We start from the raw sequence: 68,335 nt of genomic DNA, 5'->3' as shown, positions 1-68,335 counted from the left end.
TTTTGGGTTAAGAAGTAATACATCGGACACCAAACATTATTTTTCTTTTAATAATAGCAGGACTTCATTCAAAAAAAAAGGAAGCCTAGTCTTTGCATATGTTTTAATATTTTTCCCTATAATCCAGTGCTTAGTCCGATGCAAATCTCTGTTGACCTGACTTGGGCTTTCTGCATACTGACAATTATTCATTTTCCATGTTAGAAAATACTCTGTTATTTGACAATATTAATAATAACTTGATTATAATTTCTCAATAAAGCAGCTAACGAGCTAAAATTAGAATCAATTGATACTCATCATCTCTTGTAAAGTATGCTACAATTGGTAAACAATCGATTCAATTATAAAGAACTTTCATAGACCCACAGTGATACACGGGCTTGTACCAAGTATGCAGTGCACGGTAATCGGAAATATCCAAGAAATTTCCATCTTCCAGGAAGCCAAAAATAAATAGAGGCTCTTGCTTTTTCTAATTTTGTTTCCTTTGCTTATCCTTCATGGATTGCATCAAATTTTGTAAATTTATTGCATTGAGAACTCCAAGAAATTTCAGGAAGCTCGACGGAAAACCGTAGAGAATCAAAGAAAAAAGCAGCAAGAAAGTCTGGTGAGAACCGCACACGTGTATCATGTAAAACTCTTATTAATCTTCGATTAACTTGGAAGCCAAAAATGGTTCGGGTTTTTGAAAATAAAATAGAATTAATAAAAACCATAAAAAGATTTAATTTCTAAACCAAGCCGAACCAATCAAATCAAATTTCAAGTTCAATTCGGTTCAATTTTTACTTTGCATTATAGAAAATATATACTTCAGATTTGTATAGGACAATAAACTTTAATATTATGGAAATATTGGCGTGACTCTTATGATCACATTGATGTTATTACAAATGCCTTAGGTTGCTTCCAATTGAATAAAATATAAATGATGCCGTACGTTCACCAATCACAATCAATTCTTAAATATAATCACCTTTTTAGCTTTAACTAATAAGGAACTTTAGAATATAAAGATACTATATCAGCCAAACAAAAATCAAAAATATTTTAATATATGTGCATTTATTTTAGAAAATCATCATGAAGTGGGGGGAACCTTAGGTGCAACTGTGGCACCGTGCCACAGTTGCACCGTAGCCTGATCCCATGAAGTGATAGTTATATAAAATATAATTACACATGTCACATATATATTAATTGATTGTAATATCTATTCTAAAATTTTTCATAGCTACTTACTAGCTACTTGCGCGTGTGTGGGAGTGGTTGGCATCTACTCGCTCACGCACACTAGTGGACACTGAAGTAGCATGTACCCTGCACTCAAGATATGTTGACAACCAAACATCATTTAAATCTTAGAACACCACTCCTCGGATGATGCAAGTTATTTTGTATATAACTTAGCATGACCTGCGAAAATAGAACACTTCTTGTAATTTCGGCTGTCCACTAACAATCAAGCTAATTGGTAACTAATGGTAGGGGAGGTGTTTGTAATTATATCAATGTATTCGATCTAAGTCTCAAGTATCTACACCTTAGGGGAGGTCCCTAAGTAGTGGAGCATTATGTGAAAACATGCTTAGTGTAACTAATTTTTAGGTTGTAATCTTAAGTAAGATTTATTATATAAAGCTTGATATTATTCAATAAAAATGTCATGAGTTTATTATTTTGGCAACATAAAAGTTGCATTTGAGAGTTTATTAGTTTTTCGAATAATCAATACTTATTTAGAGGTCAGAAATTTCTCAAATTAACCCCATTTGTCATCTAATTTTTCTAGTTCTTTTAATTTCTCCTTATAAACTTTAGTGTTCGCATCATTCAAAAGTCATGACACAACCTTTTTGTTTTTGGAAGATGAATCGTGACCAGTAAAAAGATTTGAACTAAAAAGTGTTTAATTAAAAACAAATTATGCGTACATTTAAATAGCAAACATCATGGAGGGGTTTTATTGTAATTTCCATTAAGATTAAAATCGCAAACATCATGGAGGGGTTTTATTAGAACTTTTGAGGGATGTCAAAAGCTTAACATAGAACAAAAAGAGGTACGTAGCCCACTTAAAATTCTTTTAGGCTTTATAAAATTAAGCCCAACGTTCATGCTCCAAGTGATATCCACGCACTGTATCCGTTCATTGCTCACAAATTATCATGTACCAATTGTATTGTTTTTGATCTAGTTAGGATTTGGCTAGCCTTATTGAGTTATCCTTCTTGTTCGCATCATCAATAATTAGTTATTTGTTTTAATGGCACGGGTAAGTTACGAACCGTTTTTAATTATTAGAGGAAGTTAATTTTGATCATTGTTATTTTTTTTTTATTTTCTATTAATTCATCAAACAAATAAAATTAAATCTTTATGTTTCATCTTGATTTTCCTGGACAAGAATGAGCTACAAAACTGGAATATTTCGTATTAGAGATGGTGAAATGGACGACTATTCAAATTGACAAACCAATAATGCTCCAGCAATTCAATTATTTCGAAAAATAATCCAGCCTTATCCATAAATAGGCTAAGCCGAACGTTTACATGCGAGGGCATTACTTGCTATGGAATGCGGCCCTAGCCCTTAATCAATTAATTCAATGTGCTAAACACACCGCACTGCAATTGTTAAAATTTACACGCACTGTATTTGGTCTGAACAACATCAGCGTGTGGTAGGTCATAACTCATGAATGTTCTTCTTTGGATTACCTAGGGCCAGGCATTTACTGGTTCGGTTTGGTTCAATTCAGCCTCCAAACCCCATCAAAAGGAAATGATTTGATTCATTAGAATTCGAATCAAATATGAACCGAATTAAAGAACCGAATCAAACTATCTCGGTTTAGTTCGGTTTTGTTCAAAGACATAATGTAATACTTTTTCTTTGCAATCTTTCTTTCTCTATCACTCAAAATCTAATCTAAATTTATCATGAAAATAAAAATTTAAAAGTAGTCCAAGATTTTGAAGATAAAAATAAGCGTGTTAGAAGTCATGATGAAGGATCAGGATCCTCTCGTGATCTGATCTTTATCTGAGCAAGTGCTATTAATATGATTGGTAATTAATAAATGAAAAAGAAAAAAGCAGTTAAATCTTAATCATTCATTAATACTAAATATACATGTGGCACAAGATTTGTAAAAGATTAGAAGTATTTAGATTAGGAGAGGATTTCAATCCCATGATGAAACCTTCTGTTTTGGGGACACGAATCATGACCCTAAAAAGATTTTGACTAAAAAGTATCCAATTAAAAACAAATTATGTGTACATTTAATTAGTAAGTCTTTGTTTTTTATTGTAATTTCAATTAAAGAGTAAAATCGTAAACATCATGGAGGGCTTTTATAAGAACTTCTCAGGGGTGTCAAAAGCTTAACTTGGAGTAAAAATAGTGAATGGCCCATTTCAAATTCTTTTAGGCTTTATAAAATTGAGCCCAACTTTCATGATATAAGTGGTATCTTCAGACTGTATTTGTTTATAGCTCACAAATTATAATTGTATAATTTTCTAGTTAGCGTTCGGCTGGCCTTATAGTTTTTTAGGTTCACTCGTTAAATATGTAAATCAAGTTGTTTGGGAGGGATACTGTTTGGGACAAATGCGTCGAAGGGACCAGGAATGACGAGCAGATATCTGATGGCGGAGTTCTGCGAACCGGTGTGTTCCGTTAAAGCCTGGCGCGTGGAAGAACAGGAGCAGAAACATCCTGCTCGTCCACGATGTTGTCGTCCGCGAGGCCAATTCCTATAAAAGGCATAAGGCCATTCCGGCTAGAGATCGAGAGGCGAGGAGACCCGGTCGACGGCAGTTGGCAAGACGTGCTCTCCAGCACGAGAATCTAGGCACAACAGCCACGCTTTCCCCAGAACCGCGACGTAACACGCAAGATCTCACAGAGCCATGACAGCCACACTTTCCCCAGAACCGTGGCGTAACACGCAAGGTCTCACAGAGCCATGGCAGCCACGCCTTCCCCTGAACCATGGCGTAACACGCCAGATCCCATGTTTTGCCCATAACGCAGCAGTTGGAGTCCCATACCGTCTCGAAAAGAGCGGAAGACTGAGATTCAGAGGAAGCCTATAAAAAGGTAGCCAACGAAGGTAAAAGGGTTGGCATTCTTGAGAAAAGGGGAGAAAACCACAAGAAACGCCATAAGACCTGTGGCAAGCTTTTCCCGAACCTTCATATCTGACTTGAGCGTCGGAGGGTTTGCGCCGGGAAAGCAACCGGCGTACTCTGACTTATCTGTGTACGCAGGGACCTCTGGAGAAGAAGCCTGGCGAGGAGACCTCCTGGTCGTGACGAAGTTGATCGAGCAGAGATCCTGATCGTAGAACGAGGAGAACCGGAATCTCGCATCAACATTTTGGCGCCGTCTGTGGGGATCCAGAGCAAAAAGCTTCTGTCGATAGCAAGAAGAGGGGTGGAGTAAGCGAAAGGCAATGGAGATAGGAGGAAGTAGCGCACAAGGGGGTGACATAAGGCTTAACGATTCCGTGACGCTGAGGGAGGTAATCAGCGAAGCACGGGAAAAAGTCATGTTCGACCGGATGGAGCGAATGGAAAAGCAGATGGAAACCTTGACAACCATCCTGCATGAGCTGCGGAACGAGCGAAGGGTAACCCAAGAGGGAAGGGTGAGAGGCGGTGGAGCGGCACCAGGTACCGATAGTGCGGAGAGAAGTCAAACCGCTGGGAGATTTGGTGGTGAGAGAGGTAACGTACCTCTGCGGGGAGAATTTCATAGAGAAAGAGAGCAGTCCCCGGTAAGACAGACTTGTGACGGGGGCGGCGGGGTGGTGAATGCAGAGGAAACAGAACTGAGGCAACACTTACATGATGTAGAGCGAGAGCGGGATCAAGCTGCAGCGCGCGACCCTGGTCGCGCAGGACAGCTGGAGGAGGAAGTGCGAAGGCTAGCGCAAATAATTGACGACATGCAAGGGAGGAACAGAGCCCCTGGTTGGAGGATAATGCTGGACGGGGAATCACCGCTCGCAGCAGAGATCATGAGGGCAGTTATTCCGAGAGATTTCCGCCTCCCCGACCTCAGATACTCGGGAAGAACTGACCCGCTGGTGCACATAGAGCGCTTCAACGACATAACGGGGGTCCAGGAATTATCTCCATCCCAAAGGTGCAGGGTGTTCCCACTATCCCTTGAGGGACGTGCACGAGAATGGTACAGGAAACTTCCTCGGGGCAGCATAAAAACCTTCGAGCAGATGTGCCAGGAATTCGCAGAGCAGTTTAGTGGGGCAATGTCACCGGAAGATGACATGATGGAGCTGAAGAGCATGAAACAGGGGGAGCAAGAAACCCTTCGGGAATTCATCAAGAGGTTTCATCGGGCTGTCCTCGACTTGGGAGCCTTCAACCACCCCCAGGCGTTAAGGGGACTGAAAGAAGGGGTGAAGATAGGAAGGCTGTGGTACAATTTGAGAAGCCCAGCTATTCAAACGTATGCAGCCGCATACGAACAGGCTAAAAGAGACATCGAGATTGAGGAGGAGAAGGCTGCACGGATCAAGACAGACCAGTTGGAAGGGTTAGGGAGGAAAGAGAAGAAAGCATTACCAACTAATGGGCCGATCAGGAGGAGGGACCACCAGATCTCCGGTAGTGGAGCAGGAGGTAGGGTAATTGCTTACCAGCCTCATCAGAGGCCGCCACAGTATCAGCGCAGCAGGGCGCCACCTCCTCGTTCCCCAGCTAGGGAGCCTTGGAGAAGACATGATCCGGCATCCGGCGATCTTCATCAACATTCCCACAGTAGCAGGACGAGCAGACCAGAAGCACTCCCACCGCCCCCAACTCACAGTGGGGCAAACAGAGAAAGAGCAGTGCATCTGGTCGACCAGAACCAGGACTATGGGCGGTACACTCCCTTGAAGATGCCCCTGGATGAGGTGTACGAGGCCATAAAGGGTCGAGGGCTGCTGCACCTCCCTACACCAATAACAAAGCTACCCAACAGGAGGGATAGAGGACGTTATTGTAAGTTCCATGGCACCCATGGCCATACCACAGCAGAGTGTAGAGATCTCAAGACCCAGGTCGAAGATTTGGTGAGAAATCGGTACCTGGACGAGTTTATGGATGGGACTTTCCCGATGGTGGCCACAACGGATGAAGGGGAGCAGAGTGATGGAATCTTGAGACACGAGCGGCCCGCAGCGAGGGTGATAGCTGGGGGCCCAACGTTGGCCGGAGATTCGAACAGATCGAGAAAAAATTATGCCAGATACGCCATGACCAGTAAAGAGATACTCTTCAACACCCCAGCAGCCAAACGAGCAAGGGTCAGGCAAGTGCCAATCATGTGGACGGATGAGGATGAGGAAGGGATTCTATACCCCCACGAGGACGCTTTAGTCATCAAGGCTACGATCGCTAGCAAGAAGTTTGACCGGATACTGGTTGATACGGGGAGCTCAGTTGATGTGCTATTTAAATCAACTTTGGAAGAGATGGGAATAGCCGACCGGAAGTTGGAATACACCAACACCTCCTTGAAGGGGTTCGGAGGAGGGAAGCTGGTCCCTCTGGGCGTGGTCGAACTGCCTATCACAATCGGGAGCCCCTCGACAGAAAGAACAATGATACTGGACTTCGTCATAGTGGACGAGGAAGGTCCTTACCAGATGATCCTAGGTCGGCCATTTTTAAGGATGAGCAAAGCGGTGCTGTCCAACCATTATCTGGCTCTGAAGTACCGGGTGAATGGGGTAGTCGGAGTGGTACGAGGAGACCAGAGGATCGCAAGAAGCTGCTACTCCTCGGCAGCAAGGGAGGCGATGCAGATAACATCCCTCGATACCCGAGTGGAAAACAAGACTGGCAGACAAGAACCCGTAGAGGATCTGGAAACAGTAAGCATGGGACCAGAGAACCCGGGAAAGACGATCAGAATCGGGTCGAGACTTGAGGGAGAGCAAAAGCAGGAGTTGGTGAAATGCTTACAGGCTCATGCCGACGTGTTTGCCTGGACACATGAGGACATGCCAGGGATTGACCCAGAGGTAGCATGTCATAGGCTGGCAATAAAGAAAGGTGCTCGGGCAGTAAGGCAGAAGAGGAGGTGCTTCAACCAGGAGAGGTATGAGGCTGTAAATGATGAGGTGGAGAAGCTTCTGAGAGCAGGGTTCATTCGGGAAGTCAATTACCCAGAGTGGATATCAAATGTGGTGTTGGTAAAGAAGGCAAACGGCAAGTGGAGGATGTGTGTGGATTTCACAGACCTCAATAAGGCGTGCCCAAAAGACAGCTTCCCTTTACCAAAGATCGATCAGCTAGTAGATTCAACGGCTGGACATGGTCTGCTTAGCTTCATGGACGCATTCTCAGGATACAACCAGATCCCCATGTACGAGCCGGATGAGGAGAGCACGGCTTTCATCACTAACCAAGGTCTGTTCTGTTACAGGGTGATGCCATTCGGTCTCAAGAATGCTGGGGCCACCTATCAAAGGCTGGTGAATAAAGTCTTTAAGCCCTTGATCGGGAAAACCATGGAGGTGTACGTGGACGACATGATCACCAAGTCCAAAATCCCGAAGGAACATGTCAGACATCTCGAGGAGACGTTCGAGCTTTTGAGGAAGTATAAGATGAAGCTCAACCCGGAGAAGTGTGCTTTTGGGGTCGAGTCAGGGAAATTCCTGGGATTCATGGTGAGCCATAGGGGGATTGAAGCAAATCCCGAGAAGATCCAGGCGATTGTGCAAATGACGTCTCCTCAAAACCTGAAGGAGATGCAGAGCCTCACGGGGAGGTTGGCGGCGTTGAGCAGATTCATATCCAAGGCTACAGATAAGTGTCAGCCATTCTTTCAAGTGATAAGGAGGGGAAAGAAAACGGAATGGACCCCAGAATGCGAGGAAGCCTTCCGGAACTTGAAGCATTACTTGCAGCAAGCTCCGCTACTGTCCACACCGAGGGATGGGGACAAGTTGAATCTGTATTTGGCGGTATCTGATCGGGCCGCCAGTTCCGTTCTAGTGAGAGAGGAAGAAGGAATTCAGTATCCGATATACTACACCAGCAAGGCCCTGCTCGACGCTGAGACCAGATACCCAACGATGGAGAAATGGGCACTGGCCCTTGTGGTTGCTGCTCGGAAGTTGAGGCCGTACTTTCAAGCATTCCCGGTCTCGGTAATAACCAACCAGCCATTGCGTCAAATTCTGCACAAGCCAGATGCCTCTGGTCGGCTCGTCAAATGGACTGTAGAGCTGAGCGAATTCGACATAGACTATAAACCCCGCGCGGCGATAAAGGCCTAGGCAATGGCCGATTTCGTAGCTGAGTTCGCGGAGCCCGAAGTATGCTTGGATCAGCAAGATGCAGATATAGGCAACGACGAAACTCAAGTATGGCAGATATCTGTGGATGGGTCATCAGGAGAGCGGGGTTCAGGAGCAGGGATTGTCCTGGAAGGCCCAGAGGGGGAGGAGATCTCTTATGCTGTAAAGTTGGAATTTGCAGCCACAAATAACCAGGCAGAATATGAAGCCTTGATAGCAGGGCTGGAATTGGCTAGGGCCGTGAAAGCGGACAGAGTTAAGATCAGAACCGATTCCCAGCTGGTTGCGAATCATGTCAGTGAAAGATTCCAACCAAGAGAGGAGAAGATGGAATAGTACCTAAGGATAGTCAGGCAGATGATGGGGAAGTTCGAAGCAGTGGAGGTGATACAAATCCCCAGGGAGCAGAATAGTCGAGCAGACATTTTGGCTAGGATGGCAGCCGTAGCCGACCCAAAAATGCCAAAGTCGGTCCCCCTAGAAGTGAAGTCTCGCCCGAGTATCGAGCAAAATTTGGGGGTGTTGCGGATAGAACAAAAAAGCTCGTGGAGGGACCCGATAGTTTCATACCTTAGAGACGGGGTCTTACCGCCAGATAAGCTACGGGCTCGGAAGATTAGAGCTCAGGCCTCGAGATACACGATGATCGATGGGGTACTGTATCGGCGAGGATATACATTACCGTTCCTTCGGTGTTTGGACGATGACGACGCGGATTACGTGCTGAGGGAAGTACATGAAGGAATTTGCGGAAATCATTCTGGCGGGAGGTCCCTGGCCCACAAGGTTCTAAGGCAGGGATATTTCTGGCCGACGATGCACCAGGATGCGCAAAGGAAGACCAGGAGCTATGCAAGCTGCCAGAGTTTTGCAAATTTCTCTAACCAACCACCAGAGAAGCACACCTCCGAAAATACTTCCAGTAAGACTTGCTCACATTTTAAAGCAATTTCTGCTCATGCTGTTTATCTTTTATTTTTATGTTTTATGTCCGAACAATTTCATGTAAGTCAAATCCTGCCATTAATGTAACGTCGACGAATTTTATTCGCTTGAAACCGAAAAAAATCCTAAGGCATGCAAAGGCTCGTCAAGTCTCAGAGCCTGTCTTATGGCGAGACAGAAGCCAAGCATGCCAGGATCTGCTCGGCCACGAGAAGGCAGCAGAATCCAAGTCGTTTGAAGAAAATCCTAAGGCATGCAAAGGCTCGTCAAGTCTCAGAGCCTGTCTTATGGCGAGACAGAAGCCAAGCATGCCAGGATCTGCTCGGCCACGAGAAGGCAGCAGAATCCAAATCGTTTGAAGAAAATCCTAAGGCATGCAAAGGCTCGCCAAGTCTCAGAGCCTGTCTTATGGCGAGACAGAAGCCAAGCATGCCAGGATCTGCTCGGCCACGAGAAGGCAGCAGAATCCGAATCGTTTGAAGAAAATCCTAAGGCATGCAAAGGCTCGCCAAGTCTCAGAGCCTGTCTTATGGCGAGACAGAAGCCAAGCATGCCAGGATCTGCTCGGCCACGAGAAGGCAGCAGAATCCAAATCGTTTGAAGAAGATTCCCAAGGCATGCAAAGGCTCGACAAAGTCTCAGAGCCTGTCTTATGGCGAGACAGAAGCCAAGCATGCCAGGATCTGCTCGGCCACGAGAAGGCAGCAGAATCCAAATCGTTTGAAGAAAATCCTAAGGCATGCAAAGGCTCGCCAAGTCTCAGAGCCTGTCTTATGGCGAGACAGAAGCCAAGCATGCCAGGATCTGCTCGGCCACGAGAAGGCAGCAGAATCCAAATCGTTTGAAGAAGATTCCCAAGGCATGCAAAGGCTCGACAAAGTCTCAGAGCCTGTCTTATGGCGAGACAGAAGCCAAGCATGCCAGGATCTGCTCGGCCACGAGAAGGCAGCAGAATCCAAATCGTTTGAAGAAAATCCTAAGGCATGCAAAGGCTCGCCAAGTCTCAGAGCCTGTCTTATGGCGAGACAGAAGCCAAGCATGCCAGGATCTGCTCGGCCACGAGAAGGCAGCAGAATCCGAATCGTTTGAAGAAAATCCTAAGGCATGCAAAGGCTCGCCAAGTCTCAGAGCCTGTCTTATGGCGAGACAGAAGCCAAGCATGCCAGGATCTGCTCGGCCACGAGAAGGCAGCAGAATCCGAATCGTTTGAAGAAGATTCCCAAGGCATGCAAAGGCTCGACAAAGTCTCAGAGCCTGTCTTATGGCGAGACAGAAGCCAAGCATGCCAGGATCTGCTCGGCCACGAGAAGGCAGCAGAATCCAAATCGTTTGAAGAAAATCCTAAGGCATGCAAAGGCTCGCCAAGTCTCAGAGCCTGTCTTATGGCGAGACAGAAGCCAAGCATGCCAGGATCTGCTCGGCCACGAGAAGGCAGCAGAATCCAAATCGTTTGAAGAAGATTCCTAAGGCATGCAAAGGCTCGCCAAGTCTCAGAGCCTGTCTTATGGCGAGACAGAAGCCAAGCATGCCAGGATCTGCTCGGCCACGAGAAGGCAGCAGAATCCAAATCGTTTGAAGAAAATCCTAAGGCATGCAAAGGCTCGCCAAGTCTCAGAGCCTGTCTTATAGCGAGACAGAAGCCAAGCATGCCAGGATCTGCTCGGCCACGAGAAGGCAGCAGAATCCAAATCGTTTGAAGAAGATTCCCAAGGCATGCAAAGGCTCGCCAAGTCTCAGAGCCTGTCTTATGGCGAGACAGAAGCCAAGCATGCCAGGATCTGCTCGGCCACGAGAAGGCAGCAGAATCCGAATCGTTTGAAGAAGATTCCCAAGGCATGCAAAGGCTCGACAAAGTCTCAAAGCCTGTCTTAGGGCCAGACAAAAGCCCAGCATGCCAGGATCTGCTCGTTCGCGAGAAGGCGAGCAGACTCCAAGGCATTCGGAAAGTTTTCTACGGCACGCAAAGGCCTCACCAAGTCTCAAAGCCTGTCTTACGGCGAGACAGAAGCGATCAGCGTTTCAGACGAAAATTAATTCATAAGTACGACACGAGATAGTAATCAACAACATTTTTATTAATGGCTAACAGAGGGGATAAATTTCATAAACGCTGTTCATTACAATACAAGAAGAAATATATCAAAAAGATGGTGGATCAGTGAGCCGAGCAGCATCGGTTGGCTGGACCTCCTCGGGTGCAGGGGGGGTATCACCAGTTGCGTCCGGGGGGGTGCTCGCCTCGCCAACATCAGCAGGGACTGCACGAGGAGGAGAGTTACCCTCCTCAATCACGATCGGCTCTAACCCCTCGGCATCTTCCTTGGCCGCCTCCTCGTCCATATGCTGAGCAACACCAGCTGCAAGGTCATCCATCTTCAGATCAGGGTGTCGCTTCCCGAGGACAGCCATGATGCAACGGTAGGAATGCCGAAGTCCCTGGTCGTACTGGTTGTCGACTTCTCTCTCTAAGTTCTCGACTTCCCTCTCCAAGTTCTCGACCTGGGCTCGGTGGGAGTCGCGGAGAGATTCGAGCTGAGCCGCGTACATAGCCATCTGCCTTTGCAGATCCTCCTTGACCTTGGTAAGCTCCTCCTCGAGGGTAATGGCTTTTGCTTGAGCAAGTGATTCTTGCTCTATCAGCTTCAGGTTCTCGAGGTTCAGCTCCCCTGCTTTCTTCTCGGCAACGTCAGCTCTGGTCGTCGCCGATTGAATATCTTCCTTCATCTTCCGGTCGTAGCGGCCCACCTTAGCCTTGTAATAGGTGGTCATGCAGCTGAGGTGGAAGGCGCTATGCTGCATGGCCCCCACCAGCTCACCCAAGGTGCGGCCGTCAAAATCCTCCAGCTCCTTCTTGCTCACGAGTTTGGTTAACTCATTGAGGTAAGGGACCAGATGTTCTGCTCGGCTGTCGGGTAAGCGAGATCGAGGCCCGACAGGAAGAGAAGAGGTAGCAGGACCTGTGGCTGCTCCACTGGCTTCCCCAACTTTTTCAGGGGCTGGAGGTAAAATCTTCAAGGGTGGGGCCTGCTGCACGACGTTGGCCCGCTTTGCAGTAGGGGCATCCTTACTCTGGTCCCCCTTCGTGGTTGGAGGTCGAGAACGTTTTCGGGTCAGGGCCCCAATCACAGCGTCCTCCATCCTATGGCCAGGAAGTATCAAGCGAGACTCGAGCAAGTTGTATGTGCTTAACAGTTCTCGGCTCGAGCAAGAATTGGCCCGTACCGCCTCGACCCGTTTAAGCTGGTCAGGTTTGAGCGGGAAGTGGACACCCCAAGAAACTACAACACAAACAGACACTTGGTTAGAGACAAGCCAATAAAACAAGGACAATTATGGATACAAGACATCTGAAGCGAGCAGGCAACCTGGGACCGTGAAACGGGGCGGGACCCGGTAATCCTTCCCGTCCATTTGTGCGACCTGACCCCAAGGACCCCCAGCAAAAAAGAACTTTCTCTTCCAATTCCCACCACCACCAGTAGGGAGGTCGGTTATGGGTTTCCTGGTCTTGGTGCTAGATTGGAAGTAGTACCAACCGGCATCTTTGGGGCTGCTCTTTAGCTGGTACAGGTGCTTCACCTCATCAATTGTGGGCTCGCTTTGACAACATCTGTCCCACAATATGAACAGACCAGAGAGCACTCTCCAACCATTTGGGTTCAGCTGACCAGGAGATAGATTTAGCCCGCTAAGTACCCGGGCAAAGTAAGGTTGCAAGGGACATCTCAGCCCGTACTTAAAGCTATCCAGGTACAGGGTAACATATCCCCTAGGAGGCCGGCTAGGAGCATCCTTCTTTCCTGGGACCTTGAGAAGTATTTCACCAGGAATGCTATACGTCAGCCGAAGGTCCTCGAGCTCATCAAACGTGGTCGTGCACGTCATGTAATCAATAGCGTAGTCCCGCGATAGGGCTCTACCTCCTATTCTACTCCTCCCTTCTGGTCGCGGCGCTCCTGATGGGGACGCCTCACCAGAATCATCCCCTTGACCCTCACTCAAGGTGTTCTCCGATCCAGAAGATCCTTCTTCATCGCTACTGTCGCTCGAGGAGGTTGTTTGGGGAGACATCCTCCTAGCGCTAGTACCAACACTAGACCTAATGGGCTCTAAGGGGATCCCGGGATCAAAAGCGGGATCAGCGAGCAGACTAGGTGGGAAGTCCAACTCGTCGTCGTCAACCTCAATGACCTTCTCTTTGCCCTTCGACATTCCCTAAACTCTACCACAACGCCACCAACTACTACCCAAACGAAAGAAAAAAGAAGTTATCTATAAACTATCCGAGACCGAGGAGAGAGAAGTAATACCTGAAGTACTGCTCCAATCGGAGAAAGGCAAGGATGGGGGCTTCGTGCCGGAACTTCTTTGCCGGAGAAACAGAGACGTAGACGGAGACGGAGTGAATGGTGAATATGCCGTTCGAGAGGATTTGGCTTTCCAAATGAGGACGGACTCTTGGGTTGCCAGCATATAACTGCGCCGAATCCCGAGGATCTCGTAACCGTCGGTTTGAAATTCAAATGGAGGGGGGGATTTCTGCCACGTCACCTCGTCCGCAATTAAATGCGACATGACTCCTGGCAGCCTTTTCCAAACCCACGCGAGCGAGTACTATCGAGTTTCTACTGCTGGTCCACTACATTACCCAACACCAGAAACTGGGGGACCGGTGTTTGGGAGGGATACTGTTTGGGACAAATGCGTCGAAGGGACCAGGAATGACGAGCAGATATCTGATGACGGAGTTCTGCGAACCGGTGTGTTCCGTTAAAGCCTGGCGCGTGGAAGAACAGGAGCAGAAACATCCTGCTCGTCCACGATGTTGTCGTCCGCGAGGCCAATTCCTATAAAAGGCATAAGGCCATTCCGGCTAGAGATCGAGAGGCGAGGAGACCCGGTCGACGGCAGTTGGCAAGACGTGCTCTCCAGCACGAGAATCTAGGCACAACAGCCACGCTTTCCCCAGAACCGCGACGTAACACGCAAGATCTCACAGAGCCATGACAGCCACACTTTCCCCAGAACCGTGGCGTAACACGCAAGGTCTCACAGAGCCATGGCAGCCACGCCTTCCCCTGAACCGTGGCGTAACACGCCAGATCCCATGTTTTGCCCATAACGCAGCAGTTGGAGTCCCATACCGTCTCGAAAAGAGCGGAAGACTGAGATTCAGAGGAAGCCTATAAAAAGGTAGCCAACGAAGGTAAAAGGGTTGGCATTCTTGAGAAAAGGGGAGAAAACCACAAGAAACGCCATAAGACCTGTGGCAAGCTTTTCCCGAACCTTCATATCTGACTTGAGCGTCGGAGGGTTTGCGCCGGGAAAGCAACCGGCGTACTCTGACTTATCTGTGTACGCAGGGACCTCTGGAGAAGAAGCCTGGCGAGGAGACCTCCTGGTCGTGACGAAGTTGATCGAGCAGAGATCCTGATCGTAGAACGAGGAGAACCGGAATCTCGCATCAACACAAGTAGTTCCAATTTAGATAGAAGCATATTTCTCATATTGTACCAGCTTATATATTCAACTTTCTGGTCATATTACTCAAATAAAATCATATAATACATGATAAACTTACAAATGTAATTGATCTTGAATAATGAAGTTAATTAAAAATTTGCTTAAAAAATTTCAATCATAAATGATAAAAAAAGGTGACAGGTTATCTAATAATACCGTAACTGAGTGCGTCAGATAAAATTCTTTGCATAATGAAGTTTTGTTAATGAAATTCTTTATTTATTTTAGTGAGAAAGAATGTGATATATTTGAATAATTTAATTTAATAAAAAGAAAAAGAACAAGTATGACTACAGAGGAAATAAATCATGAAAATATGATAAGTATTGTTAATTAACTGTTACTAAATAGCTTTGCAACTTTTCTAATAATAGTGATAATGTTATAATGTGTCAATTAGAGCAAGCATTAACATTTTTTTATAATAATATACAGCAACACTAACATTTAGCCACCCAGTGATTTCGGTTTTAATCTCTTTATAAAATAAGCCTCTTACTCAAATTTGGAAAAAAAAAGTTGAATTGAGGAGATACTTGAAAATAAAATAAAAACTCTATCATTATATGAAAATTATAAAAGCTTAAAGAGTGTAAATGAGATATTTATAATATTTTAGTGATTGTTATGTTTATAATTATCATAATATCCCTTGTTTCCCTCGAGCCATCAAGTTTCAAGACAAGAATTTCCAAAATTGGAACATATATAGCAACTCATAGGACTCGACGTGGCGGGAAATTTACTAATGCAAAGGTGATATAACATGGTTTGATATTAATTGATTTATTATAATAATAATAATAATTATTTTTATTATTTTACAATCCACTTAATGGATGGGAAATAAGATGCCACATTATAAATATCCTAATTGAATATTCAAAATGAGCAAACATAGTGTTACTCCCATGATTGGAGGCAGTAAGAGTAATTTCATTGTGTTCGGTTTGTATTAGTTATTTATAAGTTAGAATTGAATAAGGAAAATTTACATGTAATTTGTATTGTGCAAATTGAATTCAGTTGTAATTCCGTTCATTTACATTAATTAAAACTAAATAAAAAACTGGATGACTTTAATATTTGATCAGATTTTAGAGAAAATATAAAAAATTTTAATTTTTACATTAAAATAGATAATATTAATGATTCTATTAAGTTTAATATTTACACTAATTATTATGTTAAAATTTTAAGATTATGCAATCCAATGTTCGTTCAATATTGTGTTTTGACGTATGTGTGCATTGTCCTTGCTTTTCTAATGTTAAACTGTCAAAATATTTTCACCTTATGAAATATCGAGAACTCTCTTGCAGACCATAAAAATACTATCAAGTAATATTAATGTGGAATGATCTTATCCATATTGGTACGGGCACCTAGGGCATGTGCAATCCTTCCTGCCAGCCATCTTCATTGTCGCTAATTGCACCACCATCAGCATCAGCTGATATTAGATTCAAAGAACCCATTAATTTGATACCCAAAATACGAAAAATAATTCTTCATTGCCATAAGTAATTTTTTTACGAGGACTTGCTAAATCTTATTTTTTGATACAAAACAACTTTTTTTTTTTGGCAAAAGATGTCTTTAGCGATGAATGATTTCATCACTAGAAAGTGACCAATTGCAATGAAAAAAACTTTCTAACATGTTTGACAGTATTTGTGTTATCAATTTGTTGCATAAATGTGTGCTGCAAGTGCCTAATGACACCAATCTATTAAAAACACCCACAAAAGATTATCGAAATAACATGTTTGACAGTATTTATGTTATCAATTAGTTAAAAAAATATTGGTGAAGCGTGGATGTACTGTGCCGTGCTGTGCTTGTGCCGTGACGTTCCTCACCTCAAACCATTTGCCCCGTCGGATATCTCTAGCTTACATCAATCATAGTATTTGGCGGTGCATAAAGGAATTATGGACTTTCTAGAATTTATAGTCTCCACATAGAGTTATTGTAACTGTAACTCTAGCACCAATTCCGATGCATTTTTGTTCATTGGAGGTTCGAGCTCAATCATATTATGTTCGTAGAGATTGGCACCCTGCATGTTTTTCTACAGGCAGTGCTTCACTGAGAACTTCCTAAACGGAATTTGTTGTTTATACTGAGTCAAGATTTTAGGTGGCAACATGTATCTGAGTTGCTTTACGGTATCATTACTATTTATATCTTTTAGAAGTTAGTCTAACTCGATTCCCATTTTATTTTTCATTGTGCAGCTTTGAACGTATAACTACATAGGCAGAGGTTTATTGCTTGGGATTTAATACCCTTGCTCCAAAGACCAAGAATCTGGTTGTTGCTGGGAGCTTGACAGCATTTGTCTTTAGAGTTTATTACTACACTATGAGAGCCGTTGGAGGCACGAATGAACTGCAGAAAAACAAGCAAGATTCTTGAAGTACGCATGCTGGGGAATGCTATTTCTTATGTTTATGAGCGTGAGAATATAATAAAAGAACATGGAGAAGGCTTAAGTTTCTGGAAGATATTGCTTTGTTTTTCAAACTAATTGGGCCTGATTGTTCGAACTAACTTGGTATACATTTACTGTGCATTTTGATTAGTGTGAGAACCGAAAAAATAACTACATAATTTCGTCCCAAATTTGAGGATTAATTTGAGTTTTTAGTGTTGCCTCGTTAATTATGTAAATTAAGTCGTGCTAATTTATATCGCAGCATATTTCTCATATTATTCCAGCTTATATATCCAACTTTGTGTTCATATTACCCAAATGAAACCATATAATGACAATAAACTTATAAATGTAATTGATTTTGAACGATGTAGTTAATAAAAATGTTGCTTAAAAAATTTCGATTATAAATGACAAAGAGGTGACAGTTTATCTAATAATAGTGATAACATACAAAATTATATCAGGGTATTTGTACAACGAGATATTGCCCCTTCAGAGTTCATGCCCAGAAGCTAACATTTAAGACAAACAGATTTGGTTAGCGAAAACGAGCGCCAAAAGTAACAGTTTGAACTGACTTTTGAATGACCTTAGTCAAAACTAACTGAAGAGTCTATTAACCCCAAACAAAAAAAGAAAAAAAAAAGGAAGATGTGTTTTGGTTCACCTATTCACATTAATCAAGTGTTTTCGTTCTCCTATTCACATTAATCAATCATACGTTCAAGTAATCTTATACAAATGAATGATTGATGCATTCTCAACTTCCAAATCTCGACATCAACTTGATTGCACGCAAAAAAAAAAAAAGGTGCAATCAAGAGAAATGATATGGGGAGGTAATTAAAAGGGGCGTTGATGCTGCTCAATAGAAACTTTAAATGAAGCTTTTTCGAATTCCCAGTTAAAGCCACTGAACTAAGGAAGCTTAGCAGAGAAAGTTAGTGAAAGCAATGCACAAAGTAAATAAAGGAACAGCTTGATTTCATTGACAAGGACACTGCCATATAATTTATGCAAGGTTATTGTATAATATTTTTAGTTGGTATATTTTTTACCGCCTGAATTCGAATCTCGGGGATGATAATATACTTTAGACGAAATGACAAGCACATGCTAGATGACCTTGTAGCACGCTCTTTATTGCTCAAGCAATGAAGAAACGAGGCTTTGGAGTTATTTTTGTCCACAATGCCTCAACAAGTATGCTATGCTTTGTCCATAATTAATCTCCATGTTTTGAGTGTATGTTGCCCGCATATGATCTTTCGTAAACATGAATGAAATGTTGGTAAATATAAATGGTTAACTCCCCCACATTTTTCCTCTGTTCGTACATATAGTTACACGCTATAAGAGCTGTTGGTGGCACGGATGAGATTTGAGAAACTATTGGTTAGTTTATTTAGTCCCTATATTTTAAGATTAGTATTCATTTAGTTCCTATATTTTTTAAAATGCCTCAAAACATCTCTACCGTTAAAGTATTGATACATTTACTGTTACTTTTTATTTCTTTTGGCTTACTTTTATAATATTACCCTTCAATAATAATTTTTTTTATTTGGACACTAATAAAAATAAAATAATTAAATTACCAATTTAACCCTAAAAATTAAAAATAAAAATTTATATTAATTTTTAATTGTCAAAAATTATATGCAAACTACCAAGTGCGCAAACGGTGCTTGCAAAAAAATTAAAATAATTTTTTTTAGGGTTAAATTAGTAATTTAATTATTTTCTTTTTATTAATGTCCAAAAAATTATTATAAAAGGGTAATATTGTAAAAGTAAGCTAAAAGAAATGAAAAGTAAAGGTAGGGGTATCAATACTTTAACGACATGGATGTTTCGAGGTATTTTAAAAAATACAGAGACTAAATGGACAATAATATTAAAATTCAGGGATTAAATAGGCTTTTAACCAAAATGCAGAGTACCCAGCAAAAATATTGATGTAAGGAATCTATTGAAGGCTTTATCTTATGCTATAAAGAGTGAAATTGGAGTTAAGTTCTGTTACCACTCTTTGCACCAAGATTTGAACATTTAGATTCCATGTAATATTGAGAGTAGCTAAGCTACTACATCAAGGTGGTGGTTTGGATTGGGAATCCTTAAGAGTTGGAATTATGGGATTGGGAATGTGGAGTAGGAGTGAGAGTAAATTGTTTACTTACACTAAAATGAGAGTGTAGAATAGGAATTAGAATCCTATTTATCTATTTATTTTGTCTTGGTCTGAGAGTGTATTGTTTCAAATTACAGTTTTACCCTTATTTAAAGAATTGTAGTTTTTAATTATAAAGTGAATAAAAATATCTATTTGTAAAATGCATGAATATCTTTTGAAAACATTGCCATCTGATTTTGAACTAGAGAACCTTATTGAGGTCAACTTGTCTTATAGTAAAGTTGAGCAAATTTGGGAAGAAGAAAAAGTATAATGTAATACGATTACCAAATTATTCATTTTTATTTTTCTGTGTATGTGTATATATATATACAAACAACAGCAAAATTTATTGGTACTAATTTAATACTATAATTATCTATCATTTGTAATAGGAAGCTCTAAGGTTAAAACTTATTGACCTCCACCACTCTTACTGTCATGACCTAACCTAGACCTGCCAAGATATTATCCGTTGTGGGCTTTAATAAGGCCCGCACGAGTTTGTTTTTGGGGCGCCCATACACCCCAAAACGCGTCTTGCCAATTAAAGTGTGGATCACCCCTTATAAACCTATCATCTCTCCCGTGCTTTGCCGATGTGGGATTCGCTTAAGGTGTTGCATACACCCTCCCTTGGGGACTCAGCGTCCTCGCTGAAGTTTACCCCACCATCGGTCAAGAGGACACGCGGAGCTGCCCTGATACCATAATGTCATAACCCAACCTAAACTTGGCAAGATATTGTCCGCTGTGAGCCTTAACAAGGCCTGCATGGGTTTGTTTCTGGGGTGTATGGCATCTTGCCAATTAAGGTGTGAATCACCCTTTGTAAATCCAGCACCTCTCCTGTGCTTTGCCGATGTGGGATTCGCCTAGCGTGTTACAGTTACAATCTCATCAGGATGCTAGAACCATAAAAAATCCCAAATCTTGAGAGAATTAATCTTTTAAATTGCAAAAGCTTGTCTTATTTTCCCTTTTATATTTAGAATTTCAATAGTATGTTATCATCTATGGTATGGCTAGATTTAAGTTACCGTGCCATAATGGAAATTCTACAAGATATTGGTTGTCTGTCCTTATTAAAAGAGTTAAATCTATGTGTAAATGACTTTCAGAGGTTACCTGCAAGTATTGGCTCTCTATCCTCATTGAAAAGAATGAATCTAGTTGAAAATAAGTTGGACAATTTACCTATAAGTGTCGGTTGTCTATGCTCATTGGAAAGCTTACATCTGACTTGAAATAACTTGGTGAGTTTAGCTATAAGTATCAAGCAAATTTCACCATTGAGAACTCTTGAATTGAGAAATTGCAACACGCTTCAGTCGTTACCAAAGCTTCTAGTTCATCTAAGTCATATTGAAGCACAAAATTGCGAGTAGCTGTAATATTTGCTAGAGCTTCCATCATATCCAGAAAAAGTAGATACATTCATGTTGGAATCACTATCCAAACTCTTCCGAATAATTACAACAAGGAAGTTAACGTACTTCATATTTACAAAGTGCCTAAAACTGAATAAAAGTGGAAACATTTTGGCAGATTCACAACAAAAAATTCAGCATATGGTAGTTGCATTTATTGATACAATTTCAATAAAAAATTCAGTATAAGGTATATACGCCCCAATTTTTTCCTCTCTTTATCTCATTGTTACATCTGATGAAATCATAAATTTTATGTAACAAGATTTTAATGATCCATTGCTATTCAACTTTTGTTTACCAGGAGGTGAAATTACTAACTAGTTTAGCTATCAAAATTCTGGCTCATCAATTGCTATTCAACTGCCACTACATTGTTGTAAAAAAAACTATATTGGATTTGCTCTTTGTGTTGTTATTCAACTTGAGGAAAGTTTTAATACTGATGCTGATGAATGATACATCACATGTCACTAAAATTTTGGAATAAAGACTCCTTTTGAGACCAAACATGCTGATGACTATCGCCAATTATTTACTGACGAGTTCATGAGTCTGATCATGTCTGACTTGGATTTTCTCCCTGTTGGAATGTTAGGCTACCTGATCTTGATGTTGACCACCATACAATGGTTTCATTTCAGTTCTCCCTTTACTATCCATACTTTGTGTCAAAAATGGTTGCCAATGTTGGCTGCAAATGTCGACAATTTGGTGCTGCCAAAGTTGAAAACCAAATGCGGCATCGAATTTGGTGTTGCAAGAGTTGAAAAAAATAATAAAATAATAATTTATCATTTTAATTAAAAATGGGAGAGGAAATGAAGGCTATAAATACAAGGCTTCATTTCCCCTTTTAGCATCCATTCTTTATTCATTTTCTCCTCTTTAGAGAGAAATCCAGAATTGAGAGTGATAGAGGTTCAATTTCTTGTTTGAGTGATTTGAGAGTTTAGGTGTATTGGGTTTTGGGTTGTGAGTCAAAACACTACAATACTTATAACTATTTTTCACTAAAAAAATATTTTTCTTCTGTTTTCCATGTGGACATAAACTAAAAACTGAACCACGTAATTTCTAGTGTCCTCTTTTTATGCTAGTACTTCATTTTCTTTCCAATTTCATTTTAGTTGTGGCCTTGATAGTATTGCCAGCCCACGTAACCTCATTAACAAATATGGTGAAAGTTATGACCATTGCTTCAACAACTGTTAACCAAGTTGCTGAGGTCTTTTGTATTTATTGTGGAGAAAGACACTTATTTGACAATTATCCTGGAAATTCAGCCTCAATCAACTACGTGGGCAGCCTCAATAGACAGAACCAGAATAATTCATATTCAAACACTTACAACCCTGGATGGAGACAACACCCAAACGTTTCATAGAGTTATCAAAACCAGACTGTTGCAACACCCAGTGAACAGAACAGACATGCTCAACCACCTAGATTTTATCAGCAAAATCAAGGGCAAAGAAGCATCAACAATGATCAACTCAGCTCCCTTAAAGCTTTAATTAAGGATTATATTGTGAAGAATGAAGCAGTTGTCCAAAGTCATGCTGCATCTTTGAAAAACCTAGAAAATCAAATTGGATAGCTTACTACAGCAGTAAGCAATAGATCTCAGGGCAATTTACTCAATAACACAGATGACCTAAGAAGAGAAGGGAAAGAGCACTGCAAAGTGATTAACTTGAGATCTGGAAAGGATGTTCATAGTCCAGTTGGTGTACCAAAAAGAAGAGTTGAGTCCACTTCAATCCAGGGAGAAACTCAAATTCAAGAACAGTCACAATTATCTACTTCACAACACACTGGCAAGAGCAGCCAAACTACAACATCTTCTGAAAAAGATGATCCAACACCTATGGATAACGAGGTTGCAGCACTAGCCTAGAACATGGCAAAAGATAAGCAGTCTGCACCACCTGCTACAGCACAACAGTTTAGACACCCACCATCCTTTCCTCAAAGGTTCCAAAGACAACAACAAGACAAGCAGTTCAGCAAAATCTTAGGAGTGCTGAAACAATTACATATCAATATATCTTTTGTGGAAGCTCTAGAGCAAATACTGAATTATACAAAATTTTTTAAGGATATTTTGACAAAGAAGAGAAGATTTGGAGAATTTGAGATAATTGCTCTAATAAAAAAGTGCAACTTTAGAGTAAGATACCGCAGAAGATGAAGGATCTAGAAAACTTCACAATCCCATGCTCCATAGGCACTAAATACAGTGGCAAAACACTTTGTGATTTGGGGGCTAGCATCAATCTTATGCCTTTATCAGCGTTTAAGCAATTGGGAGTTGGTGAATGTAGACCAACAACAGTGACTTTACAACTTGCTGACAGATCTTATACTTATCCAGAAGGGAAGATTGAAGATGTGTTGGTGAAGGTGGATAAATTTATTTTTCCAATGAATTTCATTGTACTAGACTTTGAGGCAAACAAGGAAGTGCCAATCAATCTAGGAAGACCTTTATTAGTCACGGGAAAAATTCTCATTGATGTTCAAAAAGGAGAATTAATCATTAGGGTGAATGACCAACACGTTACATTCAATGTGCTAGATGCCATAAGAAGTCTTGATGAGGTCGTAGATTGTAATTTTGTCAGTACTGTGGACCTTGTTGTAGCAGAGAGATTACACAGTTGCTGCAGTAAGGAAGAAATCAATGTCGTAACATTGGAAAAACTTGATGATGAAGATCATGGAGCAACTAACATAGCATGGTCAGGGGAGAAGCAACCCTTCAGAATTGACGAGCAAATCAAGCAAAGGGAACTCACTCCAGACCAACAAGAATTCAAGGTTAATGGGTCTAGAGTGAAGCACTATATGGGAGCTTATGTGAAAAGCCTAAAGAAGGATCAGTTCTTGAAGGATCCAAGTTGAGCAAATAAGAAAGGTCAGGCTGAAGGACTTAAAATCAAACGCTAATTGGGAGGCAACCCACTAACAGAAGTTATTTCAAGTTTTTAAGGCATTGAATTTAGTTTTTAAATTATTTAAATTTTCTTTTTGTTATTTTAAGTGTGCATCTAATTTTTTATGTCTTTGTGTTAAAATTACAGCAGGTAAAAAAACAAATTGTAGCAAGTAAAAAACAATTGGGCAAAGAAACTAACAGGCGATTGCTGTAACACCAGATTCATTGCTGTAGCAACAATTTCTAACAATGCATTGATAGAACCGAGGGAATTCTTTTTACTATTGGAGTAATTTTTTTAGGATGACGTCAGCAGATCAGAGTTATAGATAACGAAGGATTGTGCAATCCCTAAATAACCGTGACAAATATTCTTTCCTTTTATAAATTGGATGTGTTTTACATTTCAATTATGCTTTCCAATTTATCACACTAATCACCTTCCTTTTTCTATCTTATCACCTCCAAGTCAACAAAAGAAGCAACCAACTGCCACACTAGGTTTACCCAAAGAACGCTTACGGAGTGCATCTAAGAAGAAGTGAACTATTTTCCAGCAACTGCTTCAGCAAGACATCCAACACCAGGGGAGTGTCTCTTGCCAACCCATTTTAATTTTTCAACATCTGAAACTTTCCTTTTATTTATTTGTTTTAATTGCTCAATTTGCATTTCTTGCTCGTTAATGCATGCATGTTTGTCTTAGTTTTATTTTGTGTGCTTGTGAGGACACAACACCTTTCAAGTTTGGGGGGTTGTGTTTCTATGTGCATGTGTTTATGCTTGTGTTAACTGGATTAATAATTGTCCGGCTTCTAATTTCTCTCAAGAAAGGATTATTAGTTTGTCTGATTTTTAGTTCGTTGGAGGATATTCTAGCTATTAAGTTTATGTAAAATTGGAATTACTTTTTATTTTACTTAAGTTTATGTATTATGTTATGAATTTAATAATATGTTTTATATAACAAGTTATGAAATTCATAGAAATTTTTTTCATTTTATGTACATTTGCATAAATCAATACAAATTTAATTATCTGATCAATATTCACTTTTAAATGTGCTTTACCAAACATATTTTTGATGCTATGTTATTAAAAATTTGATTATTTGGCCCTCTGTAACATCCCCAACATGATCTAAGTTGAACTTGACTGGATTAATAACTGTCCGGCTTCCAATTTCTCTCAAGAAAGGATAAAGTTAGTTTACTTTCAACAAGTTTGGAGTCTTATTTGAGTTGGATTTTTGTTCGATGTGTTAGTTACATGAAGGATGGTAGGGAGAACTGAGAAGTGTGTGTGTGTGTGTGTGTGTATATATATATAAATGTTTTAATTCAAGATTTTAAAGTACGGGAAAGTCCGAGAAAACTTTAAAACTGCTCAGTTTTAAAGGCTTAAAATTGTGAGCTTTTAAAACTGCATGGTTTTAAAACTTTCCCCAACTTTCCCGCACTTTAAAATTTTGGACTAGATAACTACTATATATATGTGTGTGTGTGTGTGTGTGTGTGTGTGTGTGTGTGTGTGTAGAGTTGTTTTTTAGTGTGGGCACCTTCATTTTTTTTTCATGCGGATACATTCTTAATTTATGGGGTTTAAGAGAATTAATTTTTTACTCTCTTAAATTGCATGATTTTATAATCCATTCAAAAATAAGCCTGTTAAACCCCACGATTTAAGAGCATGCCCGAACTAAAAGAAATATAGGCGCCTACACTTGAGAATTGGGGCTGATCAGTGGTCCTTTAAATGTACATAAGTTTTTATACAATTGTTTAGCCCTTGGATCAATTATCAATGGTTAAGATTAAATGTTAAAGATGACATTGCTTTTGATGAATTTTAATTAATGACTTTTTCACTCCACATATCTCTATTTTATCTTTCTTGAGGAATTCAAAAATATAATATAAACAACTAATGCATGAATGATATGTGCAATTAAATTTAATATAACAATAATGTAGATAGTGGTTTTTCAAAATATATACACATGTCATAGTCAGAGGCGGATGTAGTGTAGGACTAGTGGGGGCTCAAGCCCCCACCGAAAAAAAAAAACTCATTTTTGTTTAAAAGAAAAATTAATAAATTTTTAAATAATCCCTGTCATATTATTAAATAGTCTAAGTTTTTCCAGTTTCTACAACTACAGTAGAGAGAACATTTTCAGCAATGAAATTTGTGAAGAATGAACTTTGGAATCGGATGGGAGATAAATGGATAAATAATAATTTGATTGTTCATGTAGAAAAGATGTATTTAATAGTATTGATAATGAATCTATTGCACAACGTTTTCAGAATATGAAATCTCGCAGAGAACAATTGTAATTATGTTATCAAAAAATTTATATATTCAAGTTTCAGTTTTTATATTTTGTTGTCATTTAATTTAGCCCTCGGTAAATTATTTTTCTAGATCCGCCACTGGTCATAGTATCATTTATTTATTATATAGTTGATATAGTACCTCTAATATATTTTAAATTTCTCATCTTTCTCATGTTCTTAATATAAAAGGCCTCTCCAAAAAAGCTCTGCTGCGATTGTTTCTCATCTTTTCCTATATTCTCTCTCTTTTATGATAAATTTGGAATATTGTCGATTGTAATCCCTTAAACATGCAGTTAATCTATAATTCATTTGCTATTTATTGTAATTCGAGTAAAAAAGTATTTTTTTTATAATCCCTTAAACATGCCGTTAATCTATAATTTACCTGTTATTTTTTTTCTGATGTAAAAAAGCATTTTTTATTGAACAAAGCAAGGGAGCTACAACATCTTTTCAATTTCTGCACGAGCTTTTTCTAGCCGCATCTTTCCAAAAACAAATAATTTTCGATTGATATAATTTTGCAATTACACTATATTAATTGATTAATATATGAATTTGATATATATAATTTGAATCACTGAGGCACCATATCATCAACCGTAGAATTTATTGGGCGAGTAAACAGAACACCGACACAACCATACCCTCAGTGCCGTCAAAAGCAATAATCTGGAAGTATTTCTTTTTATTTTGATTAATTACTGTAGCATGATAAGTCGTCATGTTTTGGTAAAAACATTTTATTAAAAGAGAGGAAATACAGGAAAATCGGAGAAACATTTGGAGAGAAAATTTTAATTCGGAGAATTTCAATTTCTGTATTTAATCTTGGCCGTTGAACGATAGTCGATCCAAGGACTAAAAAATTGTGTAAAGGGTCACGGATCCGTCCCCATGTATAATAATTGAGAACTGTGTTCTCTATTTTATTTTATTTTTTCACTTTCTTAGCTTGCGGATAAGAAATGGCCGCCCTTCCTTTAGATATCATCGTGGACGTATTTGCAAAACTGCATGCGAACTCTTTATGCCGACTCAAGTGTTTATCAAAGTCATTCCTGGCTTTAATCACCAATCTTCGGTTTGTCAGGTTGCACCAAACTCAAAACCACAACAGGGACAAGTCCTTGTTGGTTCGGATAACAATGCTCTTCTCTGCTTAGACCTGGAAAGCAAAATTACTACCGTAGATCCAATTGCTTTTCCAATAAATAGAAAAGCCTCTTATGATTCTGTTTGGATCTGCGGTTCCTGTAATGGTTTGTTGGACTTATCCATAACAGTTGAGAGTCATGAGAATAAAACGGCAGTTTTGTTTATATACAAATTGTTCCACTAGAGAGTTCAAGAGAATGCCAAACTATGAACCATTCAATAAAAGCAAAGCACTAGTTGTTGGCTTAGGTTATGCTCAGTCAATAGATGACTTCAAGGTTTTGGGAGTTTCTAATTTTTATATAGACAGAGCATTTAAAATAGGTCTGCATGTCTTCTCTTTAAGGAATAATACTTGGAAAATTTTTTAAACTAATTTTGGTTACTTTATAGAAACCTATTGGGCGGAGCTGGATCTTTGGTTTTTGTAAGCTCAGTTTTGATGACCCCGTGACGATGATCGCTGTATTTGATTTTGTGGAAGACAAGTTCAGATTCTTAGAACTACCTCATAATAATTTTAGGGCGTGTTTGGTTGGAGGATTAAAAGTGGGGATTGGACTCTTTTTTTTTTTTAATTTTATCCTTATCAAATGTTTGGTGCTGTTAAGGGTATTGGGATTTAGTTATCTTGGGCCCACAAGCTAATCTTAATTTTGTAAAGGAAATTATCCCGGGGGATCATAGGATTAGTCAGTATTGAATTATATTGGTAACTCAATTAAACATAATAATTTATAAATATTAAAATTATAGTAATATGTGATAAATGTAATAAAAAATATTGACTTTAATAATGTAAATAATAAATTATACTAAAAATCATTATTAATTTCACATTAAATTAAAATTCTATTTTAATTTATTTAATTATTAAATATTTTTATAATTCCAAATTTACATTATAAATTAATTATTAAATTAGTATTCAAAAAGATAAATTTTTATAAAATTATTGATTATTGAACATTCCATTGGAGTGATAGGAAACTATCTTTATCTAATCCCATACTCAATGTCGAGGAGGGATGATTTTTGGATTCTGAAAGAATATGATGTGACAGAATCCTGGACAAAAGTTTCATTAGCCAATTTGTTTTGGTATTTTCAGCCATTATGTTCCCTCAAGGACAGTGATTTTATTTTATCAGTTTTAGATGGGAAATTTGTACTTTTTGATCCAAGTGATGGAACAATTAAGGATTTTGTGATTAAGGGATTTCAAGAAAATTTAAAAGATTTCTCCATGCAGGTATATGCAGAGACTTTGATCTCTCCCAACAGCAAAACAAACTTCCTAAGTGAAGGTATGAATAATTCACTCAAATTTTGTTTCATCTGATTAATTGCTGGTTGCTTATTTCAAAAAGAGTATATTATATCTGATTTTCATTTTTTTTTCCCAATACTGCTACTATGTTTGAACTGGTCATGAATTTACTAAGAGAACTATTACGCTGTTTTAGGTGCATTGGAGTTTGAATCTACAGAAGAAGCAGTGCAATACAAATTAGGGAAAAGGAGAGAGACGTACGAGTAGCTATATGAAACACACAAACGTATATCTAGTTAATATTCTAGCAATCATTTTCCAAAGTCGTCTGACGCTCTCCATCACCATCTGTATTGCACGACTTTCTGACCATCAGAATATATGTTGTCTAGTTCAGTAATTCACTCGTTAGTGGTATGAGATATTAGACATGCACCACACATCTATTTTAGTGGTCATTTTAAATAACATAACCATTAAGTTTATTTCATCATTAAGAGATCAATGTGATGGCCTGTTAAGAGGTGTTCTATTCGTTTGTCTGCATTCATTTCCCATGCAATCATATTGTCGAAGAAATTATATTAGGGAAGACGCATTATTGTTTTATTAGATTAACGACAGATAATGATGATACCTTAATTAACTAATCAACAAGAAGTAGATTAATTTATCTGGACAAAATTAATCCCTTATGAACTGGCTTTTATCAATTGAGATTACGTTTAGCACGCAAGATTAGATTGGATTAATTATTAAGATTGGACTGAATTAAGTTGGATTAGATTAAGCTAGATTATATTATACACTGTACTATGTTTAGTACAATATCGGATTGGACAATGTTAAATAATATTCAAATAAAAAAATTATGAATATTTAAGAGTAATAATTAAAAGTAATTAACAAGAGCATTAAATATGTAGTAAATTAGTTACTGGTAGTCATAATTATAATAAACAAATATAAATTAACAAAACTATTTAATTATTTAATTAATTTTTATCAGATATTTTAGATATATTTTATTTTATCAAAACGTTAGCAAATAACATATATATAAAATCAATTATTTACTTGCATTGTTAATTTCCATGATTATTTTGAATATTACATTGTTGATTATTAAATTCAATACAATCAATTATTGTAACAAATTATTAAATAGTTAATTTTATTGGAGTAAAAGTACCAATTTAATTAGGCTATAAAAACAAAATAAAAAATAAATTCAAGTAAACCATGAATAAAATAATTAATTAAGTAATTAAATTTTAGGTTACAAATAAAAAATAGTGTTATTTAAGAAAAAAATGTGTATAAAATTTTTTATCTTATTCTAATCCCATCTAAACCCACTCATAAATTAGGATTGTTAATCCCATAATTTAAGGACTAAATTTAAATTTAGTCCTCCCTAATCCAATCCAAATAAAGTAACCAAACATGAAATAAAATATTTAATCTAATCACATACTTAATCTTACTTCCCAAACATGCACAAAGTGATAAATTTTCCGTGTAACGGTATGTCAGTAGTCTTTGCTGGGCCACCAAGTGCTTTTTCTTTTGCTTTCGAGGACCCATGTATATTAACTACTGACTTAATTTCTTCTGAATGAATGACATTGTTGCGTTGTCTTGTGCTAGCTTTATGAATGGAATGTCGATACTTGACCGTTATGTTGTTGATGGCTCTACAGTGAATACACATCCTCCACGTCCCATCCTTCTTAGGAACTAATAAAATAAAAAAATGCACATAAATTCATGCTTTCTCTCACGTACCATTTTTCCATTAATTCAATAACCTGTCTTTAAAGTTCTTTGGTCTCCTCTATGTTGCTCCTATAAGCTGATTTATTTGGAATTGTTGCACCGGGCACAAAATAAATCTGATACTCAACTTGGACTTGACTTGGGCTTAATGTGGACAATCTTTTCTTTGTTAAAAATCACTTATTTCACAAATATAAATTTTAATTTAATTCTAATTTCTCAATAAACTAAGCAGCTGCTAATTATTCCAAATTCAAGGTATATATAGCTTGCTTATATAGTTCATACGTACAGACAGTGATGCATGAGCTCATAATTCCAAAATCTAACTAAAGTTCGATTGATTATATTGGATTTCAACAGAAAAATATGTTAACCAATTCAATATAATTAAATTTTATATCTAATCGGATCCTATCATAAGGTTAATTGAATTAAAATTAACGGTTTAATATAGATTGATTGGATAGTGCTTTCATCGGATCGTGAACAGTTACCCCTACAAGCCCCTCTGGACACAATTAATTCATAGATCGATATTTTTCAACAATAAAACAATTATCTCATAAATAAAAGAAATATCAAGGACTGAAGTGATTGGCTTGCGGATCGAATCTTATTCGAGTCTTTGCGGGGCCGCCATGTACTATTGCTTCACTTGCTTTTCCACTGGCAAAGTTATCTTTTCTTGGCATCCTCAAAATATACGCGGACCATTTCTCTAAATATCATTGTGTTGTCTTTGTCGAGCCTGTATTCATGCATACGTGCTTGACTTGACCTCCACTTACCTTATTGTGGACAGTTTGTTTCTTTCTTAGATGTTACTTAATTTGTTGTTTCACCACAAAAATTTAACTGAATTAGATAATTACTGAATGAATTGACTAATTAAAAATTACCGTATATATTTTTTGAAAAATGTTGTAATGCCTAAACAGTTGATTCAATTGGTAGGATCTTTTCACTATGAAACAAGATTTTGCATTTATGTAGTACGTTCTCCATAGTATGTTTCTAAAAGGAGTAATGTATATTTATAGAATTGGAATATAAAGTTTTTACCTCCCTCCTTCATTAAAATTAATCCTTTATTTTGTTTTGAAAAAAAAAATCGTCATTACATTTTTATAAATACAATGAATTAGTAGCCGAAGGTAAACGTGAAGTGGGTCCTGCTCAATGAAAACTGTAAGTGAAGAGAGAAAAATGTAAGATTTAACCAATGAGATAGAAAAAATGTGTGGAAAAATATGAAAGAGGAAATATCCAAGAAGTTTCCAGGAGACAGGAAATAATTAAGGGAGGCAGCAAAGGAAGAGAAAAACTGCAAGCACTTGAAAATATTTACTTTTACTCTATTCTTCCATCTAAATTGCATTCACAACTATCAAGATCCTCCCTGTTTCAGTCACCAAATTTTTTTCATGGCCTCATCTTCTTCTACTGCTTATTCCTCTTCTTCTTCTTGCAAATACGATGTGTTCCTCAGTTTCAGAGGGGAGGATACTCGTGATAACTTCACAAGCCATCTCTACGCTGCTTTGTGTCGAAAGAAAATCAAAACCTTCATTGACGATGAAGAGCTTAGGCGAGGAGATGAGATTTCACCTGCCCTTTTGAACGCAATCCAAGGTTCCAAGATTTCCGTGGTCATTTTCTCACAGGACTACGCTTCTTCAAAATGGTGCCTGAATGAACTTGTTGAGATTCTTGAATGCAAGAGCAAGAATGGCCAAATTGTTGTACCAGTTTTCCACCGTGTAGATCCATCGGATATACGGAAGCAGAATGGAAGTTTCAGGGATGCCTTTGTTAAGCACGAAAAACAGTTCAAGAGGACGCCCGAAAAGGTTCAGAAATGGAGGGTTGCATTGACCCAGGCATCAAACCTATCCGGATGGGATTCCAGGAATATCAGGTAGCTCTTACTCATTCATGTATCTATGATTAGACTATATCATTTCGACTCACTATTATTAATTTGATTTTGCTTTCACAACTGCTAGGCCTGAAGCGAAACTTGTAGAGGGAGTTATCAATGATATTTTGAAGAGATTAAAAGAAAAATCAGTCTCTAGTGATTTTAAAGGCTTGGTCGGACTAAGTTCAAGAATTGAGAAACTCATATCGTTGTTATGCGTCGGATTTCCAGATTTCCGAATTGTTGGAATTTGGGGCATGGCTGGTATAGGGAAAACAACCCTTGCCGGAGCTATTTTCAACCTAATTTCTTGGGAATTTGAAGGCAGGTGCTTCGTATCAAACGTGAGGGTGGAATCAGAGAATGGACATCGATTGGTGTATCTACGAGAGCGAGTTCTTTCTGAAATATTCGAAGAAAACATTAAAATTGAAACTCCTTGTCTTCCTGAATATATTGGAGAAAGGCTCCGGCGGATGAAGGTGTTGATTGTTCTGGATGATGTGAATAAAGTTGGGCAATTAAAATATTTAGCTGGTGGGATTGATCGATTTGGTCCAGGAAGTAGAATTATTATAACCACTAGAGATAAATGGATCCTTGATAATTTTGGAGTGCATAGCTCTAACATATATGAGGTTAACGGATTAGAATATGATGAAGCTCGTGAGCTATTTTGTAATTACGCCTTCAAAGAAAACCATTGCCCTGATGATCTGTTGGCGCTCTCAAAGTGTGTACTGAAGTATGCAAATGGCAACCCATTAGCACTTACAGTGTTGGGTTCGTTCTTTCATCAGAAGAGCAAACCGGATTGGGAAAAAGCTTTGGAGAAAATTAATCGAATTTCTGACCCTGACATCTATGATGTGTTGAAAATCAGTTATAATGACTTAAGGCCAGAAGAGAGGAGTATATTTCTCGACATTGCGTGTTTCTTTGTAGGGGAGGAGAAAGATTTTGTGACAAGTATACTAGAAGATCCTAATATTGCGCATTATGGATTGAGTGTCCTCATTGAAAGGTCATTAGTAAAAATATCAAAATTCAACAAGATAGAGATGCATGATTTGTTGCAGGAAATGGGACGGGAAATTGTTCGTCAAGAATGCATCAAAGAGCCAGGCAAACGTAGCAGGCTGTGGAATCATGAGGAAATCCTTCATGTAATAAAGAAAAATAAGGTAAGAATCTACCTATCTAATGAAAACACACTAATTTTCCCAGCCAAACTCAGGTTTTCAGTAAATCGATTATTAATGTAAAAACACTAATTTATTTGTTTGGACAAAAATACTTGAAATGTAAAAACCAAATAATGTTTACATTTTAAACATTCATCGAATAGCTTAAGTGAACTTCAAATTTCTTGGTACTGGTAGAAAAATTAGTTTTATGATTGGCCAGAATAGTGAAGTTGGAATACAACTAAAATACTCATATCTGGTATTTTGGGAAATTAAACACTTTTGCAATTTTATCAACTTTAGGTAAAAGTTTAAGAGGGAAAACATGAAGAAGACTATAAATGAGAAGGGACTAAAGTTTTATTTTTTGAATTTAGTGAAGAGTATGTGTTTTTTTTTCCCATACAGATTTTGAATTAAAAGAAATCATATGAACAAAAGTAGATTTCATGTTCAATTACAGGACAGATGAAGTGCTACATCATTTAGGATACAAATATTATATTTAAACTTTACAAGTATATCATTACTATTTATAAATATATGCTAATTTTATTTTTTTTGCTTTTGTTTACAAGGGGACTGATGCAATCGAAGGCATGTTCCTCAATTTGTCCAAAATAAGAGAGATACATCTAAATTCTCTGGTTTTTGAAAAAATGCCGAATCTTAGATTGCTTAAATTCTATATGCCCGAGTATGGTGGCGTTCCAATTATGAACTCTAAAGTCCATCTTGATGATGGTTTGGAATGTCTTCCAGATGGACTGAGATATCTCCATTGGCATGAATGTCCTTTGAAATCATTGCCATCAAATTTTGATTTGGAGAACCTTATTGAACTGGACTTGCCTTACAGTAAAGTTGAGCAACTTTGGGAAGGAGAAAAGGTAACCAATACAAAAATATTAATATTTCTTTAAATATGTATGTTTGATTGTGAAATTCATTAGTGCTAAATGCTAATTCAATATAATAAAAATCTGTCTTTTGCTACAGGAAGCTTTTAAGTTAAAATCTATTGACCTCCATCAATCCCACAATCTCACTAGGATACCAAAACAGTCAGAAGCCCCAAATCTAGAGAGAATTAATCTTTCGAATTGCAAAAACTTGCTTTACATTCCCTCCCACATCCAGAATTTCAACAACCTTAGTATGTTGTCTTTGAGGGACTGCGTAAGTCTTAGTTGCTTTCCACGAAACATTCATTTTAGATCTCCCGTAAAGATTGATTTCTCTGGTTGTGTTAATCTCACAGAGTTTCCACATATTTCCGGAAATGTGGTAGAGCTAAAACTATTTAATACCCCAATAGAAGAAGTTCCATCATCAATCGAGTCCCTACCTAATCTTAAAATCTTAAATTTGGGGTTTTGCAAAAGGCTGAAGAGAGTTTCAACTGCCATTTGTAAATTGAAATATCTTAGCTGCCTTTATCTTTTGGACTGCTCTGACCTTGAGAGTTTCCCTGAAATTTTGGAGACAATGGAACTCAAAAAACTTGCTTTAGATAGGTCAGGAATTAAGGAGCTGCCATCTTCAATTGAAAATCTTGAAGGCCTTAAGGAGCTGCAGTTGATGTGTTGCTCTAAACTTGGTAGTTTGCCGGATAGCTTGGGAAATTTAAAATCTTTGGTGGTACTTGATGCAAATAGATCGGCCATTCTTCAGCTACCATCCTCTATAGCAGATTTAAACAAACTTAGAGAACTTTGCTTGTCTGGATGCAGAGGTTTTGCATTGCCTCCACTATCCACTTTATCTTCTTTAAGAACGCTAACTTTAAGTGGATGTGGGATAATAGAAATCTCTCAAGATATTTGCTGTCTATCATCATTGGAGTCCTTAAATTTGGCAGAAAATAACTTTGAGAGTTTACCTTCAAGTATCAGCCAACTGTCTTGTCTGAGGCGGCTTTGCTTGAGAAATTGCAACATGCTTCAATCATTACCGGAGCTTCCACTTGGGCTACGGCATTTAGAAGCAAGTAATTGCAAGCGGCTGCAGTCTTTCCCAGAGAGTCCATCATGTATAGAAGAACTTCACGCATCCTTAGTGGAAAAACTATCCGACCAGGCCCACGGAAGTGTGAGCTTGACAGCACCAGGGATGTTAAAATTTGATAATTGCCTGAAACTCAATGAAAGAAGTGTTTGGGCATATTTTCAACAAAGAGTTCATATTGCATTGCTGAGCCAATTCTATGAAAAGGTACCCAATTCTCTTTCTCTTTCCCCTTTCTCTCTTCTTAATTACATTTGAAAGCATAATTTTCATTGTGTTACAGGAATATGAACCATGTGCACTCAGCATTTGTTTACCTGGAAGTGAAATTCCGGACGGGTTCCGGAATCAATCTTTAGGATCTTCAGTAACTATTCAAATGCCACAGCATTGTTGTAACAAAAACTTCATCGGATTTGCTCTTTGTGCTGTTATTGAGTTAGAGGGAGATCATTGCAGCGAAATCTACGAAGTATGCGTCGGATATGAATACGGTTTTTATCACACTTTCATATTGGTTGACATCATATCCATTGATTCGAATCATGTCATAGTGGGATTTGATCAATGTTGGGATATGGAGCTACCAGATGCTGACCACCATACGGATGTTTCATTTGACTTCTTCATTGATGACAGTAGTTTCAAGGTAAAATGCTGTGGGGTGACTCCAGTGTATGCAAATTCCAAGCAGGCCAAACCAAACACCTTAACTCTCAAATTTGCCCCCGGCAATGAAGAAGAATGCACTCATCATGGGAAATTGCATAATGACTCTCTTGATAAGGCTGACATGTCTGGAACTATTGAGAGTGTCATTTCTGACAAGGATGAAGCAGAATCAATTTGCAGAGAGCAATTCAATGCTCCTCAACGAAAAAGTTATTTGTTTTCTCATGTTTTTAATAAGAGAGGTGGCATATTGGCTTTTCTTTTGTAAGTTCAATGCTCTAATCTATTTTTGTCTTATTTATCATTTCAATGTGTTTACTTTAATCTAATATCTCTTTTCTGATTTTTGAGACTTGCTGCAAACATGTTATATAGATTCGTATTTCTTGTGTTCATTTTCTGTCCATTACAACATTGGAGGAAATGGGCATTGGGCCAGTGAAGGAGAAAAGGAAGTTCAGCTTTGCGTCACACAAATTTATTTCTAAAGCAAGAGAGGCAAGAATATTTACTCTTTGTTTAATACGTAGAAATTATTTAATAAAAAAGAATTTTTGATGTTGTCTGGTGAATGCAGTTCTGCCCTTTTACCACCCCCGCTTTAAGGAATACCTCTGATCATTTAAGTTGCATCAATACAAAATTTGATAAAGCGACGATACTACAGGTATCTAATCAGGCCTGTGAATTGCCTTATAATTGCTGTATTTGGCTATTTTATTCTTGCTTTATAATGTTATACTTTCTTTTTATTATTGAGCACGATGGGCATTTGACATTATATGGTGATGTTTTGTTTAGACCAAAATTAAGGTGGCGTGGACTCTGAATGTGCCTTCATTGGAGTTTTGTCTCTCAATATGTTTAAGTTTTGTGTGTGAATGCTTACTTATTTATACCCTTATTGTGTTTCAATCCTCTGTTTGATTCATGAAATATAAAATGATAGAAAGAAATATAATTGAAGGCACTGCTAGTCGTTTGCAACTAATATTTCTTCTTGGTATTTATTAACCGTTAGAAAAAATAAAATAAATTAGAATCTGTTGTATACAAATTTAAGAAACTCTGTAGTTTCCATTATTAACTGTGGACAAAGAAATGCTTCCAACGGCAGCTGTAAATGTGGAATATCAATCTGTTTCCTTTCATAATGCAACATGATTAATGAATTCCTTTCCAAACAAGCAGGTATCATAACTTTTGTCTGCAAATGTGGATGAATGGTGGCACTTACAGGGTTCAGTTCACATTATGACAACTCGCCATTCAACTTAAAGATACACTTACTCAAAACAATGTGACGGGAAATGCAGGACACTTTGCCCCTCCTCTTCACTTTTTGCTTGCTCTTTTTGATGACTATTGATTTGAAGAAAACTATTTTGTATAATGTAAAGAAGTGACCAAGGACTATCATATCTTTGATTCTCTAGCCAAGCTAGAAGAAATGTTTTTGATCAATTGTACCTTCTTACAGGGGCAATAACTTTCTTTTCCATTACAGCACAAATGAGAGCTGTTGGTGGCACGGCTGATGAGCTTCAGGAAGCTATAATTAAGTTTGAAGGCTTTCTCTTATGTTCTCTCCTGTGAAAATGAAGAAATCAAGATGTTGTTTTGTTGAAAGCTCAGTAGAGTTTACTTCTGTTTATTAGCACTGTTTTACAGCTTTGTATTTGCTGGTGACCAGAAGGGAAAAAAGCAGAGAATCAAGATTTACTTGAAATTTTGGAGTGCTTTGTAGACCAGATTCCTTCAAATATCGAGTGTACCTTGTGTTATTTACAGATTGAAATAAAGCCCCATGTCTGTTCTGTTGGTTCCTTGGATATTGACTTCGTGCTGAACCGCGTAATTAATTAAGATTTCCACGTTAAACAGAAGAAATTTGAAAGAAGGTAGACAAAAAGGCCGTAACAAACTTGATCGCCATGTGAAAGTGAAACCTTCAATCAATTTATAAGGTCCGAACCCTTTATTACGTGGCCGGTTCAAATTGGAATGGTGTTAAAAATACTCTATTAGTTCATCAACATGGGTCCAACTAAATAGTCTCCCAAAATCAATAATCACCCTTTGTGGAAAATCGTTATAGTAAATATTCTTTTTTTTTTTTAAATTTATCTTTACTGATTCCTTCAAAATTTCGGGGCTTTTTTAACCAAAGAACAAAATACATGGACCCACCACGCATCATGTACAATGCTGCTTTTATTTTAATTGTACGACTTGCAAAAATCCTGCAGGAAATTACTTCACATCTGTACTTTACTCTTACATTTACTCTCAACTCTCAAATTCTCTGTTTCAGTTACAGAATTTGCTTCATGGTTTCATCTTCTTCTCAAAGCAAATATGAGGTCTTCCTCAGTTTCCGAGGGGAGGATACTCGTAATGGCTTTACTAGCCATCTAGCAGCAGCTTTACATCGGAAACAAATACAATTCTTCATTGATGATGAAGAACTTAAGAAAGGTGATGAGATTTCGCCTGCCCTCTCGAATGCAATTGAATCATCAGATATTTCCATAATTATCTTCTCAAAAGGCTATGCTTCTTCGAGATGGTGCCTCAATGAACTTGTCAAGATTCTTGATTGCAAGAAAATGAATGCCCAAATTGTTATACCGGTTTTCTACCAAGTAGATCCATCCGATGTGCGGAAACAGAGGGGGAGTTTTGGAGAAGCTTTTGTTAACCATGATAACAACTTTCCGGGGAAGGTTCAGAAATGGAGGCATGCACTGACCGAAGCATCAAATTTATCTGGATATGATTCCACCGAATCCAGGTAATTCTTAACTCTCAATACTTTAGAGCCTAGCCTGTTACGTTATAACTCATTAATGATTTTTATCTTAACAATACTTATTGCTTGCTAGGAACGACGCAGAACTTGTGGAAAAAATTGTTGAAGATCTTTCCAAGAAATCGGAAGATATGTCAGAATCTACTGATTTAGATGGCCTCGTTGGATTAAATACACGAATTGAGGAAATGAAATCACTGCTATATCTCGAATCGCATGATGTTCGAATTGTAGGAATTTGGGGCATGGGCGGCATTGGTAAAACAACCATTGCTAGTGTTGTTTTCCACCAGATTTCTAGACACTTTCAAGGCAAGTGCTTCATGGCAAATGTCAGAGAAAAAGCAAACAAAATGGGAGTAATACATGTTCGAGATGAGGTTATTTCTCAAGTACTAGGAGAAAATCTCAAAATAGGAACTTTCATTGTACCCCAAAATATCAAGAAAAGGCTCCAGCGGGTGAAAGTGTTGATCGTTCTTGATGATGTTAATGATGAATTCACACAGTTGGAAAGTTTAGCTGGAGGGGTAGATAGATTTAGCCCCGGAAGTAGGATCGTTATAACCACCAGAGACAAACAAGTACTTGACAAATGTGGAGTGAGTTACATATATAAGGTCAAGCGATTGGAGCATGATAATGCTCTTGAACTTTTTTGTAGAAAAGCCATTAGGCAAAACAGTCGCTCTCAAGATCTTCTGGAGCTCTCAAAGGAAATAGTGGGTTATGCCAAAGGCAATCCGTTAGCTCTTGAAGTGTTGGGTTCTTCTCTTTATCAAAAGAGCAAACAACAGTGGAAAGTTAAATTGCAGAACTTGAAACTGATTTCTGAACCTAACATTTACAACGTGTTGAAAATCAGTTATGATGACCTAAATCCAGAAGAGAAGAAAATCTTTCTTGATATCGCCTGTTTCTTCAAAGGAGAAGATGCAGACTTTGTGACAAGGATACAAGACGATCCTACATCATTAGATAATATAGTTGATAAATCACTCATTACAATTTCAGATGAGAACCGACTACAAATGCATGATTTATTGCAAGAAATGGGTCAGACCATTGTTCGCCAAAAATCCATTAGCAAACGTACCAGATTGTGGGATCACGAGGACATCTATCATGTCTTAAAGAAAAATAAGGTAATAATCTACGTATTTGACTTTTATATGTTTTTTTTTTTTTTTTGAGAATGACTTTTATATGTTAAATGAAAAGAATTAACAAATACACATTTTATCTTCAATTAGGAAGCTCTTAATTAACTTTTCAATTTTTTTTTTTTGGATTTTATGCTTGCTCATTCTTTGCTCTTGTATAATAGGGGACCGAGAAAATTGAAGGCATATTTCTTGATTTGTCCAAAACAAAAGACATCCATCTAAGTTCTCAAGCCTTTGCAAATATGTCAAATCTCAGATTGCTTAAATTCTATATGCCTGAGCGTGGTGGTGTTCCAATTATGAGCTCTAAAGTGCATCTTGACCAAGGTCTTGAAGATCTTCCTGAGAAATTGAGATATCTCCATTGGCATGGATATCCTTTGAAAACGCTGCCTTTTGATTTTGAACTAGAGAACCTTATTGAGCTCAGATTGCCTTACAGCAAAGTTGAGCAAATTTGGGAGGGAAAAAAGGTATAGTGTATAGAGACGAAAACATCAATTTTCTGTTATTTATTAGATTAATTGTGATATTCAGTGATTCTAATTTAATATAGTCTTTGTTTATCTTTTGTTACAGGAAGCTTTCAAGTTAAAATCCATTGATCTTTGTCATTCCCAGCATCTCATTAGAATGCCGGACTTATCAGAAATCCCAAATCTTGAGAGAACAAATTTTTTTAATTGTACAAACTTGGTTCTTGTTCCCTCATCAATCCAGAATTTCAACAATCTCAGTATGTTGTGTTTTAGGGGCTGTGAAAGCCTTAGGTCTTTTCCAAGAGACATTCATTTTGTTTCTCCAGTGACTATTGATTTCTCGTTTTGTGTTAATCTCACAGAGTTTCCAAAGATCTCTGGAAAGATAACAGAGCTAAACTTGTGTGACACTGCAATAGAAGAAGTTCCCTCATCAGTAGAGTGCCTAACTAATCTTAAAGAGCTGTATTTGAGTAGGTGCTCAACGCTGAATAGGCTTTCAACTAGCATTTGCAAGTTGAAATCTCTTCATGAGCTTATTCTTAGTGATTGCTTAAGCCTTGAGAGTTTCCCGGAAATCTTGGAGAAAATGGAACATTTAAAATACATTTCATTATATAATACAGCAATTACGGAGCTGCCATCCTCATTTGCAAATTTAGAAGGGCTTGAAAAGTTGGTCTTAGTGGGTTGCTCTAAACTTAATAAGTTGCCACATAGCATTGGTAATTTAAAATCTTTGGTGCACTTTTTGGCAAGTGGATCAGCCCTTAGTCAACTACCATCTTCTGTCGGAGACTTAAACGAATTTAAACTGACTTCATTCTCTAGATGCAGAGGTTTATCTTCTTTGGTAGACATAGATTTAAGTAACTGTGCTGTAGTGGAAATTCTGGAAGATTTTTGCTGTCTATCCTCACTGCAATGGTTAGATCTAAGTGGAAATAACTTTGAGAGTTTACCTTCAAGTATCAAGCAACTTTCACAGCTGAGAAAGCTTGATCTGAGCAATTGCAATATGCTTCTCTCGTTACCAGAGCTTCCATTGTTTCTTGAAGATTTAGAAGCAAGGAATTGCAAGCGGCTCCAATTTTTGCCAGAGATTCCATCCTGTTTGGAAGAACTAGATGCATCTATGCTCGAAAAGCCACCTAAAACCTCCCATGTAGATGAATTTTGGACGGAAGAGATGTTGTCCATTAAGTTCAAGTTCACTAATTGCTTGAAACTGAATGAAAAAGCATACAACAAGATTTTGGCAGATTCAAAACTAACAATTCAGCGTATGGCAATTGCATCACTAAGACTATTCGATGAAAAGGTATGCAATCCTCTCTCTTTTTCTTCTCTCTCCCTCTTTATAACATCTTAATTAGTGATTTTCATTTTATAGGAGCTCAGCATATTTGTACCTGGGAGTGAAATTCCAGACTGGTTCAGCAATCAAAGTTCAGGATCTTCAATAACTCTTCAGCTGCCACAGCATTCTTTTGGAAACTTAATCGGGTTTGCTCTTTGTGCTGTTATTGAGTTTAAGCAACTTTCTTCTAACAGTTGGAGTTATTTCAATGTTGGCTGTCGATACAGCTGTGAAATAAATAAGATATCAGCCAAAGATGTGTATTTGGCTGGTATTATCGACTTCATTGATTCCGATCATGTCATACTTGGATTTAAACCCTGTGGGAATGATGAGCTCCCTGATGCTAACTACCATACAGATGTATCATTTCAGTTCTTCCCTGACGGTTATGGAAGTAGTTATAAGGTGAAATGTTGTGGGGTGTGTCCAGTATATGCCGACTCCAAGGAGACCAAATCCAACACTTTTACTCTCAAATTTGCTGCCGGCAGTAAAGAAGAATGTACCGAAATTAGGAAATTGGATGATCAGGCAAGCACGATTGGAGCTTCTGCAAGTGTTGGCAAATCTGATGAAGAGGAGTTGGAACGGAGTCCCAAGAGAATTTGCAGAGGCCAAATCAACAATCCTTAATAACTGAGTTTTCTCAGATTATTTTTCTTCAGTAAGTCCAACTCTCCTGTTAGTTTGTATTTCTTTATCTCTTCTATGTGGTTGCTTTTTCATCAGTCACATTAAACAAAGAGTATTCCTTTTGGGCTCAATTCATTTTTATGTAATTGATTTTGGTTTTGGTTCTGAGATACGGCAAGTACATTTTTTGTGTTTGCACTGGCAACTACTGCTTCTTACCCACTTCAACGATTCTATATAGAAACAAAATAACCTTTTTGAGCTATTTGATTTACTGTTTTTGCTTAGGCAAGAACAATCTTTTATTAAACCTGTAGTTTATTTCATCGAAAGCAATTTTGATGTTATGTAGTGAATATGCAGTTCTTTGCACAAGCATGGCTTGCATCCCCTGCTTTGGAAAATCCTTTTGATCATAGTTCTTAGGTGCATGTGCAGTGATTTGTTAGAGTGCAATTTATGCACTAGTTTTGCATTATTTACTTCCCTTAATATCAATGTTTTGCACTTAATAATAGTGATTTACTTGTGTTTTACTTTTGTAGGTGCAATTCTATTGATTGATGATAAAATTGAGCTATAAGATGATGTTTAAGGATGATTGTTCTCTTGGAGAAATTATGAGCGTCAGAAGAACTTTGTTGATAAGGCGTGGGCGCGTGCTGTCAACTGCGGACCTGCAGTTTTAGTTTAACGTGTTTTGTATTTTTGGTTATTTTTGTAATTACGAATTTAATATTTCAGATATTAGGATTTTATTTTAAATAGAATTCTAAAAGAGAAGAGAGAGAGAGTATTTAAAGGAGGAATCTATTGTGAAAAAGGGGGGGATTTTTGGATTGGAGAAAAAGAAAGAAACCCTAGATTTAATTTTGCTCTTCTCTCTATGAAGAACTAAACCTATTTTTCTGGTTGAAGGATAACGAAGCTTTGATTCATCACTACTGTGAGATCTTTCTTGTGCTTTAATTGTTTTATTGCTTTTTGGGTATTTGTTTATTCTCTGAATTATTTTTATGATTATGTTTGTTAATTAGGTAATTGGCCACTATTTAATTATCAATTTAATCTATTGTCAATTAAAGGATTCATCGTATGAAGAATTTAATGTTTGTGACAAATAACATAACAGAGAGTTGTGTTGTGAGAATAAACAATCTAATTTAAATGAATCATCATATGTGTTGATTAGGATTTGGGTCTCTCTGGTTTTTCAGGCTGTCAATTGATTAAATTCTATGATCGTATCTAGGGTTGTCTATTGATTAGGGAAATAACCAACGGTCGTACCTTGGTTATCGACTAGTTAAGGAGAGATTGGCTATTAGAGGGTCTCGGTAGCTATAACCGGTCTATTCATGAGTAATAATAATCTATATTTGAATCAATGATCAGTAGTCGAATCAAGCTGAGTTAATTCCTTCAACCAGAGCTTTCTCCAATTTGAATTACAACTTTAATTTGCATTCTTATTATTTTAATTTGATTTTTATTATTGTCAACAATTCCCCCATTTTACGTTTTACGTTTCAAAAGGATTTAATTAATTACCGATCTCTGTGGACACGACCCTGCTCAATCACTATACACAATTTATTTAGAGTAGGAATTTACTTTTGTTGGCTTCGACACCCATCAAATTTTGGCGCCGTTGCCGGGGATTGGTGTCATTTATTTAATCCTTTTTACGTTTTACTTGGTGTATGGTTCGTTCTTCTCGTACAGGTACACTTTCGTTTGATCCTGAAATTGAGAAGACAGCTCGCCAGCTGAGACAGCAGACGAAGCGAGCTAAGCAACGATCCTCGTCGCCTTTGCTTTCTGAAACAGATACGGTGCCTGATTTAGTTGAATCATCTAGCGATTCAGAAGAACAAGTGATGGATAGACCTGCACCTGTAGAAAGAACTCTTAGAGAGTTAGCTGAACCAGACTTGAATCAACAACCACTCTGCATTCAATATGTAGACTTGGAGGTAAATTTTGAATTAAAGTCTGGTCTTATTCATTTATTACCCAAGTTTCATGGTTTTGCAGGTGAAGATCCTCATAAACATCTTAAGGAGTTTCATGTTGTGTGTTCAAGTATGAGACCACAAGGTGTGACTGAAGAGCAGATTAAGCTGCGTGCTTTTCCGTTCTCTGTAGATGAGCTAGCTAAAGATTGGTTGTACTACTTGCCTCCTGGATCAATTACAACGTGGAATGGTTTGAAGAAGCAGTTCCTTGAGAAGTACTTTCCTGCTTCAAGAGCTGCCAACATCAGAAAAGATATTTGTGGGATCAGACAACTTCCTGGGGAGACTTTATATGAGTATTGGGAGCGATTCAAACAATTGTGTGCCAGCTGTCCTCAGCATCAAATTTCTGATCAACTTCTTATTCAATATTTTTACGAAGGACTGTCATTGATGGATAGGAGTATGATAGATGCTGCTAGTGGAGGCGTGTTGGTGAACAAGACCCCTACTCAAGCAAGGGAGTTGATATCAAATATGGCTGCCAATGCACAACAATTTAGCAGCAGGCAAGATCTCACTTCAAGGAAGGTGAATGAGGTAAATATTTCTTCTGTTGAACAACGTTTAGATAAACTTACTTCTCTTGTGGAAAAGTTTGTTGTAGGTAACGTGCAACAGGTGAAGACTTGTGGCATTTGTTACAATATGGGTCATTCAACTGATATGTGTCCTACACTTCAAGAAGAACCCGTTGAACAAGCCAATGCAGTTGGAGGATTTCCAGGCATGCCTCAGAGGAGGTATGATCCTTATGCACAAACATACAATCCGGGATGGAAGGATCATCCCAACTTCAGCTATGGAGTTAGGCCGTCAGGATTCCCACAACAGTATCCACCAAGACAACCAGCACCTCCACAGTCAAACTCCAAGTCAGGTATATCTCTTGAAGAAATTGTTAAATCACTTGCGACTAACACTCAACAATTTCAGCAGGCAACTACAGCAAGCATTCAGAACTTGGAGAACCAAATGAGTCAATTGGCGACTACAGTGAGCCGTCTGGAGTCTCAAGTATTAGGGAGATTGCCTTCACAATCTGAGGTGAATCCAAAGCAAAACGTTAGTGCTGTCATCCTTAGAAGTGGGAAGGAGTTGCAAGAGCCTAGTAAGAAAGTGACAAAGCATGTAGAAGAAGAGCTTGAGAAGAATGAATTGATACCTAAATCTCAAGATGCGCAACCCACCAAAGCGAAACCCCTACCTATTGTGATACCTCCTCCTTTTCCAAGCCGATTTGCAAAATCCAAGAAGGAGGAACAAGAGAAAGACATCCTTGAGACATTTCGCAAGGTTGAGGTAAATATTCCTTTATTAGATGCTATAAAACAAATACCTCGATATGCTAAAGTCCTTAAGGAACTGTGCACCTCCAAGAGAAAATTAAGAGGAGATGAAAAAGTTCACATGGGGGAGAATGTTTCAGCAGTTCTTCAAAAGAAACTACCTCCTAAGTGCAAGGATCCAGGTATGTTTACTATCCCTTGTAAAATTGGTAGTGTTAGAGTTGAAAAGGCTTTGTTAGATCTAGGAGCTTCTATTAATGTCATGCCTCGTTCCATTTATTCATCTTTGAATATTGGTCCATTAAAAGAAACTGGTGTGATAATTCAACTAGCTGATAGGTCTAATGCATATCCTGATGGGGTATTAGAAGATGTCTTAGTACAAGTTAATGAGTTGGTTTTTCCTGCTGATTTTTATGTACTTGATATGGAAGATGATAACTCCTCTAATTCTATCCCAATTTTGCTAGGAAGACCTTTTCTTAAGACTGCTAGAACTAAAATGGATATACATAAAGGGACTCTCACTATGGAGTTTGATGGAGAGGTTATAGAATTCAATATGAATGATGCCATGAAATATCCTAGTGAGGAACATTCGGTATTTTCTGTGGATGTTATTAACCCTATAGCGCAGGAAATTTTTTACAAGGAAAAGACGAAGACATTTCATGATAGAATGATTTTGAGAAAGGAGTTCTCTGTTGGTCAAAAAGTTCTTCTTTTTCATTCTAAGCTTAAACTTTTTCCGGGTAAATTACGTTCTTGTTGGGTTGGACCTTTTATTGTTACTAATGTTTTTCCTTATGGTGCAGTTGAGATTCGAAGCCCGACCTCTGACAAAGTTTTTAAGGTTAATGGTCATCGCTTAAAACCTTTTTATGAAGGTTTTTCGGTGAATATTGTGGAGGATGTGGCTCTCGAGAGTCCCAATTATGGAGATTGATGCATAAATGTGTCTAGCCAAAGACATAAAACAAAGGCGCTTTTTTGGGAGGCAACCCAAATGATTTGTTTGTTTTGGTTTTTGTTATATCTTCTTTTAATTTTGATTCAAAAAAAAAAAAAAAAAAAAAAAATTTTGCTTATTTTGGTCAGAAGAAAATTTTTGATAAGGCGTGCCCACGTCTTAGCTAATAAGTACTTCTGTAATTTTTAAAGTAACATAGTTTTAAGGCGTGCCCACGTACTTAATAGAAAAGTACTTCTGAAATTTAATGTGTTTGCTTATTTTGGTCAGAAGAAAATTTTTTATAAGGCGTGCCCATGTACTTATTAGAAAAGTACTTCTGAAATTTTTAGTGTCTCAAAGTGATAAAAAAAAAAAAAAATTTATTATTATTTTTTTTTCTCTTTTTCTTTTTTCGTTCATTTCTTTCTTTTTATTTATTTATTTATAAAAATAAAATAAAAAAAAAAACCAAAAATCGAAAATCACTGTTCACTGTTCACAAAATCCCTAATTTTCCAGAACTTGTTTTCTTCTCCAGCCGCTTGCAGCACACCAGCAGCAAACCAGCCCGCCGGAAAACGCACCATCCCGTGAGCGCAAGCACCAGCATCCCGTGTCTCGCAGCCCAGCAGCGCGCAACGAAGTCCCACTAGCGAAACCCGCGCGCGCAACGCAACGCAACGCAGCACCAGCGTCAGCCCAGCTCTCGCGCACAACACAGCCCACGCAGCGCGCAGATCCAGCAGCCCCAGCGCGCGCGCGCAACACAATCAGTGCCATCCCGCGTCCATCAAGCAAGCTCCAGCCGAGCAGCAATCGCAACGCAACCAGCCTACGACCTGCATTCCAGGCCCGTGAATCGAAATCCGTGACAAGATGGAGCAGAATTTGGCCGCATACTTCAAGAGTGTGGGATTTATCCCACCATTCCCGCCAAGCCCATAGACGTTATGAGGATCAAAGCTCACAATTCAGGGAAGTTTTTGCCCTTAATCTTTTATCCTTACGCTTTAATTTTTATGTGAGCTTTGATTATCTTACATTGGGGACAATGTCAGTTCTTAGTGTGGGGGAGGGATTTTTGCATTATTGATGTCTGGAATTATTGTTTTCACTCTACTCATCCTTAAATGATTTTGGAGTTAGTATGCTTCATATATTATTAATTTTCTTTTCCTCTCTCTCTCACTACTCTTTTCCCATCTATCTCAAATTATTTACATCTATTTTTATTCTATCATACTCTTTCATCACTCACATTTTATCTTTCACTTTTCATATTACTACATACATCTTTCTCACTTCTTATCATTTTTACCTTTCCTTTTATATCTCACTCATACCTTCTTCTCATTCTACACCACTATTGATGGTTGATTCATTTGAAGAGTGTACATGATTTGATGGCAAATTTACCAACTTTGTGAGGATTTGAGCCTATGAGCAACCACTTTGCTCTAATTATTTTTGTTATGTGAATATCAATCCTAGTTTGTTTATTCTAGAACTTGCTTTGTTATGCATGTTGAAGCCACATTACGGGATTTTATGCATTAAAATGATAAGGGCAAACCATTTACCATTTTTCTATTCTCGCAATTTTTTTTTTCTCTACCCGAAGATCTTTATTTGCTATCTTTGTTTGAGCCTTAACCATTACCCATCTAATTCTCTCCGTCTACTTAACCATTTTTCTTCTTTTTGAGCCTCAATTTAAGGAGATTTTTGGACTCATTGTGTGGATATATTTTGCTGCTTTTTCTACCTTGTATTAAAGTTTCTCAATTAGATCAACAAGCATTATGCTTGAATTAAATTGTGCAAGGTTCGTTTCTTTTATTTGATTCATCAAAAAAAAAAAGGGAAAAAGAAAAAAAGAGAAAAAAGAAAAAAAAAGAAAAAAAAAAGAAAAAAAAAAGAAAAAGAAAAAGAAAAATCGAAAAAAAAAATGTTTACATTCGTGGTGACTTGAGTAGAAATAAGCATTTTGATATCATAAGTTCATTCAATGAGTTCATTCTTCTCATTTTGATCTCTTTTTCTTTCATAGACCTTTCTTTTTCATTTAACCTATTTAACCCCATTACAACCCTTTTAAGACCCTTAGATTTTTGCATTTTATTCATGTTTTGTGGATTGAGATCTGATATATGAGCAAGCTTATGGTAATAGCATTCTTTGATTTGATTTGAGTGAATAAATGACACCCTAAACACTTTGAGTGCATGGAGTGAAGTTATTGAGAGGGCTATTAAATCTTGTTGCACTTGAATTTTGAATGGATCTTCTTGGTGGTTGAATGTTCTTATTCTATCTTATGAAATTCTATGCTTTAAAATCCTTGTCTCTCGAATGTTGATCGACTTAATTTCTTGAGGTATGCTTGCTTAAAATTGTTTTTGGATGAGTTGAGATGAGAATTGAGTGGAGATTTGAGATTAATCTTGAGTTATATGCTTGAGGACAAGCATCATCTTGGTGTGGGGGAATTTGTTAGAGTGCAATTTATGCACTAGTTTTGCATTATTTACTTCCCTTAATATCAATGTTTTGCACTTAATAATAGTGATTTACTTGTGTTTTACTTTTGTAGGTGCAATTCTATTGATTGATGATAAAATTGAGCTATAAGATGATGTTTAAGGATGATTGTTCTCTTGGAGAAATTATGAGCGTCAGAAGAACTTTGTTGATAAGGCGTGGGCGCGTGCTGTCAACTGCGGACCTGCAGTTTTAGTTTAACGTGTTTTGTATTTTTGGTTATTTTTGTAATTACGAATTTAATATTTCAGATATTAGGATTTTATTTTAAATAGAATTCTAAAAGAGAAGAGAGAGAGAGTATTTAAAGGAGGAATCTATTGTGAAAAAGGGGGGGATTTTTGGATTGGAGAAAAAGAAAGAAACCCTAGATTTAATTTTGCTCTTCTCTCTATGAAGAACTAAACCTATTTTTCTGGTTGAAGGATAACGAAGCTTTGATTCATCACTACTGTGAGATCTTTCTTGTGCTTTAATTGTTTTATTGCTTTTTGGGTATTTGTTTATTCTCTGAATTATTTTTATGATTATGTTTGTTAATTAGGTAATTGGCCACTATTTAATTATCAATTTAATCTATTGTCAATTAAAGGATTCATCGTATGAAGAATTTAATGTTTGTGACAAATAACATAACAGAGAGTTGTGTTGTGAGAATAAACAATCTAATTTAAATGAATCATCATATGTGTTGATTAGGATTTGGGTCTCTCTGGTTTTTCAGGCTGTCAATTGATTAAATTCTATGATCGTATCTAGGGTTGTCTATTGATTAGGGAAATAACCAACGGTCGTACCTTGGTTATCGACTAGTTAAGGAGAGATTGGCTATTAGAGGGTCTCGGTAGCTATAACCGGTCTATTCATGAGTAATAATAATCTATATTTGAATCAATGATCAGTAGTCGAATCAAGCTGAGTTAATTCCTTCAACCAGAGCTTTCTCCAATTTGAATTACAACTTTAATTTGCATTCTTATTATTTTAATTTGATTTTTATTATTGTCAACAATTCCCCCATTTTACGTTTTCGTTTCAAAAGGATTTAAATAACTACCGATCTCTGTGGACACGACCCTGCTCAATTACTATACACAATTTATTTAGAGTAGGAATTTATTTTTGTTGGCTTCGACACCCATCATGATTCCAAAACTTCAGGTGTCATGATTTTATAGAAACAATTCTATAATCTCTTTATGTTTTGAGCAGACTTTGTTCCCATAAGATTTTTGCAAATCTGAATAAAACGTTAGTACCTATGGATTACCTCCCCTATGATTTTTCTTCCGTTGGTGCTTATAATCCTTATAATATGCTTGAATTTGTTAAGTCAGAGAGATTATGTCTTCTATTTCCCCTTTTGGCATGATTAGATGCTTTTTTTTCTTGAAATAATCGCCACCTACAATTTTACATCATAAGATGCCAAGTCTTAACATCAAAAAATCCTACACCGTTTCTGATTTATACTTCCATATATGAGTCGTTTGAATGCATGACTCTGTCACACCTCTTTGTGCTTCAAAATTGTTTGTTAAACAACTTGATGACCCTGTATCTTTATTTGGTTACGAGGCTGAATCCAATCACCATGAGCTCAGAATTAGAATTGTCCTTCAAAATGAATTGTTTTCAATTTGTTTCTGAAGCTGTAGAAAAGAAAAATTGCTTGTCAAAATCATCGTTTACTATTAAGAAAACTGACTTTCAGAAAACTGCCAATTCATAATTGCTATACTAAATTAGCATTTACCCCTTAAATTATTTGCTGAAAGAAAATTGTTTCTCTTAATTTTTACACAAGGAAGCCTGCTCTTTGTATATTCTTAACATGCATTAAGCATGATAAGTGCCCATTCTTCTGCACACTTGTGAAAGTGGCGACTTCCCTGCGACTCGAATTGGGGAGTAAACCCAATCAAGCCACTTAAGGGGACTCCATTGCTAGTGGAGCCAACACTTTGTTGGTTAAATTCACTGTCTATTTGACTCTAGAAACTGATCATATTATCTGTAACCATTCTTTTTAAAAAAAAAAAAGAATTGAATCTTTTTTCAATTCCCCTGTTTCAGAATTTCAAAACCTTACCCCCTCCTTGTGCTTTTGCAGCTGCTTACATTTATATGTTCGGTTGAATTTCTAGGAGGCTCCCTTTTTTATATCAAACATCAATTGAGAAAATAATTTTTCTTATGAAAGGGTATCGTGTGAGAGAATATTGGACTAACATATGCAATTATTTATTAGTCGTTGCCTTTCCATTAAACACATCCATCAAATGAAAGCATGTGTATGTGGAAAGTCTTGCTTCACTAAGTTACAATACTAGTTTTAATATTGAATGTATCAATATTAATTTTATTTGTTTGAATATCCAATCTCTGGTTATATTTGTCTTTCAAAGTTCACTTTAAAAATTTCTTGTTATGTGTTTAGGCCTGGTAACGGTACTGTAAATTGGAAAGCTACCTAGCAAAAAATGTAGTGACTCTATCAACAACTGATGCTGAATAGACAGCTGCAGCAGAAGCACTTAAGAAAGCTATTTGATTGGAGGGAATGGTTTCTAAAGTGGGTGCTAAACAATTGTCAGTAGTGTTGTATTGCGATAGCCAAAGTACTATTCATCTAAGCAAAAATCACACACATTATTATGAAACGACGAAGCATGTAGATGTTGTAAAGTTATATTTTGTAAGACTTGAAGTGAGTTCAAGATTCACACTGATGTGAACCTAGCACATATGCTCATCAACGCTGTATCTCCGCATGGGCTTAGAGCTACTTGGAGGTTTTGAGGCTGTAAATGAAGTGGAGGATGATCAGATGGAGCAGCCAGTGAAGTTGAGTTCAATGTGGAGAATGTTGGACATGAACTAAATCCAAATAGGACGTACATATCATTCTGACCTTGAATCAAAGACCGACATGACGGTTTAAAACAGACGAACCGTATAGTTGGTGTATGACAAGGAAATACTGTCGTTTCAACTACTTAAGTAAATCACATGCTGAGCACATGAGCAACGAAATAAGATTCAGCCAAAACGACGAGATCCCAATGCAGTTTTGACTGGTACTCAAGTTACACACGTACGGCACGTGTTTCAGGTTGTTAGAGTTGGTTAGAAATGGTGGGAAAATTCTGGGCAAAGTTGGTTAACCCAGAAACAGCTTTAAATATCAGAGAGGTCATTAAGAGAGCTTGGTAAGTTGTAGAGAGAGAAATCCACCTTGATTTGTTCTCTAAAATGCCCTTGAGGCTCTTTTAACCTTCTTCCTTCGATTAGTGGAGGCGTTTGATCTTGATCCATTGTGAATAGGCCTTTGATCTTGATCCATAGCGCATATAGGCACCTCAATCAAGTGCTGAACCACCTAAACCCTGTGTTTCTTGGTTTCTGTTCATTGTTTAGATTCTGGCTTGTTTCTCAATTATTGATTCTTTAGTTGTTAATTTGTTTGTTTCTTGGGAAAATACTAAGGTGTTGGGGGTTTGGTTCTTGGTGGGTGTCTTCTCTTATATCATCAATGTGAAAGTCGACAATTCTTAATTATGAAGGAATACAGGCGCAGAAATTTGGACTAGAATCGTAACAGTCAAATGGTTTTCTTGGTTGAAGCCAATATGCTACTTGAAGAAATACAACAAGTTCATGCTAGTTTTAAATTTCAGGAAATTGGTATTTTAAAATCCAAAATATGGAATGACGCGTTCCAAAGATTGATGCCATTTCATTTGCACCATTTTAAATTGATTTGCATGTTGATGGCCTTGCCTGGACAAATTATAAAACTGTGACAATACTAGTGAAGGTGTCAATCATTCTACTTTGTGGTTGTTTGTCTAGCTTTATATAATTAATGTATACTAAAATTGTTCTCAGGATCTCACATCTTTGATGTAATTAAATTACTTTGTGCAAATTCCTACAGCCTTTTTCCACTCGCATGTTTTCTTTCATACATTTCATCGAACACTTATCATTTCTATCAAACAATACAACGACATTGGTCTAAATATTCTAATCTTTGGCCATTTCTAAGCATAATTTTTTCCTTCCGATCCTCTAAAGTTGCAAAATTTCAATCTGTAAATTAATACAAGTACTACTATTAAGTTTCATTCCAAACTGCCGATTGCATCAAATTTTTCTCGTCACATCTCAATGTCTTCTAAATCTGGTAGAGGGAACCGAAGAATTGCAGCTACACCAGTCAATTGTCCCAGTTGTTCTCCTGAGACATGCATGGATGAAAATATATGAGCAGTGCCTCCTGAATCCTTAACCGAATTTACCAAATCAACATACTTCTTCCTTGTCGCTATTTCAAAATTCCTGAAAAGATCATCCGTAATGAGCAGCGTTTGCACGGCCATCCGTTCATGGGCAACCTCTACATGCTTTGGTCCATAACATGCACGTGTAGGATCATTTGAAAGCATGTTAAAAAATTCCTTGAGAACTTTAACCTCTTGTGCAGCTTTAGTCTCTTTGATCAAGTTCATTACATTTGAAGCATCCAAAACTTCTCTCAAGCTATGCTTGTATCCTGAACTCGTATGAACAATAACTATTCGGGATTTGTTCGCAATAATTGGTCTCAATTGTCTCCGCTCTGCCTCTAGCAGTAGGTAACGATGAAACTGGTCTTTCGTGAAACCGGGACTTGCAATCACCGCACAACGTACCACGTTGAAATCAACATGTTTTAGGAAAGCATGTAGCACACTGTCAAAGAACTTATTCAAAGCCGACTCATAACGGGCGACAGCAGGACCATGCTTGCGAGGAATTGAAGTTTCAATTCTTGAACGAGTGATGGTCATGCTTCTACCGACAAGAAAGATATTTGCTAATCCTTCTTGCATTAAAACGATAGCAAGATCTGCGGTGGCGGCAGAATCAGATGCCTGATGAAGTGTATCTAATGCCACTGAGTCCCAAACATCCTTTGTCAAAACAAATGGCCGATGCAGCTCAATTTCCAAAGAATGGAAGGCTCCGATTTTAACATGTTCATTCTCTAAAATATTCTTTCCACTAATACGCAATGCGGATCCTTCTTTGTCATAATCCAAAGCCTCAACTTTGATTTCCAACTTAAGCTTCACACGTTCTGCATCTTTTCCACCAGATTTCGTCTGTCTTACAACTTTCCTGACAGTGACGGCCAAGACAGAATCTCCAGCAGCTACGAGATTGTAAGCAAACCAAAGATCATCTGAATCAACCGGGATCATCTTGACACTACCAGGCCCATTCGGCATCAAGTCTTTGCGAACGATCCTCATGGTGAGGTAATGGGGACAGGACTAATTGTCAAAAAACTTATATTTGGGGTCATGAATCAGGACTAATTTATAGGAACAAAGTTTACTCTCACGTTGTATAGTGCTCTCCTAAAGTGGCTAGGATTACTTGTGCGGTTAATAGTTTTCTCAAGAAAAGGAAAAGTTAGCATTAACTAAATTTGACTCAAGATTTTCGTTAAATTGGAATTCTAATTATCCAAACATATAAATACACACAACTGCTTTACAAACATCACAGCTACCAAATTAGTTTAAAAACCCTAAAGTTTTTGGTTAACTTGCGGAAGAAGTAATGGAGGGTCTTCCTCAAGATATCATCGTTGACATATTCTCAAAACTGCCGCCGAACTCTCTCTGTCGATTCAAGTGTTTATCAAAGGGATTCATGGCTTTAATCACCAATCCTTGGTTCGTCAAGTTGCACCAAACTCAAAACCAACAAAGACAAACTGTAGTGGTCGACAAATGTATAGTAAGAGACTCTCTTATCTGTTTCGACATCGATAGGGGAATTAAAACGGTAGATCGGCTTGATTTTCCAATTCAAAAATGCCTTATTAATTCTGCTTGGATCAACGGTTCTTGTAATGGTATGGTGTGGTTATCCACTTATGATGGCACTGCAAGAAGTCCAGTTGACTATATTTACAATTGTTCCACTAGAGAGTTCAAGAGAATACCATATTATCAACCTTTCAATGAAAGATATTCATTATTAGATGCCTTGGGTTATGCTCAGTCAATACATGACTTCAAGGTTTTCGGAGTTTCCTTTGATCCTTTTTATGAAGTCGAAGACGTAAGTGTGCATGTCTTCTCTTTAAGGAACAATACATGGAAAACTTTAGAAATTGATGATTTTGTAGAGTTTCGTGAAGATCTTCCGGCGACCCATCCCAATGGAAGTATCCACTTTGGTTTTAGTAAGCTCGATTTTGATGACCCAGTTATGATTGCTGCATTTGATTTGGTGGAAGACAAGTTGAAATTCTTAGCCTTACCTGATGATATCATGTATTCATATTCATATTCAATTAGAAGTATAGGAGGCTGTCTTTGTTTATTCCCAAAAGAGGAAAAAGAATTTTGGATTATGAAAGAATATGGCTTGAAAGAATCTTGGACTAGAATTTCATCAGCCAATGCAATTCCGCTTTTGCAGCCTTTGTGTCCCTTCAAGGAGGGCAGTGATTTATTTTTGTCTCTTTTGGGCCACAAATTTGTACTTTTTAATCCAAAGGATGGTTCATATAAAGATTTCATTATTGATGGCTTTCAAGAAGATTTAGAAGATTGTAACTTGGTAGCATTTGCAGAGGCAGTTAGCAGAACAAACTTCCCAAGCGAAGAAAAATAATTTAATTGCTATGTTTGAATTTTTGATCGGTTAACTAAAAGATTCCACATGTTGCTTAGATGCATCGGATCTTCAACATAAAAAGGGTACAGTGGAAGTTTCACTCTCTTATCAATTTTCTTGGTGGGGTACTCCTCCAGCAGCAGTCATCAAGTTTCAGAAAAGTCTTGGATCCTGGAACAGGATCATTTCTCTATTTCTATTTACTCCTTGCCAGTGCTATGTGTAAATTTCAACTAATATGATAATATTTATACACATGTTTTAAGCAATGAATGGATAATGATCAAAGTTTCTGGAGCACCAAAGTCTTTTTTCTTTTATAATAAGCATAAGCAGGCACAATTTCGTATTTTCGGGTCGCCATCTATGAATTCACAATAATACTCTGATACCAATTGTTGTTAATACGAATGCCAAAAACAAACAATTACACAATTGTTGTTGACACTGTTTTACGTGGTTTAGTAAAATTACCTACATCCACAAGATGTGATGCTAAGTTTAATCCCAAAAACCAAGCCCTTTATCCTTTGCACACTCTTCACTCAACTCACAAACTCTCTAGATAGCTCTATATCTACTCTCTCAAAGCTTACAAGCACACATCACTTCCATTGCCTTAATGTTTATTATAGCAATTGGAATTTGACTTCAAATTGTCTTTCAAAAATAGAAGCCAACTCATTCTTGAGTGATTACAACTAATTTATTTCAACGATTTGTAGAAACTACGGATCAAGAGTGCCATCCGTATGCAAGCTTGCAAGACATTTGGTCCAAGCTGTTGAACACTTATGCAACCTACATCCAGCAAGTGCAATCCCTTAGCCAACGCTTCATTTATTGCCTTGAGCAACTCGCCAATTTGACTCATAACAAGTATTCAAATTGGCTTTTTGAAATCTTTAAGATAGTGGAGTATGATTTTGAGCCAAATTATAAACCGACTTAATATATAGGTTATTAACATCCTATTTATTTTACTGTAAAAGTTTATTTACGATGACTTTATACCCTGTGGTTGGGCAATCCATCTCAACGGAATTATCCACTTTGGTTTTTGTAAACTAAAAAACGAGGCTATTGATTGCCCAACGAGGATTGCTGCATTTGATTTGGTGGACGATATGTTCAAATTTTTAGTCTTACCTCATGATGATTTTGATGTTTATTCCACGGATTTATGTTTTATAGAGTTATGGGAGACTGTCTATGTTGAATGAGAGGAATATGGAGGAAGAAATTTGGATTATCAAAGAATATGGGCAGAAAGAATCAGGGACTATAATTTCATCAATAGTCTATCCAGTTGTGGATTTGGAGCCATCGGTAGTCTGTCAATGTAACACCCCAAAACTAACACGTGCGGAGCACGTGCAGAAGGAGGTTACTTACAGATTGTAATCCTTACTCATCAAATTCCAAACTGAAATACCTCCGATTCTTATTCAAATAAATCCACATATTCAAACGTCTAATACTAAATAATCTCTCCCGAGGACATAAAAATAATAACAAAAGTCTCAAACTCCAAATTACATGTTCATAATAGAAATAACTAAATAGAAACACGAGTCTAATCCTCCTCTTATTCAAATTGCAAAAGGAAACGGAAAATTACTAACTCCAAAGCTAAGCGCACCTCTCAAAAGAAACTTAATCTGCAAAAAGTAATGACAAGGGGTGAGCCGTCAACTCGGTAAGTAAAACCATTCCTAACACACTAGGCCTATCGATACCAAAAATATTGCAAGCCTTCTTTTGTTTAAAACATATATCATAATCCATAATTTCATAAAACGATATAACACGATAACATAACATAAATTCTTAATAATTCAGAATATCCAAAAGTATATTTACTTACGAAGCAAATCATATAATACGTATACAGAAAATAAAAGGTTAGCTCTTGTCACATAGTGTCACCTATAGTCCCGGTGACCCGGCCAGAAACAGAATCAGAATATTGTGTGCACACTCAAATAGAAACCCAGTACTGGTCCAGACAGATATATCGTATATTACGATCAGAATCAGAATCAGAATCAGAATAACTACGGACAATGAGCCAAAACATAATGACTTATACGTGGCACTTTGCACTATATGTGGCACTTTGCGACGGTTTGGCCTCCAAGAGGTGGCCCCCATATAGTCCCAAGAGGTGGCCCCCGTACAATCATATATAATTGAAATCATACATGGGCACAAAACATTCGTATCGGATTCATAAAAGTCCCTAACAATAATTTAGGCTTGCATAATATTTTAAAGATAAAATCATAAAAGTTGTCATGGCATAAAATCATTTACATATTAAAAAGCATTTATAAAATACTTTGTTAAAAAGAATATAGGTTTGAAAACATTTGCATAAAACTAATTTTGTTATCAAAATCAATTAATCCTTTAACTAGTATAAAAATATTTATGCTTATAATAATAATATCAAAATACTTATACATATCCAGTATACTAGGAATGAAGTTACTTACCTCGACAAATGAATTTGAATTAACACACCTCTAAGCTTCTAAGAGCCTCAATCACCTTCAACACCTTAAACAAATACAAGATATGACAATTAATAACTTATTCTAAGAATCTGATTTTCTAATTCATACCTGTACAGGTCTGATTCTCAGAATTTTAACTCTTAATCTAAAACTCAGAATGATATAATATTCTATGGAACTATTATGGACATCCATGAGTACCCCATGTAAAATTTACAAGAGGATCTGTCGTCGTGAGCTAGCATGAGCTGTTGGCATGTGCTGTCAATTATAGAATTGATTTTGTAATTACGTCCGGGAATCTTTTAGCTGATCACTCTTGTATTTAAATATAGAAACAATTTATTTCTTCCTTTTTTAGGATGTAATTAGCTTCATATATTGCCTCTGATTTGGAGAAGAATATACGACAGAATTATTTTCTGCATTGAAACCTTTCTTTGACATGGTATCAGAGCAGGTTCCTTATCAAGAGAATTTGTGTTGACAACCGAATATTTTCTTTTTCTTTTTTCTCTCGAAATTCGTATTCGTATTCTGAATATTCACCGTTATTGTGAACTTTCACAGGTGTATCAATGGATATTATCCCACCACCAGCACCACAAGTTGTTGTTCATCAAGACAACTCGGCATTTCCAACTGGAATCACTCTGGATGAGACCAACTACTCATTATGGTCTCAACTCATGGAGATGCGGATTAGTGCTCGCAACAAAGCTGATTATCTTACTGGAGAAACGAAGAAACCAGCACCTGGAGATCCTAATCGTGGATCATGGATTACTGAAAATCAAAGAGTCAAGAGCTGGTTGATTGACTCAATGAGTCCATCGTTGATGCAACGATTTATTCGTCTCCCTACATCCAAAGATATATGGGAGGCTGTATCGAAAACCTTCTATGACGGAACCGATGAAACCTGTATTTTTGAGCTGAACCATAGATCTTTCTCTACCAAACAGGATGGGCGACCATTGCCAACGTATTACAATGAACTGGTTTCCATTTTTCAGGAAATCGATCATAGGACTACCACTCAAGAAGGCACAGTCGAAGGGGTGTTACAGCTGCATTCTGCAATGGCTAGGCTTCGAGTTCATATTTTTCTAAGTGGCCTCGACTCAGAGTTTGAACAGGTTCGTGGAGAAATATTGCGAAAAGACCCAAAACTTGATTTAGAAAGCACATATGCTTATGTTAGAAGGGATTACCAACAGAGACAAACAATGGGAGGCTCTCATTTAATTTCGGAGAACCTTACCATGCTGGCCAGTCAAAACCGAAATGGATCTTCGAAAAATCGAGGCAATCAATCATCCAGCAAAGTTAACAACCTTGTGTGCACTCACTGCGGAGAAAAAGGTCATTCACAACAACGCTGCTATGAAATCATTGGCTATCCAGATTGGTGGGATTTCTCAAAGAAGCCCCGTAAGAAAATATCTGGGAAGGCTAATGTGATAGCAGCAAAGGATGAAGAACAACCATCCCCTTCAGCAAATGTAACCCACCCAGGTATTATTGGTAAGGCATCTGTATGTTCTGTAACTTCTAAGAATAGAATGTGGATTATTGATACAGGTGCATCTGAGCATATGACCAGAGATTCTAGCCAATTAAAATCTGTTCTTCCCTCTTCTCAATCTGTTATCTCCACTGCAAACGGTAGTACTTCTTCTATTATTGGGGAAGGGTCTATTACCCTGAGTAATACTCTTACATTAGATACAGTTCTTGTTGTCCCATCCCTTGAATATAATCTTTTGTCGGTTAGCCAAATTACCTCCACACTTGCTTGCACTGTAACGTTTTGGCCCACTTTTTGTGTTTTTCAGGACATTCTAACTCGGAAGATTCTTGGTTATGGTGTTAGACGGGGTAAACTCTATTACTTGGAATTGACAGAAAATGAGGGACCAAATATCAGTCAGGCAAATCAAGCTTCTAATAAAGATAGAACTCGGGCAAATGTTTGGTTATGGCATCGTAGATTAGGACACCTTTCTTTTGGTTATCTAAAAAAAATTACAGCCTCATCTTTTTTCAACTCTAAATTATTTGAATTTTCATTGTGACATTTGTGAGATGGCTAAAAGCCATCGCACTTCTTATTTACCAAGTTTAAATAAAAGTCTAGAACCTTTTGTGGTGATTCATTCCGATGTTTGGGGTCCTGCAAAAGTTGCTTATCTTTCTAAAGCTCGTTTTTTTGTGACATTTATTGATGAATGTACTAGAATGATTTGGGTGTCTTTACTTATCAAAAAAAAGCGATGTATGTCTAGCCTTTCAAGAATTTCACAAAATGGTAAGTACTCAATATCAAAAGCAGATTCGTGTACTTCAATCTGACAATGGTACTGAGTATATGGATGCCTCTCTTGGCAAGTTTTTAAACATTCATGGAATTCGTCATCAGACCTCATGCACTTACACCCCACAACAAAACGGGCTGGCTGAGAGGAAAAATAGACAGATTTTAGAGGTGGTTCGTGCTTCTCTTTTTGGCATGAACATGCCTCGGTTTTATTGGGGAGAAGCTGTAAAATCTGCAGCTTATATCATTAATCGAACCCCTTCACGAGTGCTAGATTTTCAAACTCCCCAACAAAAAATGCAATCCTTACTCTCCATTCCTCATCTTCCTAATCTTGAACCCCGAATATTTGGTTGTATTGTTTATTCTCACATTCCAAAAAGTTTACGAACTAAACTTGATCTATGTGCCAAACGCTGTGTTTTTATTGGCTATTCTGATCTTCAAAAAGGTTATAGGTGCTATGATCCACACACACAAAAATTACATGTAACTTTGGATGTCTCTTTTCATGAATTAGAACCTTATTATTCAGGGGGAGTCTCTTACCATTCCCTCCAGGGGGAGAGTTTGTGTGAAGAGAATGGTCAAAGGGAAAATGAAGGAGGAGATGAATTTGTAGAATTAGAGGACATGGTCGAAAAACTTCAAAACGGTGATGGAAATGAGGTTCAACAAGGGTGTGATAACATGACTGAAACTGAATGTGATCCCTCCAATTTTCTGGACATGTCTGAAGCACAATCAAGGCCACTAGAGCTACCCATGTCTACACCATTAACTGAAGAATTAACCGAAAGTGTTCCTCCTCAGGTAATTTCAAATCCATTGTCTAATGAGTCTAATGAACCTTTTTTTTTCTGTAGAAGACATGAATCCTAGATATCCACAAAGGTCAAATAGAGGAATTCCAAAGAAACAATATGAACCTGATCCCAAATCCAAAATAAAATACCCAATCAGTAACTACATGTCATCTCATAGGTTATGTGAATCATATGCACTTAATATTAATCAATTATCCACTATATATATTCCTAGTAGTGTACAGGATGCTTTGGAGGATCCAAAATGGACTAAGGCGATGAATGAAGAGATGGAAGCTCTACAAAAAAATGCCACTTGGGAATTGGTTTCACTACCTAAGGGAAGGAAAACAATTGGATGTAGATGGGTATTCACGATAAAACTCAGAGCGGATGGAAGCATTGATAGGTATAAAGCGAGACTAGTGGCAAAGGGATATACACAAAGGTATGGAATAGATTACCAAGACACTTTCGCACCAGTAGCCAAGATAAATACCATTCGTATTATTATTTCTATAGCAGCAAATCGAGATTGGCCCTTGAAACAGTTCGATGTCAAAAATGCTTTTCTCAATGGAGATTTAGAAGAAGAAGTTTACATGGAGCTACCTCCTGTGTCAAACATAGTTCTATGCGTAGGAATGAAGTATGTAAGCTGAAGAAGTCCTTGTACGGACTAAAACAGTCACCTAGGGCATGGTTTGGGAGGTTTTCAGCGACAATGAAAGCTGCTGGTTATAAACAAAGTAATTCATACCATACTTTGTTTATAAAACACAAAGGTGGAAAAGTGACGGTGTTAATAGTGTATGTTGATGATATGGTGTTAATAGGGGATGATTTATCTAAAATGAAAGCACTACAAGAACATTTGGCTGCTGAATTCGAAATGAAAGATCTTGGGCAGCTTAAATACTTCTTGGGGATTGAGGTAGCAAGATCGAAAAGTGGAATTTTTCTTTCACAACGAAAATACGTGTTAGATCTCCTCACTGAAACTGGTATGCTTGATTGTAAACCAGCTGAAACGCCTATGGAGATGAATCACAAGCTCGGGATTTTACCAAATCAAACTCCAACTGATAAGGGTCGTTATCAACGGCTAGTTGGGAGGTTAATCTATTTATCCCACACAAGGACAGACATAGCATATGCCGTAAGTATAGTAAGCCAATTCATGCATTCACCAAGTGAAGAACATATGGATGCAGTCTATCGAATTCTGAGATATTTGAAGTGTGCTCCTGGAAAAGGTTTATTGTTCTCAAAAAATAATGTCTCAAACATTGAAGGATATACGGACTCTGATTGGGCAGGTGACCAGACAACAAGAAGATCGACCTCAGGTTATTTTACATTTGTTGAAGGCAATCTCGTCACTTGGAGAAGCAAGAAGCAGAAGGTTGTAGCAAGATCAAGTGCCGAAGCGGAATTTCGTGGAATGGCACAAGGTGTGTGTGAGATGTTATGGATCAAGAACATACTGAAAGATTTGGGGATTGATTATGCAAAACCCATGAATCTTAAATGTGATAGTAAAGCAGCCATAGAGATTGCCCAGAATCCTGTACAACATGATCGCACAAAACATGTTGAAGTAGATCGTCATTTCATCAAGGAGAAGCTTGACGAGAAAACTATACAGTTCCCATTTGTTCAATCTGGAGATCAGTTGGCTGACATACTCACAAAAGTAGTATCAGGAAGGGTGTTTCATGATATAATTGACAAGTTGGGCATGATAGATATCTATGCTCCAACTTGAGGGGGAGTGTCGTCGTGAGCTAGCATGAGCTGTTGGCATGTGCTGTCAATTATAGAATTGATTTTGTAATTACGTCCGGGAATCTTTTAGTTGATCACTCTTGTATTTAAATATAGAAACAATTTATTTCTTCCTTTTTTAGGATGTAATTAGCTTCATATATTGCCTCTGATTTGGAGAAGAATATACGACATAATTATTTTCTGCATTGAAACCTTTCTTTGACAGGATCCGATATCAAAAACATTTTAAAAACTATTTACTTCTCAGCAAATTCGAAACTGTTTTCACATAATCTAAACCAAACAGAACGGGTTCTGTGATTTTTAGAAAATAACATACTAATCAGAAAATTATAAAATTAAAACTGGGAATCCTAGACACATATATTAACCTACATATAAACTTTCATAATTTTCTGAGTTCATTTGATGGTACAAATAGTCTTGTGAATCCGATCGCAATGCTGGAATCGCAGTTTTCCAGTGCAGTGGTTTCTATTTCGAAAATACATATAAAATTGAATACGAAGTCGAATTTAATGAAATAAAATTTAATCAAGAAGCCCTACATGTCTAGTTTCCAGAAATATAAATTTTATAAGAAAATTCGTTCAGAAAATATAGGTTTAAATTCGAGATACTCATGCTGTCCAGAATTATCCTGTGCTTAATACGTCAAGGATTGATTAACTAAACTCATAATAAATCAAAACTCTCAACAAAGCCTAAACACATTCTAAATCATGCATTATGATCTATAACCATCTAGAATCGTGTCAATATAAACCCTAGATAGAGTGATTAGAAATCTGTTGAGAATAGGGAGAATAACTTACCCGTCGCTTGATTCTCTCCTAAACCAAAGTTTGAATCCTAAGATTTGGGTAGGAGCGTAAAGAGCAGCAGAGAAGAAGAATAAACGTCGTGAACTTAGGGTTATGGAAGGGAAAAAGTATGAATTTATAGGGAGTCTTAAGAAACCCTATTTAATTAGGAAAAATAACCCTTTTTCAAAACTATCTCATAAATAACCTCTATTTATAATTAGTATCCATTTCTTAATAAGGGTTATAGGCCACCCATAATTCTCAATGAAAGCCCAATTTCCATAATTTAATATTATGGAAATTTGTGGCGTTACAGTCAATGCAAGAATTTACGTATAGTGGATTTTTCTCTCGTTTTCTTTGGCGGCCGTGATTTTTTTCCAGTATAAGAGTTTCCGTGTAAATTCTTGCATTATGTGATTGCTTTTAGTTTCCGTGTGCTGCCTGCTGCGCGCACTGCCAGCATGTGCTTGCAGCGTGTTCCGCTCGTTGGCTGCAACGAGTGCGCTGGTCGGTGGTCGATGTCGAAATTTCCGGCCTCCGTCGCTTTCAGCTCGTTTTCCAGTGATGATTCTTCAGTGATTTACAAATTTTCAACGCAAATTTTGGCTTAAAAAATTTCAATTACATTAAAATAGATCAAGAGGGAAACATGGTGATAATAAACCACCCCTCTTGTTACAGATCCAAACGAAAAATACAATAGAACATCTAACCATGAATTAAGACAAACCATATGTTTGAGGAATTAAATAGAGTGACCATGATCTCCTCCGAGTGAAAATGAGCAAATGGTTGAGCAGGTCACCTTGACCAGGTGGTGTGAGCTTGAGCAGATAAGCATGTGGTATGAGCTTGAGCAGATCACCTCAACCAGGTGCTATGAGGTGGAGCAGATCACCTCGACCAGGTGCTATGAGGTGGAGCAGATCGCCTCGACCAGGTGCTATGAGGTGGAGCAAATCACCTCGACCATGTGCTATGGGCTTGACCAGATCACCTCGACCAGGTGGTCTAAACTTGAGCAGATCACCTCGGCCAAGTGATGACCAGGAATAAAGACTCAGTTAAAATAAACCACCACAAAGCTCCTCCGAAAAATCAGGGCACGAATCTGATTAATCAATGGTTATTGTCACGATCTAAGGTCGTGGGTGTGGGGTGTTTTATAAAAACCCCGAGAAAACCACACCAAAGGAGGGCTCTTTTTCTCTTGATCTGACTGAGAAATTCTTTCCGGAGACTCTACTTTACTTTTCTGTAAATTATTCAAAAAGCTTTTGGTTTTAAGGCAATATTTATTAAGCCATATGAGAAATGGCATATTTGGTTTTTCCTATAAACCCCATAACTGACTTGAGCGTCGGAGGGTTTACGCCGGAAAAACTTTCGGCACCTCTTACCATGCTCTGTAATTTCAGGTGCTTATTGATCGTCAGCTTGAAGATTATATGCTCATGAATGTTATGCTCATAGTCAGAGAATATTCTCGGAGATCGACCAGCAGCTTCCCACCAACAAATTTAATGCTGATGCAGGGATCTGAAACTGAGTCACTAACCAACTGGTTCGGATTTCAGCATCAACACCATAAACATGCTTTATTCATATATTAAATAAATAATATATATCTGAATAAAATGTGCCACTCTAATACATAAATTTCAAGATTAATTTCATACGAAATTCTTATATATTAATATAAGGCTGCTCTGATACCAATTGTTGGGGAAAAATCAGGTTTTTAAATATTTATAAAACCTTTTGAAGATCACTCTCATATAATATATAAGAATTTATATTCTAGAAATCGTACCTTGAAAATCCGAGTTGGCTTTTTCCGCTGAAGTGATTTAGGCTCCTAGATCACGATCCGCCACCACCACTCCTGTTAGATCACGATCCGTCACCACCACGCTTGTTAGATCACGAACTGTCACCAATGATCTTCCAGGTTATGACTCAGGTTCGATCTGCACTTGACGTGTGGGCGCCTTTATCACTACCAAAGCAACTAGTACGAGAAAATTTTTCTCCCAACAATAGAGAGAAAAATCTTATTCTCCGATCTGTATAAAGTGGCTTCTCTCTTTTCTTTAGAGAAAAATAAGCATTTTATATCACCCTTTAGCGAAAACCCTAGGCTCCAAATAATCCAAAAAACAAAACCCACGTTATTTGCTTTTTCAATAGGGGACCCACCTTGTAAAATAACATAAGGCCCCTTATACAAAAGCTAATTAAATGGAGCCTCCCACTAAATGATATATTTAGGCTTTTGACCCAAATAGCTAGTTATCTTACTTATTAGTCCAGTAGTGGTGCAGTCAATTAAATGAGCTAACCCGGGGATCATTTGGGAACATACAATAGTGGCTACAATAATTAGGCCTGTAATTAAACTAGCCCAATTATTTAATTCCAAATCTACTCCACTAAAAGATTGGAACTGACTTCCATAATTGTATGCTCGAATAATAATTCGTCCCAAGCCACATTGATTTCTTTACTGCACAATCCTTTGTACCACATCGTTAATTAAATTGATATCTCAACTGTCCAATCAATTTAATAACATCTTATTCCTTGATCCTTACTGGTTTTCTCTAATGATCATTTTCAACATACTAAATATGTTGACACACTCTGGCCAGAGAATTCTATGATCAAGTGCCGAAAACCCATCAAGAGATGTGTTGTACAAATTCTATATTGTTAATCCATAACTCCAATACTCATAATTGCTCCCACCAAGATACCGGGTAATCTTGACCACAAGAATGTGTCGTGCCCATTGGTAACTCAAATGGAATAACAATTACAATCATGAAATCATAATTAACTCAAGATTAAGATTACAGTAAAATCAACGCCCATGAGATTTAATAAGTCTGACAGTTATTACAAAGTTAATTAAATCTCATATGTGATCCTGTTCAATGTAGTCATACTACATCAATAAATTCATACATGATTAAGACAAATCATTCAATGAATTTATTACAGTCTATACCTAAATAAAGTGCCCAACTTTATTTATCAACTGCGAACTAAATTTATTTAATCATAAGATAACTTGTATTTATGTCTTCTGTGAATCCACATGGTGAACACATAAATACATATAATATGATTAAATGGACTTTAATACAAATATTAATGCAATTAAGATATTTGAATAAAATACCACATTAATTTTATTAATCAGAAAAAATGTTTATTACAATTAAATAAACACATATGCTTTTAAAGAGCATATTTTCCCAACAATCTCCCACTAGCTCTCAAAGCATATCTAGCATATTGCTCATGCTCTAGGGCTCTAAGTGCAGGTTATAAAGGTTTCCCACTAATGGCCATTGTAATAAGATCTGTCATTTAGCATCTAATGCCATTTGGCGTACTATCATATAATCTTTCTACACTATTCCCTTATAAGATGATACTTCTTGTCAATATGTTTTGTTTCTTGTGGTTCCTTGGTTCCTTAGATTGAGCTACCGCACCACCATTATCACAAAATAGTTTAAGGGGTGCAGTTACAACAGGTACCACCTCAAGATTTCGTAGGAACTTGCGGATCCATATAGCTTCTTTTGCAGCTTCAGATGTAGCCACATATTCAGCTTTAGTTATTAAGTCTGTGATACAAGATTGTTTCCCACTCATCCAACTAATAGCTCCACTTCCCAATGTAAACACATAGTCAGAAGTTGATTTTCTGGAATCCTTATCTAACATAAAGTCAGAATCAGTATAACCCACTGGAATGAGTTCATCACCGGAATACACAAGCATATAATTTTTAGTTCTTTTCAGATACTTCATTATATGCTCGACTGCAGTCCAGTATTGAGGTCCAGGATTAAATTGATATCTGCTAACCATCCCTACCGCAAAACAGATGTATGGCCTAGTGCAAAGCATGGCATACATGAGACTTCCCACAACTTCTGCATAGGGAACTCGTCTCATTCTCTCTATCTCTTCAGATGTTTTAGGTGATTGATCGTTAGAGAATGT

At 37.6% G+C, this 68,335-nt stretch overlaps 6 protein-coding genes across 15 annotated transcripts; 4 read left to right on the top strand and 2 right to left on the bottom strand.

Moving 5' to 3' along the window:
* Positions 1–11,420: 11,420 nt before the first annotated feature.
* Positions 11,421–13,493, bottom strand: LOC127900773 (uncharacterized). Its single transcript, XM_052435995.1, has 2 exons — positions 12,818–13,493; positions 11,421–12,559 (listed from the first exon to the last, which is right to left on the bottom strand). The coding sequence occupies exons 1-2, from the start codon at positions 13,491–13,493 to the stop codon at positions 11,421–11,423; spliced, it is 1,815 nt and encodes a 604-aa protein (XP_052291955.1).
* Positions 13,494–31,619: 18,126 nt separating this feature from the next.
* LOC102617356 (disease resistance-like protein DSC1) lies at positions 31,620–49,701 on the top strand. Of its 10 annotated transcripts, none has more exons than XM_052437102.1 (8): positions 31,620–32,267; positions 32,356–33,454; positions 34,036–34,347; positions 34,457–35,671; positions 35,748–36,400; positions 36,488–36,634; positions 36,714–36,803; positions 37,328–37,968. In XM_052437102.1, exons 1-6 carry the CDS (start codon positions 31,774–31,776, stop codon positions 36,576–36,578), a joined length of 3,864 nt encoding a protein of 1,287 aa, XP_052293062.1. In that variant the 5' UTR covers positions 31,620–31,773; the 3' UTR covers positions 36,579–36,634; positions 36,714–36,803; positions 37,328–37,968. The 10 variants fall into 10 exon arrangements, with proteins under 10 accessions (XP_052293062.1, XP_052293064.1, XP_052293063.1 ...); XM_052437104.1 differs by having other exon boundaries at positions 36,488–36,803; positions 37,328–37,530; positions 37,644–37,968; XM_052437103.1 differs by having other exon boundaries at positions 36,488–36,803; positions 37,328–37,530; positions 37,617–37,968.
* LOC127901079 (uncharacterized) lies at positions 44,251–46,524 on the top strand (the record flags this gene model as incomplete). The annotated part of the gene is made up of 1 exon (XM_052437110.1): positions 44,251–46,524. A coding segment is annotated over exon 1 (2,232 nt), but the record flags the coding sequence as incomplete, so codon positions are not given.
* A 3,851-nt stretch (positions 49,702–53,552) lies between the features above and the next one.
* Positions 53,553–54,689, bottom strand: LOC102616755 (protein PELOTA 1-like). Its single transcript, XM_006492696.2, has one exon. It carries the CDS (start codon positions 54,687–54,689, stop codon positions 53,553–53,555), a length of 1,137 nt encoding a protein of 378 aa, XP_006492759.2.
* A 313-nt stretch (positions 54,690–55,002) lies between these two features.
* On the top strand, positions 55,003–56,067 carry LOC102631442 (F-box protein CPR1-like). Its single transcript, XM_006492734.2, has one exon. It carries the CDS (start codon positions 55,003–55,005, stop codon positions 56,065–56,067), a length of 1,065 nt encoding a protein of 354 aa, XP_006492797.2.
* A 2,753-nt stretch (positions 56,068–58,820) lies between these two features.
* On the top strand, positions 58,821–60,756 carry LOC127901281 (uncharacterized). Its single transcript, XM_052438278.1, has 2 exons — positions 58,821–60,116; positions 60,428–60,756. The coding sequence occupies exons 1-2, from the start codon at positions 59,168–59,170 to the stop codon at positions 60,463–60,465; spliced, it is 987 nt and encodes a 328-aa protein (XP_052294238.1). The 5' UTR covers positions 58,821–59,167; the 3' UTR covers positions 60,466–60,756.
* The last annotated feature ends 7,579 nt before the right edge of the window (positions 60,757–68,335 follow it).

This window comes from Citrus sinensis, chromosome 3, assembly GCF_022201045.2.
Source record: "Citrus sinensis cultivar Valencia sweet orange chromosome 3, DVS_A1.0, whole genome shotgun sequence".
NCBI lineage: Eukaryota > Viridiplantae > Streptophyta > Magnoliopsida > Sapindales > Rutaceae > Citrus > Citrus sinensis.
The sequence above is the reverse complement of the archived record's forward strand: the minus strand, read 5'-3'. Positions and strand labels throughout refer to the sequence as shown.

Coding starts and splice junctions, on each gene's coding strand:
- LOC127900773 (XM_052435995.1), bottom strand. CDS start 13,493: ATGTCGAAGGGCAAAGAGAAGGTCATTGAGGTTGACGACGACGAGTTG. Junction 12,560..12,817: donor GAGCAGCCCCAAAGATGCCG/GTTGGTACTACT, acceptor TTTGTGTTGTAG/TTTCTTGGGGTGTCCACTTC.
- LOC102617356 (XM_052437102.1), top strand. CDS start 31,774: ATGGCCTCATCTTCTTCTACTGCTTATTCCTCTTCTTCTTCTTGCAAA. Junction 34,348..34,456: donor AACTTTGGGAAGGAGAAAAG/GTAACCAATACA, acceptor CTTTTGCTACAG/GAAGCTTTTAAGTTAAAATC. Junction 36,401..36,487: donor GGCATATTGGCTTTTCTTTT/GTAAGTTCAATG, acceptor CTGATTTTTGAG/ACTTGCTGCAAACATGTTAT.
- LOC102616755 (XM_006492696.2), bottom strand. CDS start 54,689: ATGAGGATCGTTCGCAAAGACTTGATGCCGAATGGGCCTGGTAGTGTC.
- LOC102631442 (XM_006492734.2), top strand. CDS start 55,003: ATGGAGGGTCTTCCTCAAGATATCATCGTTGACATATTCTCAAAACTG.
- LOC127901281 (XM_052438278.1), top strand. CDS start 59,168: ATGGATATTATCCCACCACCAGCACCACAAGTTGTTGTTCATCAAGAC. Junction 60,117..60,427: donor AACCCACCCAGGTATTATTG/GTAAGGCATCTG, acceptor TGTGTTTTTCAG/GACATTCTAACTCGGAAGAT.